The sequence below is a fragment of the Ostrea edulis genome, chromosome 1 (assembly GCF_947568905.1).
Source record: "Ostrea edulis chromosome 1, xbOstEdul1.1, whole genome shotgun sequence".
Taxonomy (NCBI): domain Eukaryota; kingdom Metazoa; phylum Mollusca; class Bivalvia; order Ostreida; family Ostreidae; genus Ostrea; species Ostrea edulis.
In genome coordinates, this window is record NC_079164.1 from 26,781,879 (window position 1) to 26,851,843 (window position 69,965).

Genomic DNA, 69,965 nt, shown 5'->3' on the forward strand with positions numbered 1-69,965 from the left:
TGAAGGCTAACAGTGTTTACTCTTTACGCCTGACAGATGAAGGTATTTGAGTGTTCTATATCCATATTTCAGTCCACCGCCTTTTTTCATTTTATCGATACAAACAATGAGCATTATGTGTGTTGACCTTGACCTATTGATGTGATTATTTTGGGCTGTATATTGTATTCCTTCCATAGGTGTGTATATTTTGCATTTCACATTTTTCCATTTGTAATTCTCATCTTCAAGTATTATATACTACATGAATTCTTATATAGGATAAATGTATATTATTTAAAATTCTTATTCTAGAAGTATGATCAAGCAAAGTGCATTTAAACTTTTAAAACAGTTCATGCATTTGAATATTTTATACGGTCACCAGACTATATAATTTATTACATGGTGTAGGAGTACTGCTATTGTTTTCTTTTATATCAAACATTGGGAAAACAACGTGTGTGTGATAACAAGAACAATAAATAATAATCTTTAGTTTTACAGTCGAACATAACAGCAATGAATGTCATCTATATATTAGCTATTTACCGACTTGCATAGATGTTGGCACTACATGTATATATAGGGGGTGTTACACCGACAACGTTTATGTTCGTTAAGATATCCAATTAAAAAAGTGAAGATAACGAACACTAATCAATCTAATAACTCCAATAAGAATACAAGATTCAGAGTAGGGCAATCACTGACCCCTGGACATACCTAATCTACATATGGATGAAAGTGAATATTGTTAATACCTAAAATTTCAGCATAGTACATAATTGTTAACTTGAAGGCCACAGTAAGAGGTTTTTGTTCTCGGACATTTTAATAAATATTGCCTTGTAAGAATACACAGACAGGGCAGTTGATAAAAGAGTACAATTTGTGTTGGAAGATGTGGTTCCAAAGACTATACATAGATTTGTTAATAAGGAACTCCAGCACATTTTTGATATAATGAACTTAAAAGTACTTTAACAAAATAATTTATGGATGACTAATCTCAAGATATGAATAATTCCGAGTTCCATTATATTTGAAGAAGCAGCTCTCTATGCTCTCAAAAATACCAATGTTTGATTAGTAGTAACAAATGGAGGTGTAAAGTGTTGAAAAGTCGTAAATTTTAATACTTATGATTTTGAAAAAAAAATAGATATTTGAAATTTACTAAATGTCCGCTGGAATTTTGAGAATCCACGTTTGATTTCACCTCTTCTCGCATACGTTGTGATACAATACGGCACAATTTCCTCCTTCACAGTTGTTCATATTTCTGTGAGAAGTAAAGATAGGGGACTTGGTAGAACATTTACTGGATCATATAATGTAACTCTGTTTGAAATTTTTTGTAAAGTATAGGAATCCAGTACTGGTACCGTTACTTGAATCTATTCATCCCATTAAATGGGATATTATAATTATATGATTAAAACTGAAACGTGACTTTGAAGAATTTCGTCGTTTGAAAATGAACTTTGAGTATAAGTTGGATTACCAAATGTGATATCAAATCCAAGTTCTTCTAAAATAATGTTGTAACAATGAGCCTTAGAAGGAAAAACCATTTGTCAGCTGGAACCAGTACACATTCCTAATGTAACCTATCTAATTCATCATCACTTCGTGACACAATCTTCGACGGAATTGATAAAAGAGATGAAGGTCTGTCGCCAATTTAAAGATAGGGGCTTTCTGAATTTCTGATTTTTATAAATGAATGACTTGAGAGTGTCATTTTCAAGTACAATTACATCAGCAGTAATGACATGTCCAGCTAGAACGAAGTTCGAGAACATGTGGGTTGTGTAAAGTGTGTTCGATGGAATGAAACGTTTGGATGCGATAGGAGAGTATACATGTATTTGTAAGAAATACAAGATGTAGACTTAACTTGAAATATAATGGAATACAAGACTTAACTTTTTTTATGACCAAAACGTTGCATATGTTGAGATCTATTGATGTTTTTAAAGTAAGCTAAGGTATAGGGTACTGACGAATTATCATCCGTAACCCACGATGGTTCAGAGTACCTGTGATGGGTAACATCCATCATCACAGATTTCTGGTTTTGAAAATACAACTACATGTATAATTTTAAAATAACCCATTCAAAAGTTTCAAAGGAACAGAGTAACTAATTGTGCGAATATAATGTAAACCCAATTTCTGTTGACGTAAGGTAAAAGTGAATGAAATAAAACATCATGTCCATTTGTTTTTGTTTTGGTACGGACGATGTCTATGAGTACGCATATGTCTCTATGTATTGGGGAAAAAGTTCTATCACATTCACATTATTTTCATGTTGATTTCCATCCCTAGGGGATCCAGGTTAGAATAGGTCCTCAGTACCCCTTGCTTGTCGTAAGAGGCGACTAAATGGGGCGGTCCTTCGGATGAAACCGCAAAAACCGAGGCCCCGTATCATAACAGGTGTGGCATAAGCGCCGAGCAATAGGCCTAACTGTTGCAGCCCTTCACCGGCAGTGATGGTGTCTCCATATGAGTGAAAGATTCTCAATCGATCATGTGGATTTCCAGCATTTCTACATGGTCATTATACCCATTTCGAAAAGCAAAGCTCAGTGCCCTAATCCAGTGATATTGTTGTTGGATACGAAATGGGATACTTAAAATTAGATTGTTAGGTTAATGGTAAACCTTTTCTTGAATTCTTATCCTTATACACAGGATGGAATGATTCGAGAATTGAAAAGTTTATAGAGAAGTCGGTTACCTAATATATACAGTATATGATATAAAGTAGAATGAAAAGTGAAGATAACGAACAGTGATTAATATCATAAATCCTGTAAGAATACAATGTGATGTCATGCAAATGTTTTGTATATTTATGATAGAAGTTAGATGGCTATGTTTACATGTACATATTTTGTATAAGGCAGGTTAGATGACAATATATTTATATATACATGTTGTGGATAACAGAAGTTAAATGACAATGTGTTTACATATACATGTACCTATTTTGTATTGTAGATGTTAGATGATAACTTAGTATATTTACATATTCATATATTGGAGAGTCGTCCACTTCTGCTGAGATATTTTATTGAAAGTAGACATTAACGGTAAACTGACAACTAAACTTTATGACAAACGGGATGATTTCAGCTTCTCCATCGTCAACTTCCCATATTTATGTAGCAATATTCCATTATCACCTGCATATGTTGTTTATATCTCTCAACTGATTCAATAGGCAAGAGCTTGTTATGTGTATGGCCAGTTTTTAAATCGAAGCAAGCTATTGACAAACAAGTTGAAGGTGCAGGGGTTTCAACAGTCTCGATTGAAGTCAGCATTTCGCATATTCTATGGTCGTTATAACAATCTAGTTCGTCAATACAACCTATCTTTGGGTCCAATGCTGTTTGACATGTTTAATACCAATTGTTAGGCCGTTCTTGGCACACTGATTTTGACTACGGATAACTCCGTTTACCTGATCAGGAATGTGGGACTCATGGCGAGTGTAACCGGTCATTATGGGATGCTTACTCCTCCTCGGCACCTGATCCCACCTCTGGTGTGTCCAGGGGTTCGTGTTTGCCCAACTATCTATTTTGTATTGCTTATAGGAGTTATGAGATTGATCACTGTTCGTTATCTTCACTTTTCAGAAGTTAGATAGCGATGTGTTTACAAGTATATATTTTTTTATGATAGAAGTTAGATGTTTTGTTCAACATAAGTTGGACGACAATATGTTTACATGCATATGTTTTGTATGAGAGAAGTTAGATGGAGATGTGTTTACAATACACATACATATTCTGACATGTAGACTAGATCATTAGACAATATATTCACACTTGTGCATACTATACTGATTAGAAAACAATGTGCAATATAGGTCACGATGTTGTTCTATTTTGTATTTTTGTCACATGTCTTACATTCAAAGTTGAAATATTTGTTTTAGAAATGACTGCATTTCTCGACGCATTATGCATTGCATAAATAGCACAACGCAGACAAAATAATGCAGATCTACGACCGCTCTCTATTTAGAAGGTGTAAACACATTCATCCTTTTAAGATGAAGGATTTGAGGGTACCTGATCGTCAAGGACTACACACAGAGCTATGATTCTTGTCAGGATAACGCATCATTCGGACTACCACGTTGCACATTCTTTCAAAAAAAGGTAAGTATTTTTTCATGCAGATATATGATCAATATTCACTTCAAAGCTCATGGAATACTTCTAGTTATTTGGCATTTAGTTAAAAATGGTTCTTTTGAGAATAGTTCCATCGATTAAAAATGTTTCTATGAATGAAATAGGGAAGGACTTCATTTGTAGAAATATCGTGTTTGTTTAAATCCAAGTATAATTTATGGTTTAAGGTCACGTCAAGAAAATCCTGAATTCATTCGAATTGAATTAAATACATATGCTAATTATGGCATTCCATATATAACTTCACGTTTCACTATTCATTTTTTCACGAATTATTTTCTGCATTATTAATTATCACACATAGGAGTGTCCCTTTTCTGCCGTTGATTATAATGAAATGATATCACCGACCTTGTCTCAAGTAAGGAAATAATTTGTCAAATATATCGTGTAATCTTGTTTTGAATTGCGCTTTTAATTTGAAAATAACTTGGACATATTTTCCGCTTCCCTTTGGCTTGAAGATACACATGTCAGTTTTCTCAAACCAATTTCCATTATCTCAAAAATTGTTGTTTTGAAATATCGACAATAGAAATTTAATCGACAATAGTTTATTAATGATTTATAATGAAAGGTGAACATAATAAACAGTGATCAATCTCATAACTCCTATAAGCAATACAAAAGAGAGAAAGTTGGGCAAACACGGATCCCTTGATATACCAGAGGTGGGATCAGGTGCCGAGGAGGAGTAAGCATCCCCGGTCACATCCGCCATGAGCCCTATATCTTGATCAGGTAAACGGAGTTATGCATAGTCAAAATCAGTGTTCCAAGAACGGCCTAACAATCGGTATGAAACACGTCAGACAGCAATTGACCCAATGATAGGTTGTATTGGCAAACTAGATCGTAATAACGACCATAGAATTTGTGAAATTTGAATACATTTGTAACACTCTATTTGATTGGCTGAGCAACACTTAAAAATTCGATATCACTTGTAAAAGGTAACCTGATTGCTTCTTTCGATTGCATCAATATCACATATATTGTATAAATTGATTTGACATTATGTCGAGACATATAAAGCATTAAGTACCCTAACTTATTTTAAAATTTCTGATTATAGCAAGTAGTACTAATAATTAGGATCGTGATTTTTGTGCGAAATTTACCTTTTACTTTTGGATTTACTTAAAAAAAAAATTAAGATTAAGTTTACGTCACATATGTGCAGTGATGACAGCGATGTTCGCGGCTCGAATCGTTATCCTGTAGCTAAAACACTGAATGTTATATTCACGTTACACTAATCCTAACCATTATGGAGGACTCCGGTATGAAGAAATGTGCACCGCTGCACTAAAACTAATCTTCAAAGGATTTCTGATGCTCTATCAGAATGATTGACAAATTATATATATCAAATAAACAGTGGATTGTTTGGTTCAATTGTGTAAACAATGACTCACGGATCTGTGCATGTATAACAAGCACATCATGCAAATAAAATGTCAGTCAGCAAGGATTTGTTGGACAGAATTGCGTTAATCTGTGATACAGGACATGATGGGATCACACGCACTGGCTAGAAGTCATGGCCATATACTTTAGCCTACGTCATTTAATGGTCTGTTTACTGGAATTGTGATTCTTGACCTACAGGAAGCTTTCAACATTGTTGATCATTCCAATTGATGTATTTTTGAACAAGAAATTTTAGGGGTCAAATCATTAGGTTGGTTTTCAAAATGGTACTTAAGTGATTGAAAACAATATATGTGTGTAATGAAAACAAGTGTGTGTAAATGGTGCCACTTCAAGTCCTGGTTTTGTTTCATGTGGTATCATCCAGGGCAGTATCTTGGGTCCCCTGTTATTTTTTATATACATGTATGTGAATGATATGTCGTTAATTATTGACAATGATTGTAAATTAATTTTATATGAATGTACAGATTTTATTCAAAGAAAATTGGTAAAGTACTTGAATCTTGTTCAGATTGGTTGGTTCACAACAAATTATCATTACACCTAGGGAAACAGAGTTTATGTTATTTGTTCCTGAAAGAAAATTAAATAAAGTTGACGATTTCTTCATTGTCTGTAATGAGCATGTTATTAAAGATAATTATCTCGTAATTACGAGATAGTGAAAGGTGAATTCAATTTTGTATATTACACTAATAGACAGAAAATACATTGGTGGGAATGAAAAAGTGGAAATAAAGAAAAAAAACCACTGCATCATCCTGTTGGTTGACTATTATTCTGTTGATTTACTTTTGTTCTGTTGATATCTTTCGTTCTAATGGCTGACAATTATTCTATTGGTTAACTACTATTCATTTCCAATTATTCTGTTGGTTGATTTTTAGTCCATTGGTTGACTATCATTTGGTTGGTTTACTATTATGGTGTTGCTTTACTGTCATTGTGTTACTTTTATATGTTATTCTACAGGTTTGCAGGTATTCTGTGTATAGGGTTTTCATCTTTCTTTCCGTCCGTTTACTTTCAACACATTAATCGTTTTATATGAATGTCGGATTCGATATCACTGATACGAAGTACACTGTTGATTATCTTCAGCAGTGTGCTCCGGATGTCAGAGGTATGGGGTAATTTATTTGTAGAAACTGAGTTACATATACTAAAATGATTCTATTTGATTCTTTTGAAACTCACATAAAAAGTCTAAGCAAATGCAAACGAATGCATCGTTCTTATTACGTATATGCTCTCTGCACCATCATTCAGATACATAATATATACACCGTGCATTTACTACGTTCACATTAATTCATGTAGCAGACCGTTTAAGAATTATGAAGAGCGTGATTTATATGAAAATGCTACGAATGAAATGTTTTGACATATTTAACCTTGATTTGTAGTTTGTCCCTTGCGCATGTGCGGTAGCGTTCATTGACATTGTACTGTTTTTTAACATAAAGGATAAAAAACTCTTATCTTCTAATAAAATGTCCACCGTAAAATGGCTGAAATAATGCCAAAACGGCGTAAAACCATAAACAATCAATAAACCAATCTAATAAAATACATATAGAAAAAATAATACCAAAACTGTTTTGTTACTAAAATTACCAACAAGTTTGCATTGCATAAATATTTGAAGGATTCCATCCAGAAACCAACATGTGTGGCCTAATCTTGAAATTACACATGTAGTGATTTTGATAAAAAATGTTATCGTGGGTTCGTGCTTTATGACACTGTTTTTTTTTTTTTGGTTTTGAATGATATATATTCATAATTTTCTAATTATTATCGAAAAGTAGGTATATTATTGTCACTGTCATTCTTCTGATCTTTGTTGTGCTTTTGACATGAGGTGCCTTTCTTTCTATAGAAATACTGACTGCAACATTGTAAATAATTCATTTTGCAGTGAAATTTTAAATACTTTTTATTGACGATCACAGATCCATTTTATTTCTAAAATGACCACGGTTCAGAATTTAAAAAGTGTTTGCCGTAAAACCAGGCTCAGCAGTACACGTACCTTAGAATATTGAAAGTTTTGTTTGTGGGCACAATTAAGACAAATGACCAATATTGCATGACTGTTTGGTAGACAGCCACTTGATAGATGTAATTGAAAGTACAACAAATGTCAATTAATTCTTATTGAAAGTACAAAAAGATTCGTTTTTTATGAATATAAGATGTAAGGCGTAACCGACCTAATTTTATCTATTTGGTAGCAAAATTATTAATTTTTTTTCGAATTCTTTGGAGTCAGAAATCAAATTCCTGGGAACAATTTCGTGTCCTGGAAAGTCCATTGTTTTTATTGTCACTCTAATTGGACGGCTGGTAGCAATTATTGCAATACATGAGATGACACATTTTGATGAATTGCTCTTTACCTACAGCTCTCACTACGCTCTGTTTAATACAGGAGGGCGTTCTCTTGCAATTAACCTCATTATTTAACTGTCCTATTCCTTTCGGTTAATTTTTCATTGAGGAAGTTCACAAAAATGTAAAATAGGAGTTGGCTTGTTTTCATATTTATGGGAGGACTACAGATGTTTTGTTTGCATTTTTGCATAACGATCTGTAGAAAAAAATGATTAATTGGCTTTGGCTGATCGAACAAAGCATCTGCACAATGGATTGGACAATTTTGTAAATTCACAGGAACTGCGAGTTTTGATATATATCACATAGTGGGAAAAGAAACAGTAAGTGATAGAGGACCAAACTTTGAAACTTTGAAGCTGTAATTGAAGTCCACGTTTGGGATCCATTCGCCACCATCCCGGGACTTCCGGGCCTGGCAAACATGGCGGAAATGTTTACACGGAAGAGTCCTCGTGGCTCTAAGATACGCCACACAATACTATGGTTCGGCTTTCGTAAGTACATATATCGTGAAATTTTATCACATGCCTTCAGTGCAATTAGTGAACGGTATAAACTGTAATACATTAACGTGTCATTTCAATGTTGTGGCTTCTTCTCATTATCATAATTAATAAAGCGTTGTCAGTGTGGTATTTCCGTTCGTCACATGATTGTGTATATGCATGAGAATAAAAGAAAGAAACCCGAATTCAGTAAAACAAACTGGTCAAGATTTAGGAAAAAGGTGATGACAACGAACTGTGATCGATCTCCTAAATCCTATAGGTTATGCTCTTATGGGATATAAAAAGTTTACGCTATTGTTGACTTGATGGGTGGTATGAAAAGTGCATACGATGGATCATAACAAATTGAAGTAGTTGAACGAGTTGGATCAGTTTGAAATATCATAAACAGATTTTTTCGAAAAATAATAATATCGCCCTATTTAAATTTGTCAATTTTTCGAACAATTTCATAAAACAAAATTTTAGGAATTTTAAAAACAATTTTATCGAATTTGGATAACAAGAAAATCGTATTTGAAGGATTTCAGTATAGAAATGGGATCTACTAGTTATCTTCACCTTGATAGTGGAACATTTGTGTACATTATTTATAGCTACAGTGTGTATATAATGCACACATATTGAACTTCATGATTATGCAGCAAACTGGTGTCTGAATTGACTACATTTGGTCTGAAATAACTATATGCCCTCCAACAATTTTCAATTGTATGGAAGGTGACGATATATCTGTTTTCTGTCTTTATCCATGAATATTGATTTTAATTATCTAAAGTGTATATGTGCTACAAAAATGAAACGTGTTACACACACACACACACACACACACACACACACACACACACACACACACACACGTTTATTATTATTAGAAGAAATGATGAAGATATTCAAATATGCTGTATTTTCTAAACTATACTGGTTTGTAAATACACTTACATATAATATGATACTGTCATAACTGTATTATAATAAAAAAAAAAGCCTTTTTTTCATAGATCACAATTCGTATTCTGAAATAAAATTATTGAATTATTGTCGAGAAAAATTTGCAATGAGTAAGTGAAGATAGCTAACAATATAATCAACCTCGTAAATCCTATAAGAATACAAAATTAAGAGAAGGGCAAACACGGGTACGGACCCATGGACATATCAAAGGTGGGATCAGGTGTCTAGAAGGAGTAATCATACCATGTTGACTGGTCAGACCTGCCATGAGCCCTATATCCTGATCAGGTAAAAAGTAATCCGCAATCACAATCTGAATGTAAAGAAGGGCTTGAAAATTGGTAGGAAATACGTCAGACAACATCCGACCTCGTGATAACTTGTATTTTCAAATTAGATCATTATAACGACCATAGAATTTGCGAAATGTTAACTTCAAACGAGACTATTAAACCCTCGTACGATCAGCTTATTTCATAGTAGCCTGTCTCCATATCGGTGAACAATTCTCATGAGGGACGTTAAACAGTATAAACCAAACGAGTAGCTTGTCTCGATTAAAAAATATATCACACGCAGAAAACGCTCGCATATCGAATCAGTTGAGAGACTTAAACAAAATCCTTTGCAGGTGAAAATGGACTATTGCTACATAAATATTGGAAGTTGAAAATGGAGAAGTTGAAATCATATTGTTTGTTATAAAGTTGTGATGTTAGTTTGCCGTTGACGTTAATATTCAATAAAATATCAAAAAGTGAAGCAGATATCGAAGATTCTGTGCTGTCTTTTATTTTGAGTTCACCGGGATATGTCGAATCGACATATGAATGAAAAGGAGTATTGTTAATAGATAGAACGTCGTAAAATATCTATATGTCGAGCTGAAGGCTACAGCAAGACATTTTTCTCATGTAGAATTGTTTAAATAAACTCTGCTTCATAAAAATAAAAAAAACCCAGGTGAACTAATAATGGGCATTCCAACAGACTGTCGGGAGGCCTGATCACTAAATACAATGTAAGTATTGTCACAGGGGAATTCCAGCATCTTTGTAATAGTATTTATGTGTAAGTTAACAAAGTTATTTTTTATGACTGAGCACAACCTATTAATATTCCCGTGTTCCATTTAAGTGAAGAAACAGCTGTCTATGATCTGTCTAGTCTTTAACTCATTGTGCGGAATGGTCGTGTAAAGTGCAGAAAAGTCGTACGTGTTGATGCTGATGATTTGGAAAAGGCTTTCCATTTCAAATATACTAAACGTTCTTTGGAATTTTTGAGAAGCCACATTTGATTTACACCACTTCTTGCATATTTTGTGGCACAATACGCCTGAGGTTTCTCGGTCACAGCACTTTACATTTTGTAAGGAGTAAGGTAGGATATTTACTGGATCCTGCAATGTATCTCTGTTTTGAATGGTTTTTGTTTAGTTTTGGAATCTACTATAGGTACGGTAATTGAATTATAATTAAATGAATGGGATATTAAATATTCACATCTGATTCATTATTTTGAAGAATTTCGTCTTTGGAAAGCAAAGTAGGAGTATAAGTTGGATTACCAATTGTGGAATTAAAGCGAAGTTAAAGTTGTAATAATGAGCCGTACAAAAACAATGTTGTTACAAGTTCTGTCAGCTGGAACTATGCAACATATCCAATTCTTTCATCACTTCTGCTTTACTAAACACAGATGATGCGCTCTTTTGTTTTAATGTGTCTAATACGATATCTTAATATTCCTCTTACACTTTCTAATCCATTTTGATATTGTTACAAATTCTTCTTCTTCATATCTAGTCCCGTGGGGATCCTGGTTATAATAGGTCCTTAGTATCCCTTGCTTTTCGTAAGAGGCGACTAAATGGGACGATCCTTCGGATGAGACCGCAAAAACCGAGACCCCGTGACACAGCAGGTGTGGCACGATAAAGATCCCTCCCTGCTCAAAGACCGTAAGCGCCGAGCATAGGCCTAAATTTTGCAGCCCTTCACCGGCAGTGGTGACGTCTACATATGAGTGAAAGATTCTCGAAAGGGACGCTAAACAATATTTAAACAATCAATCTTCATATCTAGCCCATCGTCTGGCAAATCTTCGACGGAATTAAAAGAAATGAAGTTCTGTCGACAATGGAAAGATAAGTTTCGGCCCTTTTAAAATAAGTGACTTAATGATCAGGTCGTCATTTTCTATATCGGCATCACCAGTAATAACATGTCTAGCTGAACTTTAGTTGAAAGAGGAAGAAGAAGAACATGTAGTTTGATTTTGTATAAATTGGTCTATAGAGAGTTTGTTTGCAATTAAAATGGTTGGGTGCAATATAATTAGTGCCATTTGCTAGACCGTGGAATAGACATAATGTGTACTCTTATGATTGGTATTAGAGAATACCAAATTTAATGTTCTATTTCACATACATCCTGAAATGTGTTTGACTTTGATTAAAAGGATGGGCACAAATACACACCCGTATCGGTACCCGGTAAGGAGTTCTGAGCTGTTCTAATTGAGATAAGCACTCCTAAAGCGACCTCAAGGATTGCATTAAGGTATTACAATAGGCATAAATGTTTTGTCTTTCTTGGCACAATTAATCCTCCTTAAAGAATCAGCCAAAATAACACAGACGATACTAAAATGGATTAAAATAAGAAGTGACCCAAAAATAGAATTTCTATTGCATTTTTTAGAAATTAAAATTCACCATGTCTGATAGTTTTTTTCCTGACAATGATTGAGATAATGTAGACGTTTAGTATCTACTAACTTGTATAGACCGAGTAGTGGATGAATGAGTTATTGTGAAAATTTAAACACTGACAAGAAGGGCAATTCATTTTATTTAAAGACGGAGCGAAAAGTGCTACATGTTATTCAAATAACCATGGGAAAGAATTAGTGGGCAAAATGCAGGTACAATGGATTGTCATTAAATGTAGCATGATAAATGAGTTATAATGAAGACGTTGACTCCCTCAGGAAAGTTAAAAAATGCATGCAGCTGGGGTTGAGGAGGATATAAACGCAGTCTTTACAAACGAATAAAACATACAGAAACGAGAAGTGTTCAGATGATGGGTTTTCTTTTACTGAGAGCAAGTAAACAAACAGTTAATGCAAGGAATTCTAAACTAGAAATGTCACAAATTGTCGGAATAGAAAAAGTGAATCAAGAGGTATGCATATGTGAAAAATCTGTCTGTCTCTTCCTCTCTCAGTAGAAATAAAAGCAAACGCATCAAGGAAGATTGAGGAAAAGAAATTCACAATAAACACGGATAGGAATACAGCTACACTGTATCGCACTGTATCTAACTACATAGAAATACAACTCATAGCAATAACTACAGAGAAATACAACATATAGCAATAACTACAGAGAAATACAAAATATAGCTATAACTACAGAGAAATACAACATATAAAGATAACTACAGAGAAATACAACACATAGTAATAACTACAGAGAAATACAACTCATAGCAATAACTACAGAGAAATACAACACATAGAGATAACTACAGAGAAATACAACACATAGCAGTAACTACATAGAAATACAACATATAGCAATAACTACAGAGAAATACAACATATAGCAATAACTACATAGAAATACAACACATAGCAATAACTACAGAGAAATACAACATATAGCAATAACTACAGAGAAATACAACATATAGCAGTAACTACAGAGAAATACAACATATAGCAATAACTACAGAGACATACAACATATAGCAATAACTACAGAGAAATACAACACATAGCAATAACTACAGAGAAATACAACATATAGCAGTAACTACAGAGAAATACAACATATAGCAGTAACTACAGAGAAATACAACATACAGTGATAGCTACAGAGAAATACAACACATAGCAATAACTACAGAGAAATACAACATATAGTAATAACTACAGTGACATACAAAATATAGCAATAACTACAGAGAAATACAACATATAGCAATAACTACAGAGAAATACAACATATAGCAATAACTACAGAGAAATACAACATATAGCAGTAACTACAGAGAAATACAACATATAGCAATAACTACAGAGAAATACAACATATAGCAGTAACTACAGAGAAATACAACATACAGTGATAGCTACAGAGAAATACAACACATAGCAATAACTACAGAGAAATACAACATACAGTGATAGCTACAGAGAAATACAACATATAGCAATAACTACAGAGAAATACAACACATAGCAATAACTACAGAGAAATACAACATACAGTGATAGCTACAGAGAAATACAACATATAGCTATAACTACAGAGAAATACAACATATAGCAATAACTACAGAGAAATACAACACATAAAGATAACTACAGAGAAATACAACATATAGCAATAACTACAGAGAAATACAACACATAGCAATAACTACAGAGAAATACAACTCATAGCAATAACTACAGAGAAATACAACATATAAAGATAACTACAGAGAAATACAACACATAGTAATAACTACAGAGAAATACAGCACATAGCAATAACTACAGAGAAATACAACACATAGCAATAACTACAGAGAAATACAACATATAGCAGTAACTACAGAGAAATACAACATATAGCAATAACTACAGAGAAATACAACATATAGCAGTAACTACAGAGAAATACAACATATAGCAATAACTACAGAGAAATACAACATATAGCAGTAACTACAGAGAAATACAGCACATAGCAATAACTACAGAGAAATACAACATATAGCAATAACTACAGAGAAATACAACATATAGCAGTAACTACAGAGAAATACAACACATAGCAATAACTACAGAGAAATACAACATATAGCAATAACTACAGAGAAATACAAAATATAGCTATAACTACAGAGAAATACAACATATAAAGATAACTACAGAGAAATACAACACATAGTAATAACTACAGAGAAATACAACTCATAGCAATAACTACAGAGAAATACAACACATAGAGATAACTACAGAGAAATACAACACATAGCAGTAACTACATAGAAATACAACATATAGCAATAACTACAGAGAAATACAACATATAGCAATAACTACATAGAAATACAACACATAGCAATAACTACAGAGAAATACAACATATAGCAATAACTACAGAGAAATACAACATATAGCAGTAACTACAGAGAAATACAACATATAGCAATAACTACAGAGACATACAACATATAGCAATAACTACAGAGAAATACAACACATAGCAATAACTACAGAGAAATACAACATATAGCAGTAACTACAGAGAAATACAACATATAGCAGTAACTACAGAGAAATACAACATACAGTGATAGCTACAGAGAAATACAACACATAGCAATAACTACAGAGAAATACAACATATAGTAATAACTACAGTGACATACAAAATATAGCAATAACTACAGAGAAATACAACATATAGCAATAACTACAGAGAAATACAACATATAGCAATAACTACAGAGAAATACAACATATAGCAGTAACTACAGAGAAATACAACATATAGCAATAACTACAGAGAAATACAACATATAGCAGTAACTACAGAGAAATACAACATACAGTGATAGCTACAGAGAAATACAACACATAGCAATAACTACAGAGAAATACAACATACAGTGATAGCTACAGAGAAATACAACATATAGCAATAACTACAGAGAAATACAACACATAGCAATAACTACAGAGAAATACAACATACAGTGATAGCTACAGAGAAATACAACATATAGCTATAACTACAGAGAAATACAACATATAGCAATAACTACAGAGAAATACAACACATAAAGATAACTACAGAGAAATACAACATATAGCAATAACTACAGAGAAATACAACACATAGCAATAACTACAGAGAAATACAACTCATAGCAATAACTACAGAGAAATACAACATATAAAGATAACTACAGAGAAATACAACACATAGTAATAACTACAGAGAAATACAGCACATAGCAATAACTACAGAGAAATACAACACATAGCAATAACTACAGAGAAATACAACATATAGCAGTAACTACAGAGAAATACAACATATAGCAATAACTACAGAGAAATACAACATATAGCAGTAACTACAGAGAAATACAACATATAGCAATAACTACAGAGAAATACAACATATAGCAATAACTACAGAGAAATACAACATATAGCAGTAACTACAGAGAAATACAACATACAGTGATAGCTACAGATAAATACAACACATAGCAATAACTACAGAGAAATACAACATATAGTAATAACTACAGTGACATACAAAATATAGCAATAACTACAGAGAAATACAACATATAGCAATAACTACAGAGAAATACAACATATAGCAATAACTACAGAGAAATACAACATATAGCAATAACTACATAGAAATACAACATATAGCAATAACTACAGAGAAATACAACATATAGCAATAACTACAGAGAAATAAAACACATAGCAATAACTACAGAGAAATACAACTCATAGCAATAACTACAGAGAAATACAACATATAGCAATAACTACAGAGAAATACAACATACAGTGATAGCTACAGAGAAATACAACATATAGCAATAACTACAGAGAAATACAACACATAGCAATAACTACAGAGAAATACAACACATAGCAATAACTACAGAGAAATACAACATATAGCAATAACTACAGAGAAATACAACACATAGAGATAACTACAGAGAAATACAACACATAGCTATAACTACAGAGAAATACAACACATAGCAATAACTACAGAGAAATACAACACATAGCAATAACTACAGAGAAATACAACATATAGCAATAACTACAGAGAAATACAACACATAGTAATAACTACAGAGAAATACAACACATAGCAATAACTACAGTGAAATAAAACATATAGCGATAACTACAGAGAAATACAACATATAGCAATAACTACATAGAAATACAACACATAGCAATAACTACAGAGAAATACAACATATAGCAATAACTACAGAGAAATACAACATACAGTGATAGCTACAGAGAAATACAACATATAGCAATAACTACAGAGAAATACAACACATAGAGATAACTACAGAGAAATACAACATATAAAGATAACTACATAGAAATACATCATATAGTAATAACTACAGAGAAATACAACACATAGCAATAACTACAGAGAAATACAACACAGCAATAACTACAGAGAAATACAACACATAGCAATAACTACAGAGAAATACAACACATAGAGATAACTACAGAGAAATACAACATATAGCAATAACTACAGAGAAATACAACATATAGCAATAACTACAGAGAAATACAACATATAGCAATAACTACATAGAAATACAACATATAGCAATAACTACAGTGAAATACAACACATAGTAATAACTACATAGAAATACAACATATAGCAATAACTACAGAGAAATACAACACATAGTAATAACTACAGAGAAATACAGCACATATATGTTGTATTTCTCTGTAGTTATTGCTATATGTTGTATTTCTCTGTAGTTATCTCTATGTGTTGTATTTCACTGTAGTTATTGCTAGCAATAACTACAGAGAAATACAACATATAGCAATAACTACATAGAAATACATCATATAGCAATAACTACAGAGAAATACAACACATAGCAATAACTACAGAGAAATACAACACAGCAATAACTACAGAGAAATACAACACATAGCAATAACTACAGAGAAATACAACACAGCAATAACTACAGAGAAATACAACTCATAGCAATAACTACATAGAAATACATCATATAGCAATAACTACAGAGAAATACAACATATAGCTATAACTACAGAGAAATACAACATATAGCAATAACTACAGAGAAATACAACATATAGCAATAACTACAGAGAAATACAACATATAGCAATAACTACAGAGAAATACAACACATAGCAATAACTACAGAGAAATACAACACATAGAGATAACTACAGAGAAATACAACACATAGCAATAACTACAGTGAAATACAACACATAGCAATAACTACAGTGAAATACAACACATAGCAATAACTACAGAGAAATACAACACATATCAATAACTACATAGAAATACAACATATAGCAATAACTACAGAGAAATACAACATATAGCAATAAGTACATAGAAATACAACACATAGCAATAACTACAGAGAAATACAACACATAGCAATAACTACAGAGAAATACAACACATAGCAATAACTACAGAGAAATACAACACATAGTAATAACTACAGAGAAATACAACACATAGCAATAACTACAGAGAAATACAACATATAGCAATAACTACAGAGAAATACAACTCATAGCAATAACTACAGAGAAATACAACACATAGCAATAACTACAGAGAAATACAACATATAGCAATAACTACAGAGAAATACAACTCATAGCAATAACTACAGAGAAATACAACACATAGCAATAACTACAGAGAAATACAACACATAGCAATAACTACAGAGAAATACAACACATAGCAATAACTACATAGAAATACAACATATAGCAATAACTACAGAGAAATACAACATATAGCAATAACTACATAGAAATACAACACATAGCAATAACTACAGAGAAATACAACACATAGCAATAACTACAGAGAAATACAACACATAGCAATAACTACAGAGAAATACAACACATAGTAATAACTACAGAGAAATACAACATATAGCAATAACTACAGAGAAATACAACTCATAGCAATAACTACAGAGAAATACAACACATAGCAATAACTACAGAGAAATACAACATATAGCAATAACTACAGAGAAATACAACTCATAGCAATAACTACAGAGAAATACAACACATAGCAATAACTACAGAGAAATACAACACATAGCAATAACTACAGAGAAATACAACACATAGCAATAACTACATAGAAATACAACATATAGCAATAACTACAGAGAAATACAACATATAGCAATAACTACATATAAATACAACACATAGCAATAACTACAGAGAAATACAACACATAGCAATAACTACAGAGAAATACAACACATAGCAATAACTACAGAGAAATACAACACATAGTAATAACTACAGAGAAATACAACACATAGCAATAACTACAGAGAAATACAACATATAGCAATAACTACATAGAAATACAACTCATAGCAATAACTACAGAGAAATACAACACATAGCAATAACTACAGAGAAATACAACATATAGCAATAACTACAGAGAAATACAACATACAGTGATAGCTACAGAGAAATACAACACATAGCAATAACTACAGAGAAATACAACATATAGCGATAAGGAAACGGATATCAGAACACACCATGAAACGCCCAATTAAACAATAAAGAATGAGGATACCAAAACAAAAACAAAAACCCCAAACAATGCAAAACTATAACTCTTAGAAAAATCAAACTCACAAAGAAACAGAGGTAGTAGAATAAACTTTAAGAGGGAATAAGAACGTACTCTGATTGATTGACTATATTGTTCAACGTCCCTTTCGAGAATCTTTTACTCATATGGAGACGTCAGCACTGCCGTTGAAGGGTTGCAACATTTAGGTCTATGCTCGGCGCTTATGACCATTGAGTAGGGAGGGATCTTTATCGTGCCACACCTGCTGAGACACGGTACCTCGGTTTTTGTGGTCTCATCCGAAGGACCGCCCCATTTAGTCGCCTCTTACGACAATCAAGGGGTACTGATGACCTATTCTAACCTGGATCCCAACGAGATAAAAACGTACTATTAACTAGGTTATAGAGAGACGTATATCCACAATAAAAAACCAAGAGATAATCAAACATGGAATGAAAAATATATCAAAAATAGGATGCAAAACACAGCGAAAAAGAGAGGAGCAGGCTGTAACACAGAAAAATAGCAAATGTCTATAAAGCAATATCAACTTGGCAAAAGTATGACAACTCTTGATAGAGATTTAGAGACTGCAATAAAATTGACAAGGTTATCAAATACGGACTGTACGGGTACTGTGAACAATATAATGTAAACTAAAATTATTTTAAAAGAGCTACAGGTCTTTAAATCAATAGTATTAACCCTAATCGGCTTTAAAATACTGATAGCATCAAATGGGACGATTTATTTTACATCATTATTAAATATAGTTTATTATCATATGTTTATTATTAGCATATTTACCAATTGGGATGATCTCTAAAGCAAGCAAGCTCTCGTTACGCCAAAATTTCGAACTCGTTACGCCAAAATTTCGAACTCACACTTATGGCAACAGACGTTTAGATTTGGAGTAACGCCCCCCTGGAACTGTTTACCCACACACCTCCATCCATGTCCACCAGTGTAGACTTTTAAAAATCATCTTAAAACTCGTCTTTTTAAGATAACATTCGGCTTATACATTATCAACTCTATTGCCATTCTATCTTATGAAATCTTAATATATATCAAAATTTATTCATATTTTAATGTTTCGTAATTACATTTTATATGCTTCAATTTTATTATCTCTTAAGCCATTAAACGTTGCTCTCATAATATTTCTATGGTTTTCGTCTTTTATACATGTATCTATGCTATTGAGTTTTTTGTTTTGTTTATACATCAAACAGCTCTCTAGAGTGATTTAACTAATTATATTATTACATTTCGCTAATTCTATGGTCATTATAACCATCTAGTTTCCCAATAGAATCTGTCATTGGGTTAAATGTTGTCTGACTTGTTTCATACCAATTACTCCGTTTACCTGACCAAGATATAGGGTTCACAGCAAGTGTGACCGGTCGACAGGGGATGTTTATTCAAGTTTTTATTCCTTATAGGAGTTATGAGATTGATCACTGTTCGTTACTTTCACCTTTCATAAGGCACTTTATAAATATTGTATAAGACTGATAATAATGATAACCTATATTTGTTAGTTCATTGTTTTACGTCTTTTCGATAATGTCCTCCCCATTTGGAAACGTCACCAGCTGTAGATGAAGTACCACAAATTTAAACCTATCCATGACGGTCAGGGCCGCAGCAATGGGGGTTCTTTTTTAGTTCTCTGTCAAGGACCTGCTACTCCAACTTCTAAGGGACGGTTGATAAATATTTTTACGAGTTAGAAATTGACGCAACCAAGGTATAAACAGGGTTTGAACCCACGACATCGAGGTCATGGAGCAAAAGCTGGGCAACGAGTTGCCATCTGGAACATGACCATATACATGTACAGTGGTACAGTATATTGGAACACCACAGATGATCTGAACAAAGGCAATATGTTTTGCCAGGGAGTTCAGACTGATCGATGTTGATCTGAATTTTCCTGACAAAGCATATATTCAACCGCAAAATTGTACCCTAAACAAAAACGTATCTCTAATACAGATTTGTAAACATTAGTGCTTAATTTCATTTTTAGTGCAATAACCATTGGACGAAACTAAACATGTGAATGTTGCACAATCTGCAAATCGTTTTGTTTAATATGATGATGCTGTATGTTAAGTTTTAATATAAAAAAAATAATGCGCGGGTATGTTAAGGCACGTCATGCTCCATTTATGCACGTAAACTGCATAATTTTTAAAATCTGTCTTACACGGAGAGAGGGAGCTACTAACTCTTAAAAACTATTTTGGTTGTTTACATGAGAACATTTTGTATCATAACAACATGCCAAACATGTGCTTCCGCATGACGTTATTGCATGACTGTTATAAATAGATCACGGATTGCATGTGTCAACGTCACTCGATGTATAGTCAAGATGTCATCAGTTAACTTTCATATTGATCAAACAGAAATTACACGACAGCAGTTATATCATATTTCGAATTTCTTTGGATCTTAGTAGCTGCATGGTTTATTTTATACATAAATAAAACTTACATAAAAAATAAAATCGGAATTTAATAGATATACATAGTGATATACTTATTTCAATTATGATGTCACATTGTTTCGCGGATTTTATCCCAGGAAATATTTTCATAACCTGCCTTAACGTACCCGCGTGCCCTGTTTCATTTTGAATGGTACACACGATGGGGTACTTGTAATGAAACAAAAATATCAAAATTATCTTGAACCAAATCAATTTTTAACTATGAACATCTTCAACAATGATTATAAAAACAAATGCGTTAATTCTATTCCTGTTCTTTCCCATGGATCTATTGATCATCTCGTAGAAAGAACCTCTAAATCTTTGGACGATATATATTACTTTTACCTAGTAATCTAAAGAAATTAAAACAATTCTAACGTATATGACTTCAATAAAGTCGTGATATATAATTTCCTCCTGAAACAATTCTCCTATGTAAAACTGGAGGATATGAAATTGATTACCAAAGTTCATCGGTAAGTCCAAATGTTTGGGTACTTTACCGTTTTGTGCATGTGGACACTGTTTTGCGTATTTCTGGATCTTCACTTTGCTCTTTGTCAAATAAATTCAGATTATTTTTTCGGAATTTGCAACAACCCCCTTTCCCTTTAGATTTTGCACTGTTCATCTATGTGCCACCTACTCATAAATTAACATAATTTTACATAACTGTGATAATGCTCAGGTTTATCTTCTGTATGTAAGATAATATTCATAGGAATTTGAAAACATGAATTACATCGTGGAAATCGTCAAAATATGATCATGATGTACACATACAGATTAGATAAAATAAGTCAAGTCAAGTAAAGTACAACTTTATTATGAATATGTAAATTCAAAACAAGGTGGAAAGTGAATTGTCCTTAAACGGCATAGTAAGTGCTATTTAGACATATTGATTGTAGAAATTCTATTTACACTTGATTTATTGCTCATGATCTTTAGCGGTAACTTATTTAAATTCAACAATGATTAGTCACATGTTTTTCCACGTGCTTAAATCCTCAAATACTCTCGTGAATGGTTACTAACGAATCACACACCCTGACCAAATGGATGGCCAAATCAGGAAACTTAATTTGAATGAATGATACATCATCTTCTGGCATGCATACAGATGAAACGATTCGAAGATCAAAATGCAAAATTTGTTGTATAAACAAGGTAATCGATGATATATATATTGTGAATTTACAGGTCACTTCACTACATCCTCAGCAATATAGAGCAGAAAAAAACGAAGTAATACATGCGGTGGATAAGCGGAAATGGTTGTGTAAGTTACAATCTCCTGTTAAATATCTCGCCAACATTTCCTTTTTATCAGTTTGATAGATGGTAATCAAATACAAAGATAGTGAAGGAAAAGAAGATTTTTGAAATATTAATTTTCAGAAGATGAGCCATGGATACCCAGATACTAACCTTTTCCATTTTGGTTGCGTCGGTGGTATTTGCTAAGGAGCTAGGCTGGATGAAATGGGATGCATTCGATGATCTGGATTTGAAGTTCCGGAGTACGACAGGTGAAAACTGTAGGTCAAAGAGCATCGACGATTTACTCATGCCTAAAGATGTTTTGACACAGATACCCAAGTTTAACGAATTACAAACCAAGGTATTCCGCAAAAATCGAACAAACCTCATTCAACTCCACAATATGGCTTTAAATCGAGCTTATTTCTTCAGTTATATATTCCAAAGACTGAACACGTCCGACACCTTTAAAATCTTACCAAATGTACACTATCTGTACCTGTCGGTAGCTGCTGACGTCAATGCAAATCCCAAATTAATCAATGGTAGTGCTCTGTATTTCGACAATGACTGTTATTATCCCAACTGGCTGACGAACCACGACTGGAATCATACTATCCCACTGTTTGCACCACGAGCATGGCGATGGGACGATACCTTTGACATGGAAAATTATCTGAGAGAACCCACCCTAAACACTGCTTTCGTAATGGACGCCGGTAGTGGCTTTAATAAAAATTATACAAAAAACGGATTTCGAACGAATCCGTGGTATAAATTTTGGCTACCAGACACACAGCCGATCTACGACTCAACGTACAAATTTACTTGGAGTGTAAATCTAAAGTTTTCCAATGCTACGGGTGTTTTTACCCAGAAGACGTTTGAAGGGTATAACTTCTTCGGACCAAATAACCCCGGGACTCACGATCCAGTGGAAAAACTTCCTGTGCGTTTTACTAGGCCTTACTTCGACTGTGGGCGATCCAATAAGTGGGTAGTATCTGCCGTGTCCCCTATAGCGGATTTCATGCCGAGGTATAGCAACTGGACTCATCTCCGACGACCTAGGTAGGACATATTTACTGACCATATAAGGTAACGTGATTTCTTAACAGTTTATTGTTTCTGCATTATGTACATGTACAAGCTAATACTATTTACATGATCGTTTTACTTAACAAAATATACTTTAAAAAAGATTTATAGGTGTTGCGGTGATGGATACATATTTTGAGAAGATAGATTTTAATTCATGTGGGATAAGTGCTGGAAACCCAGGCCCAAGTTACCTGGCAGGAATAGACAAATGCAAAAAGCATTCAGGGGTTTGTATATTATTACAAGTATTGAAGGCTTACAAGATACCTGTAATGTGATACACATTTACCAAATAATCCTTGTTTAAATTGCAATGGCAAAACTAAGATAAAAAGGCTCCATTTGTGTGTATAATGATGTACTTTTTGTCGAAGTTGCGACATTATAATATTTCTTGGACTATCTGCATTACATCAAGAGCTTTGGCGCATTGAACAACTAAAATCATGTTCCACAAAATATAACAAATAAATTTTATGTTTATACAAGACTGAAGACATCGAGATGGAATAACGATTTGGTTTCCAAATTATATGTACCTTTATTGTCACGTTGCAAAAATAACCTGTGCACTAATTTAAACGTTTTAAAACCATTTAAATGCACATAAGTGACACCATATCTCTCTGTTGCGTTTGAAATATCATCATATCGTTAATCTAAAAATAAAGGCTACTTTTGAAACTATAACCCATGATTAATTGTTTTTACAGTAAATGTAGTTCATCTACAGTTAATGACGTCAAAATATGAGTGAAAAATTCTCGAATAGGACGTGAAACATTAAGCAAATAAAAAAGTGTATAGATAGAACATCAATACCCAAGAAATCAAATACAAAATGTGAAAAGATACCAAAAGAAACTACTACTACTATCATAATTTTGATGATAATTCGCGAACAATATCACACTTACTAACAGTGTTTTTCTTTACTGCTAAACATCCTTATTATAGAAAAATACCCTTAAATTATTTGCTGATTGTCCTATGAAACCTAAATATTTTGATTATATTTTGAATTTAGACAAATGCGTTTAAAAGATCTTCAAGATATTTAATTTTTTATGTGCGTTATACATGTACAAAACTCAAGTGCAACCACATAAGAATCTAATGAAATTATTTTCATGACACATACACAATCTCCGTTTGTTTTCATTGTAATTCCTCCAGTGTAATAAAATTTAGAGGTCTTATTTGTCAGATCAAAAACTGGACAACCTTCTAAAAAATTTCAGGTTCCACATAAAAAACAAACTTCGATCTACATTTTCGTGATGGAGAGTTCGTGACGGATGCTCTCTAGTTGACTGCCTTTACAATGATCGTGACATGCGGTTCTAAATAAAAGGAAATCTGATAAATAATTAACGTTAAAGATTCCAAGGTTAATGATTCATCTTCATATTCAAAAGTACAATTTGTTGAACCTTAAACAAGTGTTGAACTTTCTAAAATGGACATACAAAATTAGATAAAACGAAAAATATTCAAACTATCCCCCCAAAAATGAAATACGAAATTTCCATTAGTAATAGAAAAAAAAAAGCAAATCATTTTCCAGCTGATAGCAAACAGATCTAAGTGTATGAACCATTCCTTAAACAATTTCTTCTGACATTTCAGTGCAAACATCTGAGCGGTTTTGGGTTTAGTCGAGGCGGCTATAGATGTAAATGCAGATCAGGATATAGGTACCCAAATGACATTGAGCAGCCTTACTGGGGTGCCAACATAGAACAGTCTACACTCACAGAGTACCGGGAAGGATTCAACTGCTCGCCAGTAGACCGTGAGTATCGATCAATTTATACTTTTATGGGCAGTTTAGACGAATGTAGGCACATTGATAGTAAGTATTGGTAATTGTACTCATCCATACAATACTTAGTGATCATTATAATCCTGACGCATTGATAGTAAGTATTGGTAATTGTACTCATCCATACAATGCTTACTGATCATTATAATCCTGACGCATTGATAGTAAGTATTGGTAATTGTACTCATCCATACAATGCTTACTGATCATTATAATCCTGCAGATTAACAGGTACATGTAACTGTACTGTTATAGATAGTAAGTACGGCAAACAATACCCTTATATGCAGCAAATACTGGCGGCTACTGACAAACAAGTTGATGTTACAGGGGTTTCAACAGTCTTGTTTAATCATCATTTCGCAAATTATATGGTCGGTATGATGATCTAGTTGATCCATATAACCTATCATTGGGGCATATGCTGTCTGACCTGCTTCTTATAGATTGTTAGATCGTTCTTGAGACACTGATATTGACTACGGATTACTCTGTTTACCTGATCAAGACATAAGGCTCACGGTGGGTGTGACCGGTTGACAGGGGATGCTTACTCCTCCTAGACACCTGATCCCACCTCTGGTGTGTCCAGGGGTTCTCTCTTTATATTTCTTGTGGACTGATCGTTATACTCGTATAAACAGAATTTAGTTAAATACCCTTTAAACCATGAGTTCTGATTTCTGTATGCCTATCAGCCCCATACTGTCTAAAACTTCATCTTTAGCTTAATGTATATTTTCATATAAAGTAGTGCTGAGATCAATCGTAATCAATTCTTATGTCTACTATATTGTATTAACGTATTTATAACAGACAAGTCTAACCGTTTACTGTTCTGTGTACATCTTCAAATTGGCATATTCTATCGGTGTTCAGGAAGATTTAAATTCACGGCCTTGATGTGAATATTTATGAATATTATCACTAGACCATATTCATTCCCTGTTGTTTTTATTTCATATATTTGCCTACACTGAAAATAACAAAAATTAAATCGCAAGTAAAATATTAAAAGGGCATGAATACGGTTTGAGCTGAACATTTGTAAATTTTATTTTTCCATTTTTAATGTTTAGAATGCTTAATGTAAAACTTATACGGTACCAATTTTGATGCACCAGATGCGCATTTCGACAAATAATGTCTCCTCTGTGATGCTCAAGCTGAAATATTGGAAATCCAAAATAACAATAAACTTGTAAGAACTAAAAAACAGAGTGCCAAAAACTGGAGTCAAATTCGTCTAAGGATCAGAGCTATGCATGAGGGAGATAATCCTCGATTTTGAAATGAATTTCTAAATTTTATTACAGCAATTAAATATACATCCGTAAATAGAACTAAAGTATTTCTAATGGTAAGCAAAAACTTGAATGTCAGTTGTCGAGGTATATGGGAGATACTGAACTCACAATTCTTTGCTATGTAAACAATGCTCTTGCCATGTTTTTGTTTACATAAGTTAAATATATTAATGAAAGTTCGTTTAAAACGGATTTTCCAACATACAAATTTTGAACACAATTAGATAGTTTATAGTGTTTAACACGTATCATTTTGTTTTTAACATTATTAAGCAATCTATATGTAAACAAAAACATGGCATGAGCCTTGTTTACATAATGAAAAACTGGGAGTGCTGTATCTCACTTGTAGTTCAAAAATTGATATTGAAATTTTGGTGGAAATAATTTAATTAAGCACTGTAAACAATGAAAATGGAAAAATAAAATTTTCAGCACAATCGTGTCCATGCTCCTTTAAGCTAAATGAGCAAGAAAAAGAGGCGATGGACACTGACAAATTTTACAAATCCTATAAAGAAAACAAGATTAAGAGAATGGCAAACACGGTCCCTGGACCTGGTGTTTAGAAGGATTAAGTATCCCCTTAATTTTGACCGGTCACACTCGCCATGAGTCCTATAATATTAATCGGGTAAATAGAGTATTCCGTAGTTAAAATCAGTGTAAAGAACGGCCGAACAATTGGTTTGAAATACGTCAGACAGTATTCGACCCTGTGATTACTTGTATTTGTAAATTAGATCATTATAACGATCATAGAATTTGTGAAAAGCAGACTTTAAACGAGTCATGCCAGGAAGACTTAATTCATGGTAAGGCGGTAACTGTTTTCATACCGATAATCGACCTATCCGTGTCATAGAATTTCAGGGGATGTCCCGCTGTACTCGCACACATCGTGAAGTTCATTAAAACAGCATGAAAACGGTGAAGATAACGAGCTGTGATCAATCTCATCTGTATAAAACGAGTACCATTATTCTCTTTTGTATGAAATGAGTATCAATCTCATCTGTATGAAATGAGTATCAATCTCATCTGTATGACATGAATCTATATCAAACTGTTCTGTTGATCGAATTATTCAATAAGGATACTGATCTACTGAGAATAAAATCCTGACAAATATCTGAAGAGTAAATACTTATAATATGCATCCATAACAAATTTCAAGATCTAAAATTAAAGAGATCTTCCTGATTATGACCTTTAAGTACGATAAATTCATCATCTAACTGACTCAAATTTACCATTCTTACAATGAATCCTCAAGATAAATACAGAGAAAATTTAAGATGCTATTTCATTAATGTATATTATTGGCATGAATGGATTGGTGCATGCATACAGCTCGAGTTCACAACTAATTATTTATAGTGGAAAGGTGACCAACTCCGGAAAATGTCCATTCTGGAGTTATTTGTCCCATTGGTAAATACAAATTCATGAATCATAAGTCTTTTTATTTCAATTACAGATTTACGGGTTCTTCCAGCCATTGATATGATAGAGAGTGTGTCTATTGAATTCTTACAGCTTTACGGATTCTGCCAGCCATTGATATGATAGAGAGTGTATCTATTGAATTCTTACAGATTTACGGATTCTGCCAGCCATTGATATAATAGAGAGTGTATCTATTGAATTCCTACAGATTTATGGATTCTGCCAGCCATTGATATGATAGAGAGTGTGTCTATTGAATTCTTACATATTTACGGATTCTGCCAACCATTGATATGATAGAGAGTGTATCTATTGAAATTTTACAGATTTACGAGTCCTACCAGCCATTGATATGATAGAGAGTGTATCTATTGAATTCTTACATATGCAGATATACGGGTTCTACCAGTCATTGATATGATAGAGAGTGTATCTATTGAATTTTTACAGATTTACGAGTCCTACCAGCCATTGATATGATTGAGAGTGTATCTATTGAATTCTTACAGATTTACGGGTTCTACCAGTCATTGATATGATAGAGAGTGTATCTATTGAATTCTTACATATGCAGATATACGGGTTCTACCAGTCATTGATATGATAGAGAGTGTATCTATTGAATTTTTACAGATTTACGAGTCCTACCAGCCATTGATATGATAGAGAGTGTATCTATTGAATTTTTACAGATTTACGAGTCCTACCAGCCATTGATATGATAGAGAGTGTATCTATTGAATTCTTCGAAGAAGATTATAACACCGGTGTCATCAAAACACGATCATTGAAATCCGTCAACAAACCAAAATCACCAGAGATCCATACAGAAAACAAGAAGCGTCGTAGGAGGGCGCTCCATGACCGACCTCTTTTTGATCAAAAGGCGTATGACCGGATGTTAAGAATATATCGCCAGAAATCCAAAGTAACTGGATCAAATTGTCAATCCTTACCTCCCTCCAGCTTGATCCTCCCTGGAGACGTTGGATACGGGACGGACTCTCAGTTTAAGTACCAGGCTAGCACAGCTCTCCGACTGTCTCACTTTTTGTCTGCATATCTTCAGACTGTAGAAGAAATGGATTCTTTCGGCCATATAAGAGGAGGAGGGCGTCTGCATTTTGAACATTTGTTTGCAGAAGTGTTGGCTAATGTGATGTCCGATTTTAAAATTTTATCCAGTGGTATATTTTACGAACCTTACACATTTCAAAGTCCCAACGAATCAGCCCGCGAGTTCTTTGGTCCGTATGCATACAGACACAAAGGTGAATTTTACGTCATTGACACCGCGGGACTAGACAAGTATTACACACAAGAGGTTTGGTATGAGGATGTCAAATACCGGTGGAACACCAACACAGAAAATTTGCAGACCTTTAATATCCGGTCAATGGTGCGGTCAGATATAAACGGTTCAAGCAGTTTCCGGCATGAATATTTTCCTTTAACCTACAAAGCACCCAATTTAGAGCAGGGTATTTGGATGCCACCTGTATTTAAGTGTGATGGCCGAACAGATACTTGGGTTATGACGTTCGTAGTGCCGTTTTTTCGATCTTTGAAGATATCAAGAAAAGTTCAGTTCTCGTGAGTAGTAGTTGGTAGTAATTATAAATCATGAAAAGTGTGTGATGCAAGATAGTTTGTCAGCGGAGTTACTAGTACTAAGTATTCATGGTAACGTTGGTTGGTTGGGCATTGTTTAACGTCACGTTCAAGAATTTTTTATTCTCGTCATGGATTACCCATAATGATGCGGTTGACTAGTGAGACACATTAAAGAAAGCAACCAATTCATATTTATAGTTTACAGGTGTAACAAGAGATATAAACAGACAAACGTTTGTTTAAAGTTCTATAAAATGCACGCGCCTCCGTCCCACTCTGCATATGAAGAAACTCTTTATAAACACTTATTTGGGAGCTGGTGTTTTTGGTAAATTCAAAGTTTATACTATGTAGAAATATTTTAATCCACTTGTCGCGCCCCTGTAAAATACAAGGTAAATTTCATACAAGATACATATATACACGAGACACACAAAATACAAATACCAGTCTGGCGACCGAGACAAGACCGAAACATGCATTATGGCAAATCCAAAAATACTTCAGGAGGTTGCGCGCCGTTTCTTTAATATTATCTGGAGACATCATTATACTACATATTATTTATAAATCGCAAGCTGGTATCTCCTGTATGCACCACGTTATACACATAGCTCTAAACGCCATTTAATTGTTGACATGAAATAAAATACTTGATAAGAATAATTTTTAAAAATACAATGTTTTAAAAGATTGCTTATCTTGGATATTATCCAGAACAAGTCTGGTGTTTGGAACTAAGTACAATTAGCTTATCAAACCGTCGAAAACTGAATATTGGTTGAAATCACAGATTTGGTATATCAAGTAAATGTTTTGTCGATGCAGATTAGAAGAATTTAACTCCATATATATGATTATTAGAAATATATACGCAATTTGGATCGGAAATACAATTTTACTGAAATATCGTGGCGCGCGAAATAATACGAGACTTGTTGAATATTTTTAAAAGTGTCTGGTTATTACCATATTGCAAATCTAGAGAACATGCATTTTTATTTCATTTGATTATTTTCAGAGGAGTCGTGACTGTGGATGTTCCCTTAGACTTACTCGAGATCAATCCGTGTCCCCAGTCGTTCTACGTTAACAACGCATTTAAGAACACTGCTCGATGTCACACAGAGTCCACCACGGTAAGCATTCTCCTGACATTCATTTTCGTCAGCAGTGCTCTTTCTTCCTTCTAATTGCAGCACTTCTGACTTGTTATTCATGTAATGAATGCTTGACTAAGATGGATAATGATTGACCTTGTTGATGGCTGTAGTAAATGACAGAGAAACACCCTTCCTTAATTCATTCTTTAAAATGGTATACTACATGCAGTATTATTCGGTTATTGAACTTCTGTATTAGTAAATATTAGCCAATTTGGGTTTTGAAAAATCGCAAAATTGTGAACGAATTTTTAACACCAAAGGGTGCCAATATTAATCTATATAAGTTCAATAACTCCTTTACCATATAGCTAAAATATATTTCCACGGTTTTATGTTGATAATTTATTTATTTTCTGTTAAGTTAGAAACGAAAGCATTATTGGCACTGATATGAATGCGTGAACTATTACATAGCGTATGTTTTCAACGTTTATCCAATGCATCAACGAATGTTTTTTAAATGTTTCAAATTGTGAATAAAAATATTCATATTCACAATTTCCCCCAAAGAATGAAAAAAAAAACAAAAAACCAACCAAACAAAACAATTCTGTTAATTTGCAGCTTATTTTTGCTGTACATTACAAAGAAAAAGAAAAGAAAAATACCTTTGTGTGAATGAAGAATGAGTGTGTGAATTTGTCATTTATTAAAATAACAAATGACTACATGTAGCGACTAAAATTGCATATTACATAACCTTACATTGCAATTAATTGGCTGAGCTTACATCAGGGAATTGACTAAGTACAAATTAACTAGATAAGAGTTTAAAACAGGCTGACTGGTCACATGACACAAAGTAGCCCAGCCAATAAAACATGCCCAAATGCTAGAATACACTAACTATAGCAAAACGTGATGTACAAAAAGGGCACTCACAAAATTTACCCATAGTTGCTTAGTGAAGCATAGTAAATATGGCAGGAGGGGAAGTGGTTGTTGTTGGAACTTTCCGTGGCTTGAAAAGAAAGGAAAAATTGGCCAGAATGAATTGAAAATGTCATCAGTAATCAATTAATTTGATTGGTCAGTGACATCGTATAGCGGTTAGTTTTAGGATGCATCACCGGGGAAATAAGTGAGAATTGTAAACTACAGTGTATCTTAAGCTATGTTACATCAATACGAAACTTACAAAATTTGAATATAAAATAATTTATTGTAATTAATACTCAATAGATAATATATCGAAACTGGCTATCAGAACTTACCAAACGATAGCTGATCCGCCATCTTTGTATATAACATATCGTGCAATAACGTTAACATGTACTCAGACCGTTTCGGTACGGATCCTATTACGTCATGAAAAGTTGACCATCAATAATGCCTCTGGTATTGCATGCTAAATTATCTAGAATTCAGGAATATTTTATCACTAAAGAATTATTAGCTATCTGATAAATGGTAATTTTCATCTATCAGCCTGTATGTATACGAAAGCCACCATATAGTTCACTAATACCAAATCATGATTAAAGGTCTTCATATAATATAGATTCACATTTGCTTACAGTATAGCCCTTAGGGACCAGTTTGGCACTAGAAGGATTCAACGATTTCCTTCGAAATATACCGACATATTCTTTAAATATCGTTCTTTAATGAACCATAAACTTAAGTACAACATATCATTAAATCGATATGAAAATATAGTCCTTATATATTTATGCAGTAAAACATGCTTGTGGTGAAGCGATGAGGACGAACAGTTTCGATTCGTTATAAACGTAATTCGTTATATCCAACAAGTCTATAATATTTTAAACTACATTGAATAAAATTCACTTTTCTGTGAGCGTGAATTGATTATAATCTTGTTCACTGTAACCGTGTTTCACTATAAGCGTGAATTCATTATAATCTTGTTCACTGTAACCGTGTTTCACTATAAGCGTGAATTCATTATAATCTTGTTCACTGTAACCGTGTTTCACTATAAGCGTGAATTCATTATAATCTTGTTCACTGTAATCGTGTCTCACTGTACTATATTCCGTGTGGCCAAGTGCGGGTCATTTAGAAATTTAGACGTGTAGTACAGCTGCTCATGTGAGCGATGTATCTCATGGGTCTCTTGTAATGTAATGCTATTTACTTCGGCAGTGTCGTCGGATAAAGGGATTCCGGTTTTCTCGCACGGCTTATGGATGCGACTGTAAACAGGGCTACGAGTATCCATTCAGAGACAAAAAACGATGGATAGCAGGTGCTCTAATTGAAATGGAGTATCAGAAAAAACTGAGAGGATTGTTTAGTAGGTATGTATAATTATAAATATAAGATAACCCGGGACAGAAATCGCTGCTGCTAATAATAGTAGGGACCAGTTGTTCTTTCAGACTTGTAGTTGTCAATTGTTATATAAAAGGGCACTTTATTTCGATAGAAGTCTAAATTCTTTGATTATACGTTTGGACTTATTTCTCTTACATGTTAAAGCTTTTTCTTGATTACTACATGATGTTTGTAACGTCAAGGCTATTATTTATTAAGATGTTCCAGCTGACAAAGCTTGTAACAACATTGTATTGTTTGTAAGGCTCATTATTACAACTGTATTTTAAACGAACTTGACATCAATTCCACATCTAGTAATCCTACTTATACTTCAACTTCTCTTTCAAAAGATAAAAATCTTCAAAAGCACGCTTCAGTTTTAAACACATTAACCACTGGTGTGTCCAGGGATCCGTGTTTGCCCAACTATCTAGTTTGTATTGTTTATAGGAGTTATGAGATTGATCACTGTTCGTTATCTTCACTTTGCATTAAATACTAGTATCTCAGTCAATGCGACAAATGGATACGAATACCTATATTGGGTTCCTAAAATTGACAAAAGCCCTTACAAACAGATGCATTGCTCGATCCAGTCAATGTTCTACTAAGCCCTTATCTTTGCTCCTCACTAAAATATTATCTGCTGTGAAGGAGAACATTCAAACGTATTGTACCACCACATATGCCAGAAGTGATGTAAAGCAAATGTAGAATTAAAAAATTCTAAAGAACTTTTAGTAAACTTAAAATCACAAACTTTTCTCAAATCAACGTCAAAACTTTTCATGACTTTTCAACACTTTACACGACCATTCCTCACGATAGATTAAAGATTAGACTTTTTGATATCATAGTTGCTTTTTTCACTAAAAATAGGAAATGAAAATATTCGTATCGAGTGATCAGTCAGTCAAAATATTACTTTTTGTAAACATCTCTCTGATTCTAAGCACAAATAATCTGACGCTGATATTAAAAAGATGCTGGAGTTACTTATTGACAATGTTTTCGTAGTATTTATTCATCAGGTCTTCCAACAGTCTATTGGAATTCCCATGGTCATGAATTGTGCTTCTTTATTAACCGACTTGTTTTTATAATCCTATGAGGCAAACTTTCTTCAAAAGCTTCTACATGAGAAGAAAAATTTCGCTTGTTGTGGCCTTCAACTCGACATTTATCATTAATTGACGATGTTTTATCTATCACAATAATCATTTTCATTCATGTGTCAATTCGATATATCCTAGTGAACTCGAAATAAGACACCACAAAGTCTTCCACATATTCATATTTAGATATTGTGTTGATCATATATGATAAAGGCAAACTAACAACCCAACTTTATTACAAACGGGATAAATTCAGCTTCTCCATAGTAACTTCCCTATATCTATGTACAGTGTAGCAATATTCCATTACCACCTTCATATGGCTTTTATGTCTCTCCACTGATTCGATACAGACGAGATTGTTCTGCGTTAAATCAGTGCAGGCTACTGACAAACAAGTCGATGGTGCAGGGCTTTCAACAGTCGCGCTTAAAGTCAGCATTTCGCAAATTTATTAGCTATGTAATTTACCAGTACAACATGTCATAAGGTAAAATGCTGTCTGATTTGTTTCATACCAATTCTTTGCACACTGACTTTGACTACGGATCATTCTGTTTACCGATCAAGATATAGGCTCACGGCGGTTGTGATCAGTCAACAGGGGATACTTACCGGTACTCCCAATACTCCTTGTGATTTGTAGCCAAAATCAGTGTGCAAATAAAGGCCTAACAATCGGTCTGAAACACATCAGACAACATTTGAACCAATAATATGTTGTATTGGCAAACTAGATAGTATAACAACCATAGCATTTACAAAATGCAGATATTAACGAGACTGTTGATACCCATGTAACATCAACTTGTTGGTCAGTAGCCTGCCTCGATTTAAAAACTGCTCATATCCAGAACAAGCCCTTACAGATCGAATCAGTTGAGAGATATAAACACCATATGTAGGTGATAATGGAATATTGCTTAATGAATATGGGAAGTTGACAATGGAGAATCTGAAATCATCCCGTTTAAGTTGAGTTGTTAGTTTGCCGTTAATATTAATTTTCAATAAAATATCTAACTAAGAAGCAGATGTGAAGGATTCCACGGTGTCTTTTATATCGAGTTCACAGGAATATATCTAATCGACATATGAATGAAAATGATTATTGTTAATAGATAAAACGTCGTCGATATTACATCTAAACGTCGAGAGGAAGGCCACAGCAAGAATTTTTCTTCTCATGTAGCTTTTGAATAAACTCTCTTGATAAGAATATAAATCAGGTCAGCTAAGAAAGAGCACAATTTGTTCCCATGGGAATTCCAACAAACTGTTGGAAGACCTGATCAACAAAGACTACGAAGATATTGCATGTATTGCCCTGAAAATGTAGTCACAACCTTCCTCTCACAGAAATAGATATTCATTTTGCATTTCAGTTTAAGTGGTATACCATGAACTACTTTAGGGCTAAAAGTAGGTCAAATAGTTTCCTGGACTTTTTCTCATTATGGATACAAATACTGCACTGAAATGTTGCAATCACTGTCCGACGGGCGTATGATGTACCGTTTGCGGTACTCTTGTTGACATACCGGTATTTTTTCTGTGGTAATCTGGACAAAGAGAATTAGAATAATGACACGGTCATCATGATCACACGAAGAATACGTCTGGAACGTTAAATTAAGGTAGCCACCATTTTCCTGGTGAAAGCACTGAGGATGCTCATCATATCATGGCGGCATGACTTCTTGCTTTTTCTCTCCGTATCAGATCAACTGGTGTCGTGGACAATAATTAAGAATGCCGTGTCCTTCAATCCATGGCCATCAACGCTGAAGTGTACCCCAAATGGTTCTTTTGTTTTTGTTTTGTTAGGGATGTTATTAAAGTGACGGTTGTACGATGAAGTGGTATTGTTTTATTTCTAAATGAAGTTCATTTCTTTTTCCAGGTACGACTCCCTCCGATGTAGAATATCAGCCAGCTCGAAGTTATCATACAATTCAGTAATCATGCTCATACAATTATTCATTATTTATCTCATCACATGAATATGTAATCAATTTATCAAATTCCTTGCAATGCTTTAAATAATAAAACATTTATCCAATAGTATCTTGAATACAAATTCTTTTTTGATATTGCCGATCATACACCTTAGGGCAGAGTCTGAAGCTATGGGTGAAACACCGAAACTTAGTTTTAAATACAACCTTACCTAAAGTTACAAAAGCTTTCCACTCTTTATGTAATGTATTGGGTCAAATGCTGTCTGACGTGTTTCATACCGATTGTTAAGCCGTTCTTGGCACACTGATTTTCACTGCGGATAACTCCGTTTACCTGATCAGGATATAGGGCTCACGGCGGGTGTGACCGGTCAACAGGGGATGCTTACTCCTCCTAGGCACCTGATCCCACCTCTGGTGTGTCCAGGGGTCCGTGTTTGCCCAACTATCTATTTTGTATTGCTTGTAGGAGTTATGAGATTGATCACTGTTCGTTATCTTCACCTTGCATTGCTACTATGACCTAGCCCTGAAAATTTACTTACAACTTTGTTTTGAATTGAACAACATTACCTAAAGTTTTGAAAGCTTTCCCTCTTGGTGCAATAAATCGGAATTACCACTGTGCCGTAGTCATTTGCCTGATTTGATATTTCGCCTGTGCAGATCGTTAAGTTAGTATACATAGAGACATGGACGTGTGAGTTTGGTGTAAATGATATAAATAAAGCGTTTGTTTAAGGAAGAATAGTTTGGAGGGTTTAGAAATGACATCGTATATTTTCCTGAATATGCTGGAAGAGGTTGCTTCTCTAATGTGTAATTCTAGTGCAAATTGAGAGCGCTTTTGGAATGAATGCCAGTTTTAGTCTCATGAAAAGTTTTCGGATGTTCATTATCGAACTCGAGGGACACAAAAACTATTTAAATGATTGAGTTTATAATGGTGCACATATAAATCTTAAAATAGGTGACAAATGAATGAAATGATAGAGAGATAAAATAAATTCTTAGTATTTCATGAAAATAGAACATGAATGAAGCACTCTGTGTTCTCTCGACTACGGTCATATTACTTTGCGAGGTGGTGTGAATTATTCATGCACTCTCGAACACGTCCTCGTGTTTAATGATAGCACGTGCACTCGTGACGAGAGCGAATGTTCCGAACGCGTAGTTTAGAATGTAAACAGAAAAAAATCACAAAGCTGTAAATTACGTAAAACTGTTTAAAATAAAAACTCCACTTAGTGTAGATTAAAGATATGAAAATAATATTAATGAAACATTGCAACATATCATTATAATTCATACTACAAAATCGAACGAGTATCATGTAAAATATGAAATCTCATTGTAATGTCCATTTTGCATTGGATGTGACAATCTAAAAATTTGCAATATTAAGGTAGTAAACAACTACATATATATAGTACATTATGTGGTATTAGTCCAACTATTAATATATCTGTCTGCTAGGTTTCTTCGCGTTTTCAATGTCGTTCCCTCAGCTGAAGGTTAACTTTGGTTGTTGGACAAGCAAAAATCCTGTAGGAATATTCTAATTCCTTGGGCACTTCCGGTGTCAGCGAGATATGGTATGCTTGAATGAGCTGCAAAAGATATGTAACTCACTTGTGACACCATATGCATGTATTGTTGAATACAGTGAATGCCTCTTTCTCGGTACTAGTATATAAATGAGGTTTAAAAACTTCCTACGGCATATCTAGAGCAAGAGAAAAGAAACGAAATCAAATATCTTAAGTTATATGAAGCCCACCTTGGTTGTGATGATGTAGATCTCACTTTCTGCGAATCTTTGTCCAATACAACTACGTGGTCCGAAACCAAAGGGGAGATAAGCAAAAGGTTCGGTATGCCGGGTTTCCACGTCCACAGAGTTGTCACCCCTGAGGAATCGTTCAGGAATAAATTGATCAGGATCTTTGTAAAACTTCGCACTTTTGGACATGTTTCTCAGAGAAATCATCACACCTGTCTATGAAAATATGTCATATGTTAGCAATGTGCCCGTCAGCATGCCTACGGCCATGTTCGTTGTTTACCTGTTTTGCATCTTATTTTACCAGGAACTTGCCAAGAAGAAACATTTGATCTGTGAAACATAAAGCCTACCTGTGCTACCTTGGTCTTGTAGAAAACTAATTTTAATTAGACTTTAGATACAAGTTGAGGTTGCATCCTAACTTTCGAAAGCCACATATGGAACTTAACTTAATTCTATACAACTAGCATATACATGTATATGTCTAGTATATACATGTACGTACATGTATACTTAACTGATTTTGAAATGATTATTATTTAAATGGGCATGGACATGATTTGATTTTAATATTTTCAAAGTTTATTTTTCTATTTTTATTGTTTACAATGCTTAACAAGAATAATTGTAATGGTCAGCGAAAATTTGAATATCAGTTGCTGGGTTACAAGTGAGATACAGCACCCACAATTCCTTGTTATGTAAACAAGGCCCGTGCATGTTTGTGTTTACATATAGACTGCTAAGTAGAAAATATCGTGTTCAAAACAAAATGAGATGTGTCAAGCACTACAAACTGTTTAATTGTGTTCAGCATTCACTTGTAATTTGAAAATTCTGCTTGAAACAAAAAACCTTTACAAGTATGTTTAACCTATGTAAACAAACAGATGGCATGAGCTTTGTTTACATAGCAAAAACTTAAGAGCTCTGCATCTCCCAATTACAATTACATGGACACCATGACCCTTTAAGGAATCCTTGATTATGCAAATTATTCCATGCTTACATGTACATTTCTTTATACACTCACAGCACAGCAAAACTACAAATTAATTTACCGAATTATAAAAAAGAATAAGATGAATCATATGTATTTTTTCAATACATCAAAAATAAAATACCTAAGTTAGATCCGCTCTTGTTCTTCTGCGCTTTTCAGATGGGTAAAACAGATCGTTAAAGCAGACGGGGACAGTGTATAACTCCTCATATACTAAATTTCATTCTCTCAGCAAACCTACGACATTTTTTGTCACATCATATTTAGCGGGGATAAGACAGAAGGGAATGAGGGTGATTCACATATTAAACAGGTTAAGACTGATGAATTCATATACATATGAGTCCCCCCAAGATCGTCGAAGAAGAACTATCTACGTAGAAGAGTCTTGTGATGATTGATAGCAACATCAGTTGTACATGGAGATTATACACTCCACCCAGAAGTATCCAGATAATCCAGAATACATAACTAACACGACAGCCCCGCCACTAGAGAGAGAAAAAGAGGAGTCAGAAAAATAGAGTAGGCACGTACTACAGTCAGAAAAATACAGGAGTATTTGTTAATAGACCTTATCACAGTTACATATCTACCTTATCACTGTTACATATCTACCTTATCATAGTTACAAGTATACCTTATCACAGTTACATATCTACCTTAATACAGTTACATATCTACCTTATCACAGTTACATATCTACCTTATCACAGTTACATATATACCTTAATATAGTTACATATCTACCTTATCATAGTTACATACCTATATTATCACTGTTACATATCTACCTTAATACAGTTACATATCTACCTTATCATAGTTACATATCTACCTTATCACAATTACATATCTATCTTATCATAGTTACATATCTACCTTATTACAGTTACATATCTACCTTATTACAGTTACATATCTACCTTATTATAGTTACATGTCTACCTTATCATAGTTACATATTTACCTTATTACAGTTACATATCTACCTTATTACAGTTACATATCTACCTTATTATAGTTACATGTCTATCTTATCATAGTTACATATCTACCTTATCACAGTTACATATCTACCTTATTACAATTAGATATCTACCTTATCATAGTTACATGTCTACCTTATCATAGTTACATATCTATCTTATCATAGTTACATGTCTACCTTATCACAGTTACACATTTACCTTATTACAGTTACATATCTACCTTATTACAGTTACATATCTACCTTATTATAGTTACATGTCTATCTTATCATAGTTACATATCTACCTTATCACAGTTACATATCTACCTTATTAGAATTAGATATCTACCTTATCATAGTTACATGTCTACCTTATCATAGTTACATATCTATCTTATCATAGTTACATATCTACCTTATCATAGTTACATGTCTATCTTATCATAGTTACATATCTACCTTATTACAGTTACATATCTACCTTATTATAGTTACATGTCTATCTTATTATAGTTACATGTCTATCTTATCATAGTTACATATCTACCTTATCACTGTTACATATTTACCTTATCACTGTTACATATATACCTTATGACAGTTACATATCTACCTTATTACAGTTACATATCTACCTTATTATAGTTACATGTCTATCTTATTATAGTTACATGTCTATCTTATCATAGTTACATATCTACCTTATCACTGTTACATATCTACCTTATCACTGTTACATATCTATCTTATCATAGTTACATATCTACCTTATTACAGTTACATATCTACCTTATCACTGTTACATGTCTATCTTATCATAGTTACATATCTACCTTATCACAGTCACATATCTACCTTATTACAATTAGATATCTATCTTATCATAGTTACATATCTACCTTATCATAGTTACATATCTACCTTATCACTGTTACATATCTACCTTATTACAGTTACATATCTACCTTATTACAGTTACATATCTACCTTATTATAGTTACATGTCTATCTTATCATAGTTACATATCTACCTTATCACAGTTACATATGTACCTTATTACAGTTACATATCTACCTTATTACAATTAGATATCTACCTTATTACAGTTACATATCTACCTTATTATAGTTACATATCTACCTTATTACAGTTACATATCTACCCTATTATAGTTACATGTCTATCTTATCACTGTTACGTATCTACCTTATCACTGTTACATATCTACCTTATTATAGTTACATATCTACCTTATCATAGTTACATATCTACCTTATCATAGTTACATATTTACCTTATCATAGTTACATATATACCTTAATAGAGTTACATATCTACCTTATCACAGTTACATATCTACCTTATCATAGTTACATATATACCTTATTATAGTTACATATCTACCTTATCATAGTTACATATCTACCTTACCACAGTTACATATATACCTTATTACAGTTACATATATACCTTATTACAGTTACATATATACCTTATTATAGTTACATGTCCACCTCATCACTGTTGCATGTCTACATCTGCAAAGTTACATGTTACCGTAGGACTGTAATAGGTTTATCATATTACAATTATAGGTCTACCCTAACACAGTTACATGCTCAAGGTACAGAATATCGTGTAGTAAATTACTAAGAACACTAATTGTTTTTGAACACATTCAGAACTCTAGAGTCAGTATCACAAGTCTTCACTGTTGTTTTGTGACACTCATCATTTTGGGGCAGGTTGGAAAATATTGTCATTCAGTGATCGTAACCGTTAAAAATAATATCAGAACACACAAGCAAAACAGAAAAAACCCCATCGGACGTAGACAGATAATCAAATAATATGAAGATAATTTGGTCTTATTGGATGATGTTTTAAAATAAATATCAAATTAACATTGATCTGTTAAGGATAATGATGATTAGCAATTAAAACTCAAAGGCAAATGCTTGCTGAAAATATCATGTTTGATTTTAAAATAAGATTTTTTTTAATAAAAAAAAATCCAAGGTACTGAACGTGCAGTCTACAAAGAAAATTAAAGAAATATGAAAAAATACGTACCCCTTTGGGTACCTGGTATCCTCCGATGATATTTTCTTCATTTAATAGTCTGAAACTTCCACCACTGAGAGGGTAATTTTTCCTACAAATATTCAGATAATCACTTAGGTATTCATTTTTATATTATATACTGAAAAACAACTTAAGGGTTTCAACAGTCTCGTTTAAAGCATTTCGCAAATTCTAAGGTCTTTATAACAATCTAGTTTGCCAATACAACCTATCATTGGATCAAATGCTGTCTGACGTGTTTCATACCGATTGTTAGGCTGTTCTTGGCACACTGATGTTGACTACTACGGACAACTTCGTTTACCTGATCAGGATATAGGGCTCATGGCGGGTGTGATCGGTCGATAGGGGATGCTTACTTCTCCCAGGCACCTGATACCACCCCTGGTATATCCAGGGGTCCGTGCTTGCCCAACTCTCTATTTTGTATTGCTATAGGAGTTCTGGGATTAATCACTGTTCGTTATCTTCACTTTTCATTTAAAAGGTATTTAAATAAATCTTAAATTTCAGTCACTCCATGATTGTACCTGAGAGATTCTTTGACGCACGCTTTAAGGTAAGGCATATCCACCAGAGCCTCTTTACTAAGGTTGCCCTTTCCAACTACGCTGTCTATTTCTCGAAAAAGTCTTTCTTGCTTGTCCTGATTTGAAGCCAGTTCGTGCCAAAGGAACGTCAATGCATTGGACGTCTGCAGATAAATATAATCAATTAAAGACAATTCGGTCGTCATATTGTTTACTCTAGTAACGGCGGAGGAATACAAAAATAATTTGCGACCGTTAAATGCTGATTTAATAGTCGGCAACGTCAAGTCCATAGCCATTCAGATTACGGAAATCACAGATTTTGTATTAGAATATAATTTCATTGTAATAGTATTGATTACAAGACTCAGTAGATTCCTGTACGAGTGTAGGTCTACATTTCCCCTATACAGATCGCCGTGGCCTTACGAATGTAAATCTACATTCTCTCTATGCAGGTTGCCGTGGCGTAGTAGTTAGGTCATTGTCCTCAGAACTGAGAAATCCCAAGTTCGATTCTTGATTCCAGCCCTATGTTAAACATAAGACGTATAAAACAGATAATTAACTGTTCCTTTGCTGAGCGCCTGGCATTAGAAGTGAAGGTCACAGGCACCAAATGAAAGTGTGCCATTCAGTCAGCTAAAAGATAACTGAATGGTTACTGAAACTTGACTGAACGGTTACTGAATGGTTACTGAAAAGTGACTGAACGGTTACTGAAAGGTGACTGAGCGGTTACTGTAAGGTAACAGAATGGTTACTGAAAGGTATCTGAACGGTTACTGAAGTGACTGAACGGTTACTGAAAGGTAACTGAACGGTTACTGAAAGGTGACTGGACGGTTACTGAAAAGTGATGACAGAACGGTTACTGAAAGGTAACTGAACGGTTACTGAAAGGTAAATGAACGGTTACTGAAGTGACTGACAGGTGACTGAACGGTTACTGAAAGGTGACTGACTGGCAGAGCTCTGTGATTCAGACACCTTTTCAGACCTTTTAGTCGACTGAATGGCACAGTTTCATCCTATGAGGACTGTCGGATATGACTTTTTTGAATCGGAGGTCCCGTGTCGTTGGTACAATAAAGACCCTAACTGTAACAGGACATAAATCAGCATAGAAACAAATAAACACCCCAAGAATCCTATTTACATGTATAAAAAACGTTGATTCAATTCCGAGACATCTACATTGGTAATAAAGACATCTCAAATCCAACAAAGAATTTCAACTTCATTGTCAATGAGATTTCTCCATCAATATTGATAAATCTGACAGAAAAATATCCCATATTTCAACATACAAGATTTCAAATCAAATTTACAATTGGATGAGAGATGCACAGAATCACAGACTTACTGAGTCGATGCCTCCTACAAATAAGTCCAGAATCAGGCTCTGGGCGTTACCATGGGTCATCCCAGGGTGGGAGATCAGAGCATAAAGAAGATTGGGCTGTTCCAAATGTTTTTCCAATTTTCCTACTGTTTTCAGTTGATCCATCTCTTTCAATGATTTTTGCATTTCTTCCTGTGCAACCCTGCAAAATAGAGAAAACATTCACGTTTGTGCACTTTAAAAGTAAGAAAGTATGATAATAGCAAATACAATGAACATGCAAAGATTTTATCGATCGACACTTGAGTATTTCGGTCATAGGAATACCACTTGCCTCTCCCAGCGAACCTGTTTTGGGGAAGGTGGTTAAAATTATATTACCAATACTGAGTAATAAATTCGTAGGAATATAGCCCCCCCCCCCCCCCCCCCCGCTGTTTTGTTCGTTTGAGTTTTGGTTTTGTTTTATTTTATTTTGGATCACATAGAAAATCGCTGAAAAATTGTTCAACATTACACACGTAGTATCGTGTTCCGAAAGATAGGGGTCAGCCTGAAAATATAACTTGTCTAAAATCCTTTGCAAAAATATGGGGGGGGGGGGGGGGGTAATTATAATACAAATTAGACACAATTTATTTTCATAGATCTTAAATCGGGTGGGAGAAGTTGTGGAGCATCTACATTTATCTCAAAATATATTTTACCCAGACTTCGATTTCAAAACTCATGGGGCAGGGGAAGCTATGAAAATAGTAGGGGCAGTCACCCAGTATATCTTTAGTTGCATGTGAAAATAAATTTGTCAAAAAATGGGAGGTGGCGATTCTCCATTCCCACCTCCTCTTCAATTGCTATCTAAATTAGATATCAAGTTCCTTTTCTAACTACGGTGAGGGAAGCTGATGAACATCGATTATATCTGGATTTCAGGCATTTTAAATTTTAAAAAGAATGAGTGACGCACGGATTTGAGGTTATACTAATGCATTTTCTGACTTGTAATTTCATACTTAAAGACACTTGATATCATGTACGGAATTCGTTTGAGAATCCTTTAAATGGATGAGAAGGTACAGTGTATCTCACTGACTAACATCAACGTGTTGGTAAAGGACATGATAGTCCCACGTCATATTTCGTTCAGAGTTCCACAGGGATCCGTTCTTGGACTAAGACTGTGTTGCCTTTTTTCAAGGTCAGTCTGAGAGATATGTCGTTGCCATAGTTGTTATGCTAATGACACATACGTGTGCATGACAATATACCACGTGACAAATGGAACAACTGTATGTATTTCATTAGACTCGAAATTTCGCTACCTGGATTTCAAATAAAATCACACACATCTTTATCAAAATATCAAGATGTCTCTATCATTAAATCATGTAAACATCATCTTTGTAACATTGGACGAATCCGAAGGTTTGTCTCTGTAGACGCTGTCAATTTTTTTGTTGCGGCTTGACTTGACTGTGTCACGACAGCAGTCTACTTTTCGGTATAAATAAAGGTCTACTAAGTAGACTACAGTGGGTTCAGAATAACACAGACCGACTCATTAGCAAATCAAGGAGGTAAGATTGTCATATCATGTCCGTTCTTGCAAAGTTGTATTGGCTCCAAGTTGAGTTTCAAGCATAGTTCAAAAGCTTAGTATATAAGCATACTCAGCACTGCATGGAAGTTTTCCAGACTATCTGAAGGAATTATTTATCATCCAAGAACAACACCGAACACTCTGAGGGAAAGCTGATGAGGCCCCCTTTACCAAGGATGCGCACTAAGACCTATGGCAAAAAACAATTAAAATGTTTGCGCGTACGGTTCACATTCAGTATAACAAAAACAATAATACATGTTTTGTAGGGTAACATGTGAAATAGTCACCCCGCGAAAAACCACCGTTGACCGTGGCGAAGGTAACACGCGAGTCAACAATGGTTTTTCGCGTGGTGACAATTTCACTTGTTACCCTACAAACATGTAATATTTTTATAATGACACAATATACATGTACATGGATATGTTTGTAGAGCGTCTTATGACGGTATTTTATCATATACGGCTATAACAATGATAATCACTACCGTTATATTCAACATTTACCTATACAAATTGTCTGCTGCTTTTGAAAATTTCTTGTACAGTGGTGTCTCAAAGTATCTGTACAGTTTTAGATGTCTCTTTGTTTCGTCAATACCTTGGAAAAACGTTCCCAAGTCTTCTACAAATTCAAGTTTGGATGTTCCTTCTAAACACCCCAAACGTTTATTGAAGCAGAGCATCCCAATACCTGTAACACAAATAATGGTTTCTGACAATTTCATTGTGTGATCAGGTGAGGTCAATGTATAAAGGGGTGGCGAGGTCAATGTTTAAAGGGGTGACGAGGTCAATGTATAAAGTGGTGACGAGGTCAATATATAAAGGGGTGGCGAGGTCAATGTATAAAGGGGTGACGAGGTCAATGTATAAAGGAGTGACTAGGTCAATGTTTAAAGGGGTGACGAGGTCAATGTATAAAGTGGTGACGAGGTCAATATATAAAGGGGTGGCGAGGTCAATGTATAAAGGGGTGGCGAGGTCAATGTATAAAGGGGTGGCGAGGTCAATGTATAAAGGGGTGACGAGGTCAATGTATAAAGGAGTGGCTAGGTCAATGTATAAAGGGGTGACGAGGTCAATGTATAAAGGAGTGACGAGGTCAATGTATAAAGGAGTGGCTAGGTCAATGTATAAAGGGGTGACGAGGTCAATGTATAAAGGGGTGACGAGGTCAATGTATAAAGGAGTGACTAGGTCAATGTTTAAAGGGGTGACGAGGTCAATGTATAAAGTGGTGACGAGGTCAATATATAAAGGGGTGGCGAGGTCAATGTATAAAGGGGTGGCGAGGTCAATGTATAAAGGGGTGGCGAGGTCAATGTATAAAGGGGTGACGAGGTCAATGTATAAAGGAGTGGCTAGGTCAATGTATAAAGGGGTGACGAGGTCAATGTATAAAGGAGTGACGAGGTCAATGTATAAAGGAGTGGCTAGGTCAATGTATAAAGGGGTGACGAGGTCAATGAATAAAGGGGTGGCTAGGTCAATGTATAAAGGGGTGGCGATGTCAATGTATAAAGGGGTGACGAGGTCAATGTATAAAGGGGTGACGAGGTCAATGTATAAAGTGGTGACGAGGTCAATGTATAAAGTGGTGACGAGGTCAATGTATAAAGGGGTGGCTAAGGTAAAATAAAGAGAAAGCGGACGGGATTAGGGACGACAAGGGTGTGAAAAAGGAAGAAGAGTGGGGAGGGGGGGTGTCTCGCAGTCCATCCTACATGTATGTAACATCTTATTCTTACGACAGATTTCACCGTCATGCCTGTAAGTATCACTAGAGCAAAATAAGTTCGGGATACAGTTCATCAATGGAAATGTGGTAAGGTTTTACAATATGAAACTTCTTAGGTATTAAATTTACTCAGACTGCTACCGGTAGTGTAGGATCAAATTCACAATGACTACCAGCATAATCTACAAATAAGGGGATTTAAAAAAAAATTAAATGGCAAAGAAGATGGGTGAACTTGGCGAACAATAAGCCTATTCATGATTAGGCACCTGTCGCGAATCGGCAGTTTGAAATCTGCATTGATGGTACCCGTAGTTACAATCGATACAGTACCGTACTAAAACGCTGTCCAAAATATCTAGAATTAAAAAATCAAATATATACATATCACACTTCAAAGAATGATATTTAATTAAAATCATCATCATAATTTGTTTCACAGGCAGCGTCATCTATATAAGACATTAAGCGATTTTTAACACACATAATTACACTAATGCCTTGAGTACCTAAGGTACCAAATGACACTGCATATATGCTCGCAACATTCTACAGTACGTGCCCCGCATTTCCATTGACATATTATAAACAGATGTGAAGGAGAAACCTCACATGTTTTGTGGTGTAAAGCGTTTTCTGTATGGTGCAGTAGTATTCCTTTGATCTGGATTCAGTTTTCCCCCAACAAATGTTTTTGGACAGCATTTACAACCTACTGGTTCTAATATACCGAATATAATAAAGGCATCAGGTCTCGCCTCTTTTGGTACAACTTTGAGGCCGGTTTTACAGTTACAGAACGCACATTTGCTGTTAGATTTCCCAGCAAATACAAATGGGACATAAACAGACAAATGATTTGCATTTATTTTTGTACCTAACTGTAGTTCCCTGTCTGCACTGGTTGGATATTTGGCTTCTGTCATGGTTTCCTAAAGTAACTTCTTAAGCATTGTTGAAATTGTTCTCTAACTTTCCTCTAAGTTGTCGTTTACACAAACAACATCCATATTTCACAGGAGGCGCCATACTTGTTTACATTTATTCACTAGCCGCATGTTGGATTCAATTAATGTACTTAATATGAGTAAAACTTAGCATAAAAGGCCAGAACCAAATATTTATGGGAAGTCTAATAATTCATAAGAAAAATATAGGTAGGAAAATTTGATATTCGAACCACAGACAGGCGATCTGGGGCTGTCCAAAACTTCAGTGTCTCTACCACTATAACACCTCGGCTATCCATCCCATGAAGAATTTCCGAATTTTAAGCCATCTAAAGTCACCCGTCGTGGACATAAAAAATTTCTCGATAATACGACAAAAGTTATACACAAGAAGTAAGGTTTTTTTTTCATAGAGTGGGTCAAGTCTCCATACTTTTATTTACAAAACATTTTTCACCTGAACATGTACTAACATATTTTACTCAGTTCACAATGGATACTTGCCCATTCCATATGAAAATCTGCTTGGAAAAGTTAAATTTACTGTCATTATGTGAGCTTTAGGCGTATACGTGATTTTAAATACGGTTTTTTCAATGTTCTTTTGAAATGGACACATTGAAAAAGCATTTTTGGAAACTATGGATTGATTGTTTTAACTAGAATGCAATTTTTTCTCTTTCTGCAGTTTCAATTTTACTTTGATATTTGTCCTTCTGTGGGTTCTCGGCTCGATAAAGTCACCCATCTTCTTTGAAATGAGCTTAAAAGCTGTAACTTACTTTCTGTGGTAAAGTTGACCAGAGTCTTTAAACAATCTTCTATTTTAAGAGTGCTCCTATATTTAGCAATAAAATCATCTGCCACTGGTGTGAGGAGGGGTATGTATGACGTCACCGCCATCGGCCTCAGCATCTGGTCGTTTGCTGGTTTTCGCAGATTCCCCCACTCCTTGCCTTGTCTGAAAATGTACTCCCTATCAAATTTTTCTTACTTGTCTGTAACTGTACATGGAAATCGTAGAATATACACGTTAGTTGTGGTATAAAATGCTTTATAATTTACCCTATCACATCTACACATGGATCAGCATGATTACGTGTTCTATCATAAAATGAAATGACATTTTGTTTTCACATTGAAAAACTCACAACACAGCCAGTCCAGGCGACAAGCTCTTCCTTTTGTAGTACACGTCTAGGATGTTGATTATTGGTCGGACTGGGTATTTCTCGGGCTTACTCAGTACCCGTTGGGAGTATTCCGGGTTCGACACTACAACTATCCAACTACGTCCAGTCCGGAATTTCATTATATCACCATACTCACTTTTAAACTTCTGGAGCAGTTTGTGCAATTCAGACACTTTGATTGAAGCTTGAAACGAAAAGATGGATTTTTAATTTTTGATATCGAATTTTTCTTGCTTTTTGTCTTTGCTATTTTAGCAGAGGAGAAAGGAAAGGGTTGATTTTAAAACAACAACAAATTTTGACATATGGGGATTCTTGCGCCTTTTATGCACCTGGTCCCATGTCTGGTGTGTCGAGGGGTCTGTGTTTGCCCTACTCTTAATTTTGTATTATTTATGGAATTTATCAAATTGATCACTGTTCTTCATAGACCTAAAGTATCCCACGAAATACACGTGTCAACTGCAATGACGTCACTGATCTTGGTAATATTGAATTGACCTGCACAAGAAATACACTTGCCGGATAATTTGTTAACTACAAAGTAAAGGGTGTGACAACTGGATCAAAAGATAGATTGACGGATAGACTGCAATGCATGATTAATAGAGGGTATTCCAAACTCGTTTATTTAAAAAAAAAAATGTACATTCAAAGTAGCTATTTTCATTTTCAGACAACGTGAATCTGTACCTTTATCTAAAAAAGATTAAGTTTGATATGATCTTCCTTGGTTCTTAAAAAAGTTAAATCATGACGATTAAAAACTCATATTAATGCCTCTCGTCGGCTGGGATGTTATTGATCAAGGAGGAAACCGAAGTACCCAGAGTACATCCACGTTTTTTTGTGTCTAGAAAAATTGTTCTATTTTTTGGTTTTGTTATTGTTTGAGTAAAAGTTTTATTCATTAGAAGCTACAGCAGTGAAGTTGAGCAAGTTGACTATTGTTTTAACGATATAAAGATAATTATGAGAATTATTAGTAAGAATATCAAACTGGAATATGGCACTGACATTATGCAGAGGAGTGTAATCTGGGCTAAAACATCGTAAAAGAAATAAATTAGGTTTGACTTTCGTAGAATCTTAAGGTTGAATGTTACACCTGGTGATTTTTCCTGTACCAATTCCTCATATATTTATAGAAACATCTGTAATAACCCCAGATCACAAGTATGAAAGGTGAAGATAACGAACAGTGATCAATCTCATAATTCCTGTAAGCAATACAAAATAGATAGTTGGGCAAACACGGAGCCCTGGACACACCAGAGGTGGGATCAGGTGCCTAGGTAATCTCGGTTGGGATTCGGCTCGACTGAATATTTGGACTGACGCCTTCACCGAATTCCGGACCAGTCTTTCATAATTCATGTCTGGAAATTTACGTTCAGCTTCGACCGGTTCTAGCAATTAATGTGCACTTAGGTGACGAAGCCGAGCCGAATTTCAGCCGAGATTAGTGCATAGGAGGAGTAAGCATCCCCTGCCGACCGGTCACATCCGCCGTGAGCCCTATATCCTGATCAGGTAAACGGAGTTATCCGTAGTCAAAATCAGTGTGCCAAGAACGGCCTAACAATCGGTATGAAACACGTCAGACAGCAGTTGACCCAATGATAGGTTGTGTTGACGAACTAGATCGTTTTAACGACCACTCATAGAATGTGCGAAATACTGACTTCAATCGACACTGTTGAAATTTCTGTATTTATTCTGTTATATACAGATACCAAAACAAGTTTTGATGAAGGTTTTTTCGAGGTCAAAAGTCATGGGCGACGGCTTATAGGAGTTATGAGATTGATCACTGTTCGTTATCTTCACCTTTCATGCAACAAAAAATTTAAGGCAGAAGGTACCCTACAGGGGATTAACAAAATAGGGATGACACAAAATACGCCGTTGTGCTAACACAACGCGCTTTATTGAACTGCACAGAATTTGTAATGTGGTGCCAGCATGAAAACGCGTTTGGTGTGTCACGGCAATTCTGTGGTTGTGCGACGGCGTGCACGACGGTTAAAGTTGTGTTACATATAGTGCAACTACCCATATTTAGCATGAGGAAATGTACCTAGATGTTAGAGAAAACCTACGATAATCATTAAATGAAAGGTGATTTTGAAGGTAACGAACAGTGATCAATCTCATAACTCCTATAATCATGATTTACAAAATAGAGAGTTTGGCAAACACAGAGCCCTGCATGCTTCATAATGCATTAATGTGGAGATGAATGGGCGGTTCGTTAAAGTACCTACTAAAGGGGTGAAAGTGAAATGCTGTTCCTAGGTACGGGATATTGTAGATACCACGTGGTCCTGGGACATCTTGAAATGGTTTAACTTTTTCAGACATCTTTTCTTGTTGTACGGTGTTCGTATGTTGACATCTCCGAGAGAGAAGCTGAACGGATATCCTAATGAGCAAAATAGCAAAACATCAAACATTATAGCCACAAGTCGCGCCATCAGTATCATAGTCCGCATACTGCACTTTTCTTGTGCTCCTTATACCGCATAAGGAGCAATGTAGGAGATACCAATGTATGAGGAGCATGCGTGACCTGCGTGAATATCAATCAATCAGACAGAAGCATGACTGCATTGTATTATCAACTACAAAGAATTGACATGAGTTAATCAAAAATATAAACATCTTGGAAAATACACGAGGGCATGAACTGCGGCGATTCACGACGCGCGTTAGCTCTGTGTGAAGTGTATGTCGGTGTGAAGCGTGGCAGTTCAAAACCTTAATGTATTTTCAAAACTGAAATTTATTTTATTTCTTATATTTACATTCTACTTTCATTTCTGTCGGAAATTCAAGTCGTTAGAATAGACGTACTATGTTTATCAAGATTCATACGCGCATTGTTTACAACTACATCGTATTCATGAAGAAATTACCAACATTGGGGAACATATCGAAGACAAAAACATTTGAAATGTGAATAAAAACTTTTGGTACATCTACATTAAGTTCATTTGACGTTGACGCCAATCTAATTAAAGTTAGATGTTATGTATGTGAGTAAGCGAGCGGATTTAACATCTAATTTTAATTAGATTGCATTACTTGGAACCTGACCCCTAATACCATCTGTATTCATGCTTAATGAAAACAAATTCAAGTATTTAAAATGTCTGGTTCTGCTCAGATCGTTTTCATTTTTCGAGGAAGGTCCACACCTGCACGAAAGAGGGAGGTTCTTGGGCACAACCCCTTTATTTGCAGTTTTCTAGTTATTGCAATAAACAAATTATGGTGAATCTAGTAACAGTGTAATGACCCCCGCCATTTACGTTGCAATGTTGACCATTGTCTAGTTACATACCCTGCACATGTAAATCAAGTCCCCACACCCTATTTTAGCATTAAATTATATAACTTTAAGGACACAGAATGTGAAAACAATTTATCATAGCGAGCGAAGTGACAAGCTCGCTCCAATGATTACACATGAGTCGTGTGATTTGCTCTTCATCATCTGGGAAAAAAAATGATGAGGATTACCCAAAGTGCTCTGGAAAAATGTCGCCGTCACTGCGGAACTATCTTAAATCGCATAGAAATTAAAGTATATCAAATAATACTTGTGTGTCAATGTATGTGAAAAGTATGAACATGTGTGCTCAACTTCACACAGAAACTAAGGTAATGCAAAAAGCGGTGTCCATTTATGTGAAAAGCCACTGACTTCATACAGAACAACATACTCTACATCAAAAGGTGATGTGGTCCATAAGTCAAAAATCATGAACAAGTGTGCTCAACGTCACACAGAAATAAAAGTATATCAAAACGTGATGTGTTCTTGTATGTGAAAAATCATGAACATGTGTGCTGGACTTTAGGCAAAAAAAAAAACCAACAACAAAAAACCAACAACAAAAACCCCCAAAAAAACCAACAAAACATTGAATAGTAATGATGAATGTATATTTCTTTTGCATGTTTATGCATCATTTTCTTGTTATTTGTTTGAAATTCTTACATTACTATGTATGTTTATAGGTTTTCGTTAAAGATATATGTGCGGTATTAAACGGTATTTTGTTTGATGTTAAAACTGGACCAAAGTTTTGTTAATTTCGACCAATTATATACGGGTATTAAAGGGGTACTGGTCTGCTCAATGTAAGGAGAAAACAATGATTTACTAGTGCATATTTATGACGTTTATGGTTGTTGTGCGCAAGCGCGCGAGAAAAATATTAGAAACATCATGATAATTACGGTATGTAGTCGCACTGAATGGTGATTTCATGTTAAATATAAAATTTAGCTCCCTTTCTATTGCTCAGTGGTTCTCTCTACCCCGTTTTTCGTCTGATTGTCTGTATCGCTAAATGTGTCCCGTCAACAGCCTTCAGGTCGTACACGCTTTCACGTTGCCCTGTAGTTAATTCCATGTATGACGCTATGTGATCATGAATATCTCGAAATGGGGCGTTCCCTATCCGACTCGGAAAATACATAATTAAATACGAAATTAGCTTTATTACTTTTTAATCCGATTGAGTTAAATTGCACAATTTGCAGAAAGTGTATAACTTATATCGCTTGATATAAAGTGCGTGTTCTTTATTCCTACGATGATATCCAAAGAATACGGCATATAACTATTAGCTTTAGAATTTATCTAACTTACTGAGCACGTAATTTCATGATGTAACTTATCACCTGATTACGTAACTTCACAGCGGCTCGTTGTTGTTGTCTATGAATAGTTTTCACCCAACCATCTTTAAAACTACAGTAACTATAAAACAATACACAGAAGATGATTTTTACCTCAGATGCGTCCGTGCCATGTTTGAACTTGAACAAACAGGTACCCTTTTCACATTCTTCAGTCTAGTTACCAAATTGTGACCTATGATCAAAAGCAAAACATAATTATGGTGACCTTGTAGAGCCCGATAGTGTCCGCATAAGGTTATTTTTAATTTTTAGTACATTTTCGATATTTTGCCGTTTTTGACATCTAGTTTCGGATATTTTTCCCGTTTGCATTTTGCATTAAAACACATCCAACATCTACACGTATGTTTGATTAAAGAGGTGATTATTTAACATCTCTCTCTTAAAATCAAATGAATGGAGTTTATATAACTCCCCACCCGCGTAGATCCGCCAAGTGGGCGTATAATTTACACATACGGGCATCGGAAGCAAAAGAGGAGGAAGTGAACCAGTTTCTTTGACGAATGCAAATCTTTTGCGATCTCAAAAAAAAAAGGTGGAGGTGTTTAACTAAAGTGGGGAAGGTGGCTAAGTCGTTGGATGTAGATCCCGGTTCCAACACTAATCTTACATCACACAGTCAACAGAATTCTAAATTCAGAAATAATGTAGCATTTCAAAAACTTAAACGGATGTTCGAGTTTTAACTTTAGTAGTGATTGTTGTCTGGTTGATTTGTCTGAAGGTGAAAACTTCATGCATAAATCTCTAAATATCTCCAGCTCGCAAAATAATAATTATGACACTACTCGGACACCATACACAATGATATATTCTTTGGTAATCGCATTTCCCCCGAGACCAGAGCAAGAAATGGGTTGTTTTGCTCCCAGCGTAATGGAATGATCATTGGTGAAATTGAAATGTAAAAGTGTTGATCGATTATAATCAGAATGTTCTACAAAATATGCTAAGAATACAATAACTGCCTTTTCTTACCTGCACCATAATTCACCGCTGTACATACCGATGCGCTGATTGAGGGAAAGTGTCAAAAGAAGGAAACTTTAAAAACTAGGTCATGGAGTTTACTTGGGTACTATGTTTGTCTAAAAGGATCACGCGAGTTGATATCTTGTCAGATATATCGTATATATATCGATGGATCTGCAAAATAGCTTTACATTTTTACGATACTAACAGTATATCATATGTTATATGTACCATGACATATGTACATTGTTAATGAAGAAAGAGAGCTTATTTGAAATTAAGATCGTGCATTATATAAACAGATATGTTCGTTTTATAAGATGATAGGAAAATATATATTCTCACGAGTTTTATCTTTTATATTTGTAAACGAGCATCGCATGCTAGACACACTATGGACGGGTGCATTGTTGATAAGCCAAACAGGCTGCACTTTAACTAGCTAGGAAATGCCTGTGGTATGTTATGTACAATATGTGTAAAACTTAGGAACACGTTTTGAATAAGTTTATGAAACTTCAATTGTGCAACTCATATATTTATACTGTTTTACTAAAACTTAAGTACAAAAAAGGTTCTAAGAATATATATGACTATTTAATATCAAAATCACTGCATCGACCTATTTGTGAAAACAAATGGGTTAATGATTTAAATTTGATTTAAATTGGAAACATGTATATTCAAACATAAAATCTGTAACAAAAGATTCATGACTGATATGGTTCAACTATAGAATCATTCATAGAATACTCGGTACTAACAAACTCCTACACACACACACACACACACACACACACACACACACACACACACACACACACATGTATATATATATAAACAAACTCTCCACGTTGTTCAATATGTGCACTAGAACCAGAAACAATTAAGCATATCTTTTTTATTGTCCTTACGTCTCTACACCATGGACAAAATTATCAGATTGGATTTTTCAAAAATAAATATAATAAATTTCAAATAAAATAAGTACTAAAATATACATGTAATTGTCTATATCGCTTTTCTTTAATCTGTATGAAAGTGTAAGTAAAAGGTGTATATGCATTTGTTGAAAATGATGAAAACAATAAAAGAAAATCTCGGGACTACGTACGTTTACACCCTGGGCGGAAAACATCAATTGATAAAAACTACTTGACAATTTTCGCAATATACACTCTTTGTTGCGAGACGAATTGATACTGAGAGCAGAATTTATTATCTCTTAAAATGGCTGAAATGTCAACATATGTTTATTTCGGTACCTCGGGGCTATAGTCCTAAGGACTATAGTACCGGACTACTTTTACACCGTCCCCTTTCCTATCTTGCAAAGGGACTGACTCACGATTTTACCCAAAATTTTGTTTTTCACTTTTAATGATCAAAATCTACTGTCTAATGTGTTTGAAAGATTTTACATGAAAATTAAGGTTTTACATCATCACAGAAGCTCATTTTAGAAAGTTTATTATTTGTTTTGTAAACAAAGATTGCGGTATGCTATTGTTTACGAAATTTCAAAAGAAATGGATATCGATCTAAGTATCATTATATATTTCACATTTCAAGCATTTTTGGGGTGAAATGTGTCACCTAAAAGTTAAAATTTGTTACTATGCAAAATTAAGATGCTTTATATTGCAAAATCAATATTTCACTTGTTTGTTTGTTTACATAAAAAGACTCGAGTCTTTGTTTACATAACACATATTCAAGGCTAAAATATTACTTTTATTCTTGCATTCAGAAGGTCAAAATTTTGGCTGTCAACATTAAATGAGCTATATTTCTAATGTTTAACATCAAAAATGAAAAATATTTTTATCAAAAATCGTGAACCAGTCCCTTTAAATAATTCTCCGTTCCGCAAAAATAATAAATATGACACTAACCAGAAACCATACACAATATGTATTCTTTGTTAATTGCGATTATCCGAAACAAGAGCAAGAAATGGGTCGATTTGCTCCCAGCGTAATGGAATGATCATTGGTGAAATCAGAATGTTCTACAAAATATTCTAAGAATACAGAAACTGCCTTCCTTATCTGCACCATAAGTATTTCATTGATTTCCGCTGCGCCGAGGAAGGGAACGTGTCAAAAGAGAAATTTTTAGAACTAGGTTATGAGGTTACTCGGGTACTACATTTTAAAGGATTATTAAATGTCTGTGATATACTGATCATGTACTCTCGTGTTCGCTATGCACATTGTGTTTAATAGTACATATAAAACTATGGAACACGTTTTTGATAACTTTATTAGATATGAAAATTGGCTTCAATTGTGCAACTTTTACGTCTTACAAATACTAGTAAAATAAAAATAGCAGCTACAGGCAAGTTTTACATGAAAGTGTTTACATTCACTGTGTGTATTTTGCGTAATTTCTATTGAAATCCATTGCTTGTCATATAGCAACTATGAAGACGCATTTTGTTTCAGTCTAGCTGGATGGGGTTTATAATACCATCTGTCAGCGCGTGATTATTGCACCATTACATGAACTCTGCGACCTGTGTCGCGGCATTGTTGGAAAATATGTTATGCATTTTCCCGCAATATTTGCAATCTTCATTTCCGTTTAGCAAACCAAGAAAAGCATTTCATTATCAAAATATCAAAAAGCAGTGTGCATTAAGTGAATAGGAAGGTGTGCATTAACTACAAATGAATAGGAAGGTGTGCATTAACTACAAGTGAATAGGAAGGTGTGCATTAACTACAAGTGAATAGGAAGGTGTACATTAACTACAAGTGAATAGGAAGGTGTGCATTAACTACAAGTGAATAGGAAGGTGTGCATTAAGTGAATAGGAAGGTGTGCTTTAACTATGAGTGAATAGGAAGGTGTACATTAACTACAAGTGAATAGGTAGGTGTGCATTAACTACAAGTGAATTGAAACAAGATAGCAAGAGAAAAGGAGACTAAAAAAACCCATTAAAGATTGGAATACCATATATCTACCAATATCGGTAATGGATGAATTTCATTTCATTTATTTTCTTGATAAATAATATGCAAACCAGTTCGTGATAAATTGTTGCTAAAATCATCGATGTAAACATAAAGCTGAAAAGTCGAAAATAACGAACAGTGATAAATCTGATAACTCCCACAAGGAACACAAAATAAAGAGTTAGGCAAACATGGACCCCTGGACATACCAGAGGTGGGTTCAGGTGTCTAGGAGGGGTAAGCATCCCCTGTCGACTGGTCACATCCGCCGTGAGACATATGTCTTAAATTTAAAACAAGCAAAATCTTCCATGAAAAGGAATAAAGTAGGTTGTATTTAAACAATTTTAAAAATGTCACAAAACACAAGTTGTGTTTTGAGCACTCAATAAAGAAATACATTTCATTTTTGAAAATACACGATGAACAACTATGGTTTACGTCAGAATACTTCATCGAGCGCGTTAGGGTTTCATGCAAAGTGTACTGGACTGAAGCTTCGCAGTTCATACCCTTGTGTATTTTCAAAAATGAAATCTGATTTATTTACAATGTACATTCTACTCGTTTGGAATTCCTTTCTGTTAAAATAAATGTACTACATTTATTAAAATTTATGCGTACATTGTTCACATCTGCATAGAATTGATGAGGAAATGGCAGTAAGTAAAGATATTGAAGTCAAAAACATTGGGAATATAAATAGAGAGACAATCAGTAAAATCAGCATGTTGAGCATGACAATGAATATATAAAACAAAGCTACACATTAATAGTAAAAAAACAAGTGTGATATACATTTTCATACAGTTTATCCAGTTTAAAACGTTTTACTGCAAAGGTACAAATAGCATGTCTATCGAAAATGACAGAACACAGTCACAAGTCCAAAATCATTGACAAATCAACATGAATAATACAGCCACTAGCAAGTTACATACCGGTAATAAATATAAAATACATCAAAGGCAACACATGCAGATACATTACATCAAGATATCAGGAAAACCGGTCAACAGGGGATGCTTACTCCTCCTAGGCACCTGATCCCACCTCTGGTGTGTCCAGGGGTCCGTGTTTGCCCAACTATCTATTTTGTATTGCTTGTAGGAGTTATGAGATTGATCACTGTTCGTTATCTTCACCTTGCTTACAACATAAGGATTTATACTGGACGTTTGTGGGCATATAACTATGATATAGTACAATATTAATACATTAGTAAAAATTCTTTATCCACTTATCCACTTTCTGTATATTGTGGAGACAGCAGATCTCCATGCTAAAAGAACCTTTTCTGGGAAAACTTCTTTTAGAACCGTTTCATAAAATATCCTGCATTCCCAGACAAATCGTGTCCTTTGAAATGCTGGAATCTTAGTATGTTCCATTTGTGGCAACAACAATCTCAATAGTGTTCTGGTTGATAGAAATTGCCTCAGCAATAACTTTTCTAACAATTTTCTCTCTTGGCAGAATTTTCTACGAAGTTTGATTGTAAAATAAATTATATTTTATATCAGTATTTTATAATGAATAACATAATAAGGATTAGGCAGCAGGCAACGCCTATATAAGCCTTCTCCTTTAAAGCACAAGGTAAAGTCCACATAATTATACACACAAGAAATTACAATATAGATATGAAGTAAAAGGATAAGAAGTCATTCCAAATATCATGATTATATAAGGAGTATAATTTCTTGATATGAATAATAGGCTAACAAAACAGAAATGTGAGGTGGTTAATGGGAACTAAACGATATACAAAAGAGAAAAAATGAAATCAAATAAAACTAGTGAAAGAAAAACGAATAAATACAACAGAGCAGGAGAGAAAACAAATTGAGAGTACCGACTCAACAGGATAAGAATAGACATACATAACAAATACACATGTATTGAATGCATTTTCAAAATCTTTTGCTTCCCAAAATATATTTCTGAACATATTCAAAATTCTTTGTTATCTTTGAACTCAAGAATCTCATCACCACTCAGCAATAACTTTAATGATATGGGAAATTGTAATTGCATTGCATTTATAGACTCTAAAAGAGTCATTCTTTGTACTGAGAAATGAACACATTTAAAGAAAAAAAAAAGATAAGCATTTTCAGCAGGGTTACCACACAAATCACAAGTAGCATCATCTCGTAGAAATTGACTATGTAAGTCAAAATTTAGATTACTAGCATTATTTCTCAATTGGCAATGTCAGATGTTTGCATTGTGTTTACTATGATTAAACAGTTTATTTGGTTTATTGTAGTACATATTTTTATAGCAGTTTTAAATGATGTAAGAGTAGGAAGGTTTCTAATATGGACAGGTAGGTCATTCAATAGTTTAATTTGTTGAAGGTACAAAGCTATTCATATATGATGAGGTCTTAACTTGGGGAAGAATGAATTTAAGATTACCATACTATTAGTATCTCAATTGATATAAATTTTGTGGAGGAATGTAAGGTATCAAAAGTTCTTGAAGATATTGGGGAGCAATTGCATATATACTATTTTGTAAAATAAAATAAGTTTATGATAAGCTATCCCAGCCTAATGTATCATATAGTGCTGACCTGGAAGAATTTACAATCGTTCCAGTAATTATTCTTGCTGCAGAAACCTGAACACTCTCTAGTAAATTGGATTCTCTTTCTGTACAATTGTCTCAAACTAAATTATCATATTCAATAACAGGGCAAATAAAAGAAAAATAAATTTTTATTAGAGATTGCCTATTTAGAGTATATTTCAGCATTCGCAAGATGTTTAGTCTATTAGATGCCTTTTCATAAATATCTAATATATGTGATTCCAAGTGCCATCAGATTGAAATTTTAATCCTAAAATAAATGGGTATGATTTTCTGCATTCATAACTTCTGGAACATTATAACCAAATTCTATTTTAGGATGTGAAATGTGCTTTCTTGTGATATCTAGATTGATTTTTTGTGTGGATTAAAATCCACAGCCAATTTCATAGACCATTGCTTTATTTTGTCAAGATCATTTGTTAGTGAATTAGCTGTTGTTATTATGTCATCATAAACAATAACATACAAAGAAGTGTCATCCGCAAAAGTCTTACACTATTTTATAGATAATCAGATATGTTATTTATATGTAACAAGAACAAAAATGGTCCTAAAAGAGACCCTTGAGGAACTCCAGAGTTTGTAGTTCTAGAAGTAGAAGTAAATTCATCTACGACAACTTTTTGAGATAGTTATCAACCCATTTGATAATTTGTTCAGATATACCGTGATATTCCTTTGCAATATTCCTAACTCTCAATTATAAAGCTTTTCAAAGGAATATTTTTAGATATATAAAAGAATAATTTTTCGTGTAATTTCCAAATAGTCTTGTGTTTTGTATTCTGGAACTGTTTTTAATATATTGTGAAATTTTACACATTTTTGTTATAATTTGTATGCAGATAACAATGTTCAAACATGATTACAATTTTTTCCATATGAATATAAATATAGATAAACACAATTCGTTATAAAACTAATGTATAACTGCACCGGTAACTGCGACCAAATCATGTAGATCTACATTCATCCTACCACTAGTTAGGCGGATTTAATCTCCTCAGATTACAACAATAATAAAGAAACTAATCACACTAGTTACCTTTCGTATGTCAAAGTAGAAGAATGTTATTGTTTTCCATGTGAGTTTGTCAACAAAAAAGTCATTTTTCATCACAGGAAATTCATTAATTCGCGTAGACGGTAAATGGATTAACAAATAGTACAAACAAAAACTACCTCCATGTTCTTTCAATTAATTAAAGGTAATGATCAGGACACTTGATACAAAAAATAAATATTGATAATAAAAATGATTGCATGGGAAATAAGGGACTTGTAAATTTTCTCTGACGTTCAAAAGTTGAAATATATTATAGATTTCATTGATTATCCCTCCCTATATGACTCCATACAAAATTAATGTTTCCCATGTTTTGAACTTCACTAAGAAATGATAGGAATAAATTATATTCCGTACCGTAAATTTATTCATTTTACTTATAAAAACATAAATTTGGTTTTCATCATTTTCAAAAAGCAATTTCTTTTCCCGAGATTGCCGAAAACACTTGAGAAGCATCAAATGTTGTTATAGTATACAATCGAGGTTCCGTAGTCACGCTATTTTGATGTGAATACTCGCTCATTTGGGGAACCAGATTAATTAGAGAGTTACACGCCCTTAGTTTAAGTTCAATTCTTTTTATTTTCTTTGAGCCAACTGGCTGATCAGAGTAACAATTGAACACAACGATAATTCGAAGTAATTCAGAGAGAGAGAAAGAGGGTGAATGTACGAGTACATTTCGTTTGGAATACTACAACGAGGTACTGAATGACCTCTGTGACGTACACATGTACCATGCTTATCGAAGCATTCCGCCTAAAAATTACATTCAATCAACAATAATGATGACAAACAATATAGAATATACACATGCATGTGCACCATGACGAGTCATATATTGCAGTCTTAAGACATTTTCTCTTTTTACGACCGCACTTAATTATTTCTAGGTCTTAAAAATGACTCTAAATTAGATATACATACAATCCATAAACATATATAGAAGTACATGTAGCTATGGTTATTCTCTTCTTCCACTGCATTTGAGGGTTTTTCCCGTGGCGTTGAATTGAGAGTGCGTCGGACACTTGTTTGAGATATGTTATCCTATTCAAGACCTTAGCCGATAACGACACTCTGCATGCCCCCTAGATGTCCGCTCCACCAGTCTTTAACTGCGGACGTTTTCGGTGCGTGCAGGTATGTGTACTTAGCAATTGATACGCCTTACACAGGAACTCGACATTTAACCTTGTTAATTTGTCTATTACATGTGCATCACTCACCTATCGTTTGTTTACTATTGAAAATTGTTGCTTGAAAAACAGCAACTGTTCTAAATGTACCGTAAATTCTTTGATTTGGTATTGTGATAGAAGAGGTTGACCGTTTTGATATTTAATATACCTTGTCACCCGCACTTAAATTTTGATTATTTCCCAGGACCTGTTTGGTCTTATTTTCGAGTATGCTACATATGTAATATCGCCCGTATTTCACACTTCGAGTCAGCCGTAATAACAACACGGTTCAACAGAAAAAGACGTTTATTTAACGAATGTAGGACAGAAAGTCACAGAACAAAAAGTCACAGACAAAAAGTCACGGACAAAATGACCATGGACAAAAAGTCAAATAAGAAATTTTATGAAAGTAGTACAAAATATCGCAGGACAAAAAGTCAGTTTTATAAGAAAATAAGACAAAAAGTCACAGTTAGAAATTTTATGAAAGTAGGACAAAATGTCACAGGACAAAAGTCAAAGTTATAAGAAAATATTGATTTTGATATATATCTGTTCTTTTTGTAAAGTTTAAGAAACTATATATGCATTTGGGTACCATGTACCTGTAATTGTTAGCTTAAAGTATATATGGAGTCTCATTTGCTAAGCCAATCATCATTACAAAAATGGAACTCATGCAGAGTAATAAAGGTGTTTCAAAGTTATGGTGTAAAAACAATTTTTGGTAATCTGCGGATATTAGATAAATGGTGAAGTCAAAGAACAAGAAAAACATCATAATTTTATTCATGCACAAAATATAAAGATTGGCATAAATATCCGCATTCTATATTATATAACAGAATGAGTTTGTCTTTTTTCTTCTTTTCTAATTAAAAGTAATTTTTGTGACTTTTTGTCCTGTGACTTTTTATCCTACCGATTTTGTGACTTTTTGTCCTGTGACTTTCCGTCCGTATAACATAGAAAAATAAATAAATAAAAGATTCAACAATGATACAAAGAATGAAAGGGGAAAAAATCCTATATCTGACTATGAAATTTATGGACATGTACAATGTGTAATTGCAATAGTATTGGTGAGGATTAAAATAATGGACAAAGTGGAAAAGTTACAAGTGTAACTAACTTAGTTATTGTACTTTCAACTTTTAAAGTTGCCAATGAATATCTATCTATCTATCTATCGTCATTTATTGAAGATATTTAACTTTCCTTTCGATTATTCCATTAGTACATGTAAAACGTCTAACGAAAAATAAACAATTCCATGATATTTATCGGGCTGAGCTTGTTATTTTAAGGAACAAGATAAAAAAAGTTCAGTTTTAAAAAAACCAAACTATTGTCCCACTAGGAAGTAAATTTTAAGAAATTGATAAAATCATTTTGGGGGGGGGGGGGTTGACATCTTAACGTCCTGTGGAATTTTTAAAAACAATTTAATATGTTCTTGTAGTTAATATAAGTAGAAGAGCAAATGGTGAAGGGTATAGCTGTGGTGTGATTTGCATACTTGTGTCTTCTATGAAATTATACGGTGTTTGAACTCGAGACAGAATATAAAAGTGAGAGAGTAATGAGGCATGATATTGTATTTTTAATTAATAAGTACAAGAAATGTTGACGTATGTTTAGAATATTTTTTTTTTTACAATAATCAATATTTGTTTTAAAAAATAAATACCGTACGGTTTCTTCACGGATCACTGGATGTGGGCGGAGCTCATCTATGGTCATTGTTATTTACCTGGCCAAAAGATTAGGGTGTTATGTAAACTTTTGATATACACATGACATGTCTCAGGGGCTGTTTAGGAAGTATTCAAAATTTCAAATAATGTACTTGGAAAAGAAAAATGAATGATGTGAAATGCATTCTTGATTGTACTAAAATAATAATGCTAGAAGACAACAAAAATTCAAGAGAATTAGAAAATTGAGATTTCTGGAGGGAATGTGTACTAGCAACTGCTAACATTCACCAAGGGATTAAGATATTTTTCTGAAGGAAGCAGACAATGTGTATTTGTATTCCTTATAGAGAGATGAATTACTGGGAGAGTGGATTGCTCCAAGGTGATTAGTTGTATTCATTCAAATCCTCATCCACATGATTTGTCCTATCATTCTTACCCTGAAGATAAATCAACACAATATTTACAGGGGCGATACGTTCGACAGTTGTGAAGACAAAGGTCCTTTCTTTTCTCTTGCGTCTACCTTAAATCTTTGGTTTGGTTTGCAAATCAGTGAAAAGGATTTGGAGCATTTTTTATTTTATTTTTTTTACATTTGGCAGTTCAGCTACTATATTTACATGTACCGTGGATGTAAAATTCTATGTATTTAATCCGCATGCATTTGACAAATAATAACTAAATGCTAATCCAAACTGTAACTGTTTCAAGGCCAGTATGTGGATTTTCAAACTTAGATTTAGATCTACTTCCTGTTGTGTTAGCTCACCTGAGCTGAAAGCTCAAGTGAGCTATTCTGATCACCCTTTGTCCGTAAACTTTTCATTTTCATCTTCTCAAACAATCTCCAAAAATTCTTCTTTAAAAATATTTTTCTCAAGAACCACTGAACCAGAAAAGTTCAAATTTACAGGAAAGCTTCCTGACATAGAGTGAATTTACGTTTCATCAAATCATGGTCCCCGGGTGTAGGGTTGGGCCACAATAGGGTATTAAAGTGTTATGTGTTGATATAGGAACACATCTTTAAGAATATCTCTTGAAACTATTTAAGATAGAGCTGTCATATTTTTTTTTATCTACATTCTTTACGGAAAGGCCTTTTATGTGATGCAATGGTGTGTAATTGTATGACCCCTATCTAAATTATATATATTCACTTACCTAACTCCTAATATGTAGGTTTTGGGGTCTAAAATATTTTAATAGGAACCATCAGAGAAAGACAAGGACTGGTGCAACCTGTTAGATACCCGGTAAGCCTGAATCTAATAGAGCGAGATCCTTACAGCAAGGTAATGTTTCCCTAAGTCCCCCAACTGACTAACGAAAATCAAATTTTTATACTAAAGTGGGACAATAGAAAATCATAACTGTGCATCTAATGAATAGAATACTGAGGGTATAGATGAACTTTACCCGTATTTTAGTACCACCCATAGAGATTAAATGTCATACTTCCGAAAAATTATTCAATTATAATTAAAGTTACGAAAGTCAAAGATTGTTTTGATTATTGAACACATGGGTATGCAGTATTTACCTGTAATATAAACAACTATGATGAAGGTAGTCCAATGTCAGAGACAGGTGAATATATAAAATAAACAATAATAATATACATATGAAATCATTCCTCTACAGTGTACACCAGTCGGATCCATAAAACTCAGAAGCTCGCTTTTGGTCAAAGTCTCATTATTTTTCACTATATTCACCGTGTTCCGTATCAAAAAAGGTGAGATTCGGATCAAAAGATTTATGGACCCAGAATCTCTTGAACGGCGTTATCTTTCTTCACAATCCCGTAATCTCGAAATAGTCATGTCGTATCGCAGACACTCAGGACTACTATCAAACACTCACGAGTAAAACTGGATCGGTGCTTTCAAATACAGTGTCGTATGTTCTACTGATAATACTAATTTAGTGAACTAAAAGGAAAATGGATAATTGACAATGATTACCTCAAGCTCATTTTCAAACTTGAATACAAAGGAGTTCAAAACATTGTTACCACTCAAGACCAAACGTGATAATAATCCATAAAATTATGTCAACCAGTAATGTTAAAACAATACAAAAACTATGTATGTTTTTTTATCTTCAAATATCTATTAAAGAATCTGTCCTCCTTAACACAATGAAAAGGTCAAGATAACGAACAGTGATCAATCTCAAAAATACAAAATCTCTCTCTCTCTCTAATTAAAAAAACCCCTGAAAGACATTTCTTATATTTTCAATTTAATAACTTCACATGTAGTGGTCAGCATTAATGGAATACGTACTTGGGGATTGGAGTTGTATGATCTCTAGAAATAAATCAAGCGTATTACAGACTCTGAAGCGTTCCACTACACCGCTCCCTTCTCGATAAAAACGTATCGTCCATTTCAACATCAAATCGTTTCGTTCAAACCGTTCTTCGTTTCGTTCCCAGAACAAATCGTTCCTTTTCATGTAAAACCGTTCGTTCCTTCAAACCGTTCGTTTTCGCATTGTCATAGCCTCGTTCAACCAGACGCTCGGTTGTCCCCGCGTCTCCACGAGACTAGGACCAGCACGTCATTCATTCATTGTAGGGTCAACATGGTGCTTGGTTGAGATGGAAGTATAGATTATCGGTCTTGATTCGACACAATATTTGAAAGTGCTATATACACTGTACAATATCTTGTATACTTGTACAGTTCCCCTGTCGACCGGCCACACCCGCCGTGAGCCCCATATCCTTATCAGGTAAACAGAGTTATCCGTAGTCAAAATCAGTGCGCCAAGAACGGCCTAACAATCGGTATGAAACGCGTCAGACAGCATTTGACCCAATGATAGGTTGTATTGACGAACTAGATCGTTATAACGACCACAGAATTTGCGAAATGCTGACTTCAATCGAGACTGTTGAAACCCCTGTACCATCAACTTGTTTGTCAGTAGCTTGCCTCGATTTAAAAACTGACCATACTCAGAACAAGCTCTTGCGTATCGAATCAGTTGAGAGATATAAACACCATATGCAGATGATAATGGAATATTGCTCCATAAATATGGGAAGTTGACGATGGAAAAGCTGAAATCATCCCGTTTGTCAGACAGTTGAGTTGTCAGTTTGCCGTTAATGTCTACTTTCAATAAAATATCTAAGTATGAAGCAGAAGTGGACGACTCTGTGGTGTCCTTTATTCGAACTCAAAGGGATAAATCAAATCGATATATGAATGAAAATTATTATTGTTAATAGACAAATCGTCTTCGATATATCTACATTGTAAATGTCGAATTCAATAAAGGCCACAAGAGATTTTTTCTTCTCACGTATAAGTTTTTGAATTAATTCTGCTTCATATGAGTATAGAAATAGGTCAGCTAACAAAGGAGCACAATTCCTGCCCATGGGAATTCCAACAGACTGTTGGAAGACCTAATCACCAAAGACCACAAAGATATTGTCAATGAGGAACTCTAGCATATTTTTTTTAAATTTCAACTTCAGAGTACTTGTGCATAAAATCAGAGTGGTGTTTTACAAAGTATTTTTTTGGATGACTGATCACTAAATATGAATATTTCCGTTTTCCATTTTTGTTGAAGAAGGAACTGTCTATGATGTCAAAACGTTTAGTCTTTAATTTATCATGGGGAATGGTCGTGTAAAGTGTTGAAAAGTCATACGTTTTGATGTTATTGATTTGGGAAAAGTTTTGCGATTTCATATTTACTAAAAGTTCTTTAGAATTATTTAGAATCCACATTTGATTAACACCACTTCTGACATATGTAGTCGCACGGTAGGTTTGAAGATTTTCCTTCACAGTTGTTAATATTTTCGTGAGGAGCAAAGATAGGGGCTTGGTAGAGCACTTACTGGATCCAACAAAGTATCTTTGTTTGGAAGGGTTTTTATGTAGTTTAGGAATTCAGTATAGGTAAAGTAAGTCATATTCATTCGACCCATTGACTGGGATATTAAATGTGTCTAAAATTGAAGCATGGTTTGAAGAATTTCATCTTTTGAAAGGGCAGTTGGAGTATAAGTACGATTACCAAAAGTGGAATTAATGCCAAGTGTGTTTAAAATACAGATGTAATAATGAGCCTTACAAAGACAATGTTGTTACTAGCTTTGTCAGCTGGAACCAAAACATATTCCTCATGTAACCTATCTAATTCTTTTATTACTTCTGGTTTACTAAACACAGAAGGATAAATGGTACGTACTTTTGTTTTAATATGTCTAATGCGGGACTTTAATATCCCTCTTATGCTTTTAACCCATTCTAACAATGTATCAAGTTCTTCTTTTTTCATATTTAGTCCATCGTCTGGCATAATCTTCGACAGAATTCATAATAGAGATGGAGTTCTGTCGCCAATTAAAAGACCGAGGTTCTCTGTATTTAGGACCTTTTAGAATAAGTGATTTTAGGTCCTCATTTTCAACTATATCAACATCACCAGTAGTCCAGCTGGACTATAGTTGAAAGAAGATGAAGAACACGTTGGTGGATTACGTCTAAGATGGTGAAAGAGTTCTATACCTTTACTCTTATATATAGTAATTAGGTCCCCAAGCAATATGAGTGCCGGTGCAATCAATCAATCATTTCTCGTGTCTTAAAATGAATATCAAATTGTACTATGCGTTCCATTTTCTTTTCTTTTGTGTTAAATACTAGTTTGGAAAAACAAATAACATCTGTTTCTGAAAAGTATATTTAAAGAAAGTTATTATACTTCTATCTATAATTCTTGAATTTGATTGGCCGAAAGGAAAACATTATACCTCAATATAAGACCGAATAGCGAGAAGGTGACTTAGAAGTGATGCACGCGCTCAGTCTGGAGTCATTATGAATAATGACCTCTAAAATAACCTGCTATTGTTGAATGAAAGGGGAAGATTACGAACAGTGATCAATCACACAACTCCCATAAACAATACCCTAACCCTAAATAAGATTTTCTGTGATTTTTAGAATTTAATGTAATA

At 34.2% G+C, this 69,965-nt stretch overlaps 2 protein-coding genes across 4 annotated transcripts; one reads left to right on the forward strand and one right to left on the reverse strand.

The window, feature by feature from the left end:
- Nucleotides 1-4,006: 4,006 nt before the first annotated feature.
- On the forward strand, nt 4,007-36,649 carry LOC125663845 (uncharacterized). 2 transcript variants are annotated; one of them, XM_056153862.1, is made up of 9 exons: nt 4,007-4,166; nt 22,663-22,741; nt 22,861-23,793; nt 23,924-24,050; nt 25,453-25,618; nt 29,097-29,997; nt 31,040-31,157; nt 33,294-33,448; nt 36,486-36,649. In XM_056153862.1, the coding sequence occupies exons 3-9, from the start codon at nt 22,871-22,873 to the stop codon at nt 36,583-36,585; spliced, it is 2,490 nt and encodes an 829-aa protein (XP_056009837.1). In that variant the 5' UTR covers nt 4,007-4,166; nt 22,663-22,741; nt 22,861-22,870; the 3' UTR covers nt 36,586-36,649. The 2 variants fall into 2 exon arrangements, with proteins under 2 accessions (XP_056009837.1, XP_048752201.2); XM_048896244.2 differs by lacking the exon at nt 4,007-4,166 and adding an exon at nt 8,067-8,533.
- A 1,109-nt stretch (nt 36,650-37,758) lies between these two features.
- On the reverse strand, nt 37,759-55,511 carry LOC125663846 (probable cytochrome P450 12b2, mitochondrial). 2 transcript variants are annotated; one of them, XM_048896247.2, is made up of 11 exons: nt 55,453-55,511; nt 54,562-54,643; nt 52,023-52,180; nt 49,714-49,939; nt 49,345-49,523; nt 46,379-46,565; nt 44,291-44,471; nt 42,925-43,088; nt 42,383-42,464; nt 38,327-38,545; nt 37,759-38,156 (listed from the first exon to the last, which is right to left on the reverse strand). In XM_048896247.2, the coding sequence occupies exons 2-11, from the start codon at nt 54,579-54,581 to the stop codon at nt 38,037-38,039; spliced, it is 1,536 nt and encodes a 511-aa protein (XP_048752204.2). In that variant the 5' UTR covers nt 54,582-54,643; nt 55,453-55,511; the 3' UTR covers nt 37,759-38,036. The 2 variants fall into 2 exon arrangements, with proteins under 2 accessions (XP_048752204.2, XP_048752205.2); XM_048896248.2 differs by lacking the exons at nt 54,562-54,643; nt 55,453-55,511 and having other exon boundaries at nt 52,019-52,157.
- Between the last annotated feature and the right edge of the window lie 14,454 nt (nt 55,512-69,965).

Coding starts and splice junctions, on each gene's coding strand:
- LOC125663845 (XM_056153862.1), top strand. CDS start 22,871: ATGGATACCCAGATACTAACCTTTTCCATTTTGGTTGCGTCGGTGGTA. Junction 24,051..25,452: donor AATGCAAAAAGCATTCAGGG/GTTTGTATATTA, acceptor CTGACATTTCAG/TGCAAACATCTGAGCGGTTT. Junction 25,619..29,096: donor CAACTGCTCGCCAGTAGACC/GTGAGTATCGAT, acceptor GAATTTTTACAG/ATTTACGAGTCCTACCAGCC.
- LOC125663846 (XM_048896247.2), bottom strand. CDS start 54,581: ATGGCACGGACGCATCTGAG. Junction 52,181..54,561: donor ATGGCACGGACGCATCTGAG/GTAAAAATCATC, acceptor TTTGCTCATTAG/GATATCCGTTCAGCTTCTCT. Junction 43,089..44,290: donor TTGTAGGAGGCATCGACTCA/GTAAGTCTGTGA, acceptor ATTTATCTGCAG/ACGTCCAATGCATTGACGTT.